The 72,089-nt window shown below is 38.7% G+C and overlaps 1 protein-coding gene and 2 long non-coding RNA genes across 3 annotated transcripts; 2 read left to right on the top strand and 1 right to left on the bottom strand.

The window, feature by feature from the left end:
* Nucleotides 1-23,746: 23,746 nt before the first annotated feature.
* On the top strand, nt 23,747-24,888 carry LOC124193777. The gene is made up of 3 exons (XR_006874481.1): nt 23,747-23,991; nt 24,103-24,188; nt 24,339-24,888. It is a non-coding gene; the product is annotated as an uncharacterized LOC124193777 (long non-coding RNA).
* An 11,262-nt stretch (nt 24,889-36,150) lies between these two features.
* Nucleotides 36,151-42,444, bottom strand: LOC124194802. Its single transcript, XM_046589188.1, has one exon. The coding sequence runs from the start codon at nt 42,442-42,444 to the stop codon at nt 36,151-36,153; it is 6,294 nt and encodes a 2,097-aa protein (XP_046445144.1).
* A 10,146-nt stretch (nt 42,445-52,590) lies between these two features.
* Nucleotides 52,591-53,294, top strand: LOC124193638. The gene is made up of 4 exons (XR_006874354.1): nt 52,591-52,781; nt 52,844-52,918; nt 52,982-53,056; nt 53,116-53,294. It is a non-coding gene; the product is annotated as an uncharacterized LOC124193638 (long non-coding RNA).
* The last annotated feature ends 18,795 nt before the right edge of the window (nt 53,295-72,089 follow it).

Below are 72,089 nucleotides of genomic sequence, written 5' to 3'. Positions count from 1 at the left end.
ATCGTGGAGACTCCTACGGAAAGAGGCGACAGATCATCAAATAGGAAACACAAAAGAAAAAAAAGGACGATCAGAAGGTAGTAATACGCTTTTTCTTCAACTTTATGGTGAATTCAGCGTAAGTATTGAATTTGGGCAACGAAAAACCATAACTGATGGGCCATATCTGATGTGTTTCTTTGTATGGCGAAACAATGAACTTGTAGTGTCAACCATTACATCCATTTAGCCATGCATCCAACAGAGACATTGAAATTGTACGGGAGATTTCGTCAAAAACGAAACGACAGTCACCAACTACGATGAACTACATCCTGATGAGTTGAGAACGTCGAACCTCGCCCTTGGTTTTCAATATTTTTCGGCGTCAATTTACTAAATTGGTGTGGTCTGAACGAAGTTCAATTTTGAGAAGAACTACATTATGAAAAAGAAAAACCCACAAAGAAATTTCATTGGTTGAAATGGGATTTTTAGAATGAAATAATGTCGATGGCAATCTAGAAAGTGGGAAAATGTGCGGTTTCTTAGTAGTCGCATTCACTACCTCTTTAGCTTTTCAACATAATCATTATCACTGTTATACAGTACGATAAACCTCAAATGGCATCTCATTTGGATACATTTTTTCTACAAAAGAAGATCAAAAATTCTCCTTTGTCAGTAAAATGATTGGTAGGACACGCCCATGACTGAAAGTGGGGTTTATAATTCTTAGACAACTGAAGACCCTCGTTTGCAATTTATCTCTTTAAGATTTCAAACTTGGTTGAAATTGAAAAGATTTCATCCCGACAAGAGTAGTGGTATTTTTTTATACAATTTGGTTAACGTGTAAAAGTGGTGGAGAAAAATTTAGAGGGCAGCTGAGGCTCATACGTTGAATTTTTTTATGGGAACATTGCATTGAGGAAAACTGGGATCGTGTCTCGATAAAGTGATGACATTAAGAATGGTGTTTTCGACATTTTCAACTTCGGGGAAACCGTGGGACAGTCAGGCAGACTTCCCATTTAGCTACGAAATAGTTTAATTTATTGTATCCGATTCTGAGTCTAAAAGTGCCGTTGAAATACTTCTTTTTGGGTTTTAGTGCAAAGTTAATGGGCCAAATGATGTTTTGTTGGTTACAACAAGATTTGGGGATGATGATTTACATGATTTTAGCAATTGGTTTTGTGAATTGTGTTTTAGAACAGTGATTATTTCTTGGAGGTGCAGCATTAAGTGGGTATCAGCAACCTAATTCCACAGGAGACCACAGTGACTTGGTATACAGTGAATATTGATGTTGCACTCTGCGTATCATAAGTCAATTGAATATTTTCAGTTATTTAAGGAATGGCTTCCTACCAATGGATTATGGTAGCTTGAATGGTTGACTTGGAGTTTGGGCAGATTATTATTTCTTCAATGCATGCAAACGTTAACTGTACAATCACCAAAAAAGAAAAAAATCGTCATCGTAAAGCTGGGTTAAAGAAGCTTCTCATTATAAATAATAATTTAAAAAATAGTCTTGAAGTTAACAATCACCAATTTACAAATGCACTATTCGGTGTCCATAAAAAAACACAGAGGAAAAGGCGATTTACAGTAGACTATGGAAGACAGTTTCGTGACAAATGAAGAATAAAAGAGCAGCGCGTTCAAAAAAAAACCAGGGTACGCGTAAGTCGAGTGGACTATAGCAGGAAAAGTAATTTTCAAAGATTTATTTCCCATTTCAATATCCCGTATTTTAACCCATCAGAAGAAGACTACATTCAAGAATAGGTAAGGAATATGCGACCACTGATCGAGGTCTTATAAATTTTACAGGTGGATAAACAAGCATTACAGGTGGATAAGAAAGTCACAATTGAATATTTACTATCCACTCTAAGTATTAAACGAATAAGATGAAATCTCTTCAGAGGAAAGACTGGTCGATTACAAAGCATTCATTTCATAAATTATCTCCGCTTTAACCGTTCGGGTTTCAGATTGCTTCAAGAATGGCAAACTGCATTTGGCTGCAGTGGTGCAGCCCAAATTTAAGCTTAACCCGATTAATGAATCTGTGATGGTTTTAAGAGAAATCTATGAACTATATAGGGAAGACTGGGGAGAAAATTTAGAGGATATAAGGTGGTCCTAGAGAGCCAGATGTGTTGTGTGGGAGGGAAACAAACGAAGGGAATAAGTGATGCTGCTCATAGTCATCTAGCAGCATTTACAAGAAGAATGGAACTCTATGGCGAGTACGTCGTAACGCACGCCAGCGTAATTAAAAAGGGGTCTCACAGTAAAGCAGGAACTATGAAGGGTGCTCAGTTGGATATGTTATGGTTAAAGCCACAACCATTCATCTAGGCCTGGAGCTTATGGCAGCCAAAGTAATACAAACTGAATTTACTATAGTAATCATCTGGGTGGATGAAAGACTTATTTGAGGCAGCAACAATAACTCCACCTTCGAAATAATCATTAACCCGAAGGAGAATTTTGAGATGCGACCTTCAGATGCCAATCACTTTGTCGGCATGTCAATTTAACGCAAGCGTGAAGAGAAGACACTCTATGTATCCCATGTGTGTGCTTCTCACACAGCAGGTTTTCTGCTCATGAAAATATTTTCTCAGACAGCACACTGGTGGAAGGAATACAAAAATATTTTCTGACTACGTCCCACAACAAACCAACGACCCATCACGGTTGTGATTGCGCCACCACTTTAGAGGTTTTTCCTTCCATTCCAATAACGGCACGTCGATAAACTCTTCAATATGAATGATGTTGTTTGCAACAAGATGGGTCCCACCTGTTTTTTCTAGATTTCTAGAGGCAACAATGTCGCCATGAAGTTGACTTAAAGACGAACACCGGGATTTCGATGGCTTGAATAATTGGTGTTGTTTCCGTCCTTTTCTCAGCCTGATGAATCCTAAAATCCAAACAAATTAACAGTTCTGCGAGAGGCCCCTCTCTTTCATGTATTTATGTTAGTATGTTAGGAAGGCAGATCGTATGCTTTACCCACCAAAATCAAATCAAATCGAAGATGTCACTCAGCTCAGATCTGAAAGTTTTTTAAGGTGGATATCAACAAAAGTAGAGGGTATTTATTCTTTTTTAATTATATTTGCAACACAAATTTGTTTATGTATGCCTACTCTTTCTAGATCTTCTTTCTCATGCACAAGATAATTTACTCGTGAAGTATTTTCAGAAATCAGTACATATACTATGGCCTAACTACAAAAGATGCAAGAATGCTGGCATATGATTTCGTGGTTCAACAAAAACTAAACCCAACGCAACTAATTTCATCGGCCACAACGTCGAAGAATTTTTTTTAAAAAGAGTGGTATTTCCACAACAAACTTTTTCGACGCTCACAATACAGGTTTTACAACTGTTCATTCATTTAAAAAAGTAGGTTAAATTTGTTTCGTTGAGCGTGGAACTCTGGCCACAGTTTGTGTTGCAATTATTGCAAGGTGAAGAGCAATCCCACCATACTCCATCTTTCCCAGTTAAAATTTAGTTATTTATAATAATTTATTAATTTGATTTAGTGATGTATTTTATTTACAGAGTTTGCTTCAAGAATTATTTTCTGAATGGAGCTCCACTGGACACAGCAGAATCCACAAGCAATTCTGGCTGGATGACAAACATTGGTTTTGTTCATTTTATCGAACACTTTATTGAACACGTTTGGCCATCTATGAACAACAAAGTTGTCCTCTATTGGATAACTAAAGCTCCCATTTATCGATAGAAGCCTTGAATCTTGAAAAGAACAATGAAATCATAATGGCCGTCTTCTTCCCAAGTCATTGTTCCAACAGACTTTAACTTCTGGACAGAAGTGTCTTCAGCCAAATGATGGAATTCTTCAACAATTTTGCAACTTCTTGGATGCGAGACAACCCTGGCAAACCAATGATAATCCTGGTTATGACAGAATCAGTTTCAGACTCTTCAGTTTGGTTTAAATTAGCAAAGGGTATTTCGCAGACATCTGGACTGGAAGATTCTTCTTCTTCAACTTGAACTTGAGACAGGGAATATGGCTAGATCGGATGGTCGTTCGTCGACATTGTTAACTAGTTCAGTGACTGAGATCGTGACTGCATCGATTATTCGATCGTCGAGTCGTCGACACCGTTTACTTGACCTGAATCCAGACATTATGTTATTATCAGTTGTTGCCAAAGGAAATGCTTTCCCTACAAGACCATCGATATCGTTGATCGTTGTTGAAGAAAGGCAGGTGGGACATATTTGTTATGTCTGGTCATGACTTTTTAGTTCATTAGTATTTTTAAATACATTTTCGACTTGGGAAACCTTCGGCCATTTCTTAATACTGCACCAAGGGTGACCACCAGACCAGGACGTAAAAGTCATACAGCTATCTTTAAAGACACACCAAACAAGAAACGTCTAGAAGATTAACTATTATTGGCAGTTCTTGCCAGGAAAAATTCAGCTTAGAGGAGAAGGATTGCTGGAGATGAGAAGACGGCTGGACCAAGAGAAGAAAAAATCGAGAAATTAACTGCCATATCCCCTCCCCCCCAAAAAAAATGATGATAATGCTTTGTGCATTGTATGTCAAGAAACTTGGTTGGCAAGTCTTCCCGGTGAAAAATGGATAAAATGTATAAAGTGCCAAAACTGGACACATAATAAGTGTGTTTCTCGTAAAAGAAGACATTAACTAAATGACTGTTCTGATCTTGAATTATCAAATTTATTACTTCTTTTATTGGTTTATCGACGTCAACATTTAAAAAATAAGTGTTATGTCCACATATGTGTCCAATATGTGTGTATGTCCACACACAGAATAACCCAGTTTCCGTTGTTGTAAATGTTTAACAATGACTCAATTTTATTCTCTTCACTGCCATTTGAAATACATGGAACCTTGTGTCCCGAAAGAACGGCAAATTCCCCAATATAGGGTAATATTGATTTTTTTCGATTTCCGTTTTTTTAAATGTAATGCAGCACTAATATTAAGCCACATAAAATATAATTAAAATTACTCTAGATAGCAGATTTTTTGCTTTTTTAAAAACTAGTAGCGACTCAACAGATCTTTCTGCAAAGAAATGAGAGAAGAAATAAAAAATGTAGGCCCATCCGAACCACTCTCTCCTACTTGTAAATGGTAAAGGAAGTTGGTAAGAAGTAAAGTTGTTTAATGTGTTCCTGGTAAATGCACCAACTTTATTAAAAGTTGATTACAAACAGAAGTTTTCTGTGTTATGATAATGAAACTGGATATTAAATTGACAAAAACTAATCCTTATATCAACTCATCCTATTGCCAAGTACATTAACAAATGCCCGTGTCGAACCGGATGTTCTCTCTATTTATGATAATAATTGAGTGTGACCATGTAATTTTTTTGTACCATTATATGAAGTGGTTTTTGAAGTAAAAATCAAAACAATATTTGACATGACGACAGTAATACTTCCTCAATTGTATACTAAGCGAGAATTTCCAAAAAACTGAAGACAGAAGGATAGTGTCATTCTGTCGTCGGATGGAGAAGCCACTTCTTCCAATAATGTACGAGAAGAGTACTTCTGAACTGTGTACAGGATATTCATTACAAAATTAATTAAAAGACCTCCTTCAAGAATAACTGGTTTTCAATTGGGTGGGCAGATAAATTTAAGTGCGTCAAGATAAGCTGTCTATGATGGAGGAACAAGCTGGGGTGATCATGGTGATAACTACTGAAGATTTTGTTTCAGTTATATTTGTTTACGACAACTGTTTTTTAAAGGTGACGGAGGAAGCTATAAGAAATAGGTTTACCATACATTTGTAAAACGAAAAGTGACCGGAAATCTCTTTCTCGTTTGTTTAATGGTGATGAAGTAGGGATTAAATTGGAAATCAATCTTTAATGTGTGAAACTTCTCATGCCAAAGAGAATCGAAGACGTCTTTATTGTGAAACACGAAAAATTCAAAATGATCTTTCATAGTAATAACACATTTGATAATATGCAATAAAGGAACGTATTAATAGTTCAAAATCTAGGTAATGGAAAAATGTAGTGCAACAGGTGTCATTTAGTTATCATGGTTTGGTTTCCCATACGAAGGGGTATCCACGGCAGTCAAAAACCCAATTCCTTCAGATAAACAACATGAAAAGGTAAGCTTATTTAATTTCAATTCGGTAACCCTTGTCATGCTCTTTACTAGTATTTGCAAATGGGAACCAGAAGAAAGATTTGATGACATATTCTTGTTTACCTGAGAAAGCCATTTATCTAGTCGTAAAGGACCTTTCTGGAACTGCTTTCTCAGTTTTTCTCTTAGTTGATATAGAGGAAACAGTCATATTTAATCGCATATTATGGTGAAATGTTCATCATTGTCGTTATTTTCTCTTACAAATCTGGCGTGAGTTTCCCTTGCCCTTTAATTTTTTAAATCTTCCGCATAGCACATAAAAGATAATACGTTGACATTACAAAAACCCTTAACATAAATTACAAAAACAAAAAACTTACGGAAAATTTGATCCAGCTCATTTGGATCTATTGCGATCTTCAGATCACTACCAATCCTTGCTTTAGTTTGCGTTTTAAAATACAAATCCAGAAAGGGGCGTATGAATCCGTATGCATTTTACAACATTAGTACAATGCTCCTTTCTGTTTCGTTTATTTTTTCAGAAAAGCCGTCTTAACGTCATTTAGGACACTCTTGGAAAAAGGAAATGCTCCCTAAAACAAAAAATAGTTTTATAGTGAACTGTACTTAGTCTACAGCGAGCTTAGTTTTGGTGATTGGAATCCCTCTTTGTTCTCTTCGTGGCTTGAATACGAGCCTTCAAATCCTTTACGTCGTCCTTGTCAGTTTGAGATGTACTTGACTCGGATACAAAGGAAGTAGATGGTGTCCGGCGTCCAGACTTCGTTCAAAGGATTCTTGTAATTTGAGCTTTGAAAATTGTTTTGGCTTGGAAATATTTGTCTTTCCACGATTATGTTTCCCAAACCTTGTTTTGATTACATAATTTACCTCACTAACATTATTCACAAACAGTGAATACACAGTCAGGTTTTCAACAAGCATAAGTTTTTATTGAAAATATGGCTCTTCTCTAGCAAGATATGGGGCAGGTGTGACTTTTCTAGTGAAGAAGTCACATTGAAAATAATTTATTCTCACTTCCTCAATACTAGAATACATAGAAGCAACAAAATTGACTCTTACACTAAACTAAATCCCTTGGACATAATCTCTGCCTATTGCCCTAATGGAAAGATATATAAACATTTGAAGAAATTGAAACAATACTGAATTCATGCATCAACAAATAGTGTCACCATAGGAGGTGAATTGTAATGGCCACTCCGGGATTCTGGATGACCTTCTACCGAATAAACGCATTAGGTAAAACTATTTCAGATTTTCTACTAAATGGTCCCATGAAAACCATAATTACTCCAAAGAAAATTTATACGGACCTAAGCACCCACGACTTCACAAGCTCTTCTATTGAACTCTCGTTTACTTTAATGGATGCATCCATATATATTCCTCGTTCCGTATTTTAAATACACGTTTTGTCCTCTCTTTCATAGAAACCTCTGATCCGTACCATGAAAATACATGTAAACTAAGAAATTATCTTCTCAGACAAAATTCACAAAAATTACTAGATTAATCTAAATCATCACCGTAAAATCTTGCCGTCGCCATCACCAACAGAAAGTCATTGCGCTCATTATCTTGGCACCAGAATCAAAAAAGAAATATTGAAATGCCACAGTTTAGGATCAGAGGCGGACATAAAAAAATTAAACTATTTCGTAGCTATAAGTGGGAGGTATAACATCACTTTTAATTCTTATCAAATCATCGAGAACAGATCCCAACTTTTCTCAATGTGGTATTCCCATCACTAAAAATTTTTACATTTGAGCCACAGCTGCCCTTAAAATTTTACTCCGTCACGTTTACACGTTTAACAAATTGTAAAAAATGACCACTGCTCTCTTTGGGATGAAAACTTTTCAATTTCAACCCAGTTAATCAGGGATAAGTTGTACACTAGGGTCATACGTGGTTTAAAAATGACAAACCTTGCCAAGTCTGTCATGTTTGTGCCCTTCCAATCCTTTTGCGAAGAAAGCATAAAAAAGTTTTTCATCCACTTTTTTCAAATATGATGCCAAAGGATCCTGTCCGAAAGTTGAAAAGGGTGGCGAATGCGACGAAAAAGAAATCGCCCACTATACCACCTTTCTGAATTGTCTTTGACATAATTTTATTCTAAATTCTATTGTTGCTGCAGAAACCCAATGAAATTTCTTTTTTTTTAATAATCTAGTTTTTCTCAAAATTGAACTGTTTTTAACCCATCCAAAATTAGGAAATACTAAGTATTTATTATTACTTGGTTTGAATAATAATCCCCGCTTAATCCAAAGTAGCCCCCCTCGCCATATTTGTCCCTAAAAAGAATCCCTAAAAGAAATTATGTTGGCAGACGATTCAACAAAGGGTCTAAAATGTCGGTGTTTAAAGTTTTTCTATTTTTAAAATAAATGTTTACAATTTTTAAAATTAACGTTTTAAAATTTATATTTATTTAAAATTAATGCGGTAAAATTCATCAGATTTCAAATTAACAAATGAAATGTTTACTTTCAGGCATTTGATATTCTACATCTTTGAAATAATACAAATTATTTTTCCATCAGTAAGTCAAAAAAATATGCAGTGAATTGGCAACGTCGCCCCCTCCCTTAGTTAGTGTAGCATGGACTACTCTAACTAAAGGACGGGACTTTTCGGCGTTTCCTATGTCAGTCAAATAAATTTTTTTCCGGAAAAATCGGAATCAGAATTTAAAAATAACTTTTAAATTACCTCATATTCCTATACCTAAAATTAATTTTTACAGAGATATTTCAATTTGTTTTACTACAAATTTGAAATAGGGGAATACACCGGTGCCATCTGGTAACCAAACCTTTTTTAAGCTCTTGTAAGTTTGCAAGCGTGGATACCCAGAAAAAGAAAAAGCACTCTCTTTTCTCTATTCCGTTTGAGAGCTGTCTAACTCTCTTTTACTTTTGTAGCTTATATTAGCAAGAACTTAGGGTGCTTGGTTGCTAGATGGCACAGGCGTTTCCCCCTTTTAACCATAATGTTCAAATTATTATCAAATTATCTTTTTAATTATTTTATTTCACTAAGATGTGTATACATGGTTGGAATAAGCGTATAAATTGAAGGTTTTTATATTTTGTTAAAATGAAAACACCCTACCCGACTAGCTTTAACACGACGAGATATGCAAAGAGTCCCGTCCTCTTGTTAGAATAGTCTATGAGTGTAGAGGCGAAAGCTGCAGATTTCCTATCCTTCTCCCGGGCAAGAGCCAATGAGAAGAAAAACGGAGGGTACTGCTTCGCCCTTTGACGTTTGGTATTGCCACCTAGTTACATGGGAAGAAGGGAAGGAAAGAATAATGGCAGTGTTGTGAAACTTTTGGTGTCTAAAGCTTTGCTGTCAAATGACAACGGTTAGCATATTTTTACTTAACAATTATGGAATAAAATGGTTTTGAGTGTTCACAATGGAGTTTTTATTTATTGTCCCAAAGTTCTTGCACTGCGCTATTTGTTGGCTGGGTCAAAACTAGCTGTCTTTTTGTTTATCAACAAATACAACTTTCTCTTGTTCGACAAAATTTAAGAAATTTTCTCAGAATAATATAAATTAATTCTTATCTTCTTTCTTATGTTATGTTTTTAAACAGGACGAGCAATTTTACAAAAAATGTGCTGCATTTCTCCAAATGGGGCAGAAGGAATTCCACATGGCCCTGCAAAAATGGATGTCAAGCTTGAAATCTATGGAAGGGTTTCCTTGACAAAGAGATACACCGGTATAGCAAAAAACTCAACCTGTCTCAAATGGTGGATACAACTTTATAAAAAAAAATCGTTGGATAATAACATGTTTTTAGTTTTTAAGAAGGAGCGTTGGACATCAGCGATGTCGAGAGTTGCCTATACAAGCCTTGGCGGCGTCAATTCTAGCGGAAGCCCATCAGTGTTTCAAAGACTGAACAGAGAAGCCTGAGCAAGGATAAATTGAAGGCCCAAGAAAGTGCCCTGATAAGACAGACTAAGGTAGAGTTTTTTTATATAGTTTCTTTTTTTGTGTTGTTTCTGTGGATCATTCCTCATTTTTTTTATCATTTCTGTCTTATAATTTATACCTTATTCTTTCCATCTGGCTTACGGTAGTTGTATCCCGATTCACCAACCTAACTTCTCAGCTGGATGCCAATGCTGAAACAGGCACAAACGCAAACTGCCGTTTTAGCTGTCCGACCTGTCATACCTCAGCCGCGAGCTCTCATTCACGACGATTAGGCCAACTAGCCGACACCCGTTCAATCAGAATCCCGCGGTCAAGATCTTGGAATCTGAATCAACCAAGAATTGGATGTGGAAGGAGATACTCCAACAACGGGACACAATTTAGTGGAACAATCCTTGGGAAGTTCTTCCATCAACACACAAATTCAAACAAAGGTGGATGAATCCATCGGTGAACTGAGCGACCATGAATTCTTTTGTGATGAACTAATTGAAGTAGAAGAAGCAATCATATTGCCCATTGTTGATTGCACCGAATCCATATATATATCTCGGAACTATTGACCAATTCCTCGGCAACCCCGGATAACAAAAACGCGATATCCGATTTTGGCCGAACGGATGTTTAAGTCAAACATTGATCTATCAAAACTGACACGCAAGTAAAAGATGAATAGACAGAAGAAAATTTCCAGATCTATTTTTGACATCCTGCTGCAGGAGACCATCGGAGTGATGGTAGGCTATGCGTTCCCTGGCTTGAAAAAGAAAAAGGAGACAAAGGAATCCTTTGTCCAGTAAAACATCGGCGAATGTGTTGCAACGTGTCAGCGCTTTGCTGTCAATTTTCACGGACGTAAATAAGAGGAATTGCCCTCACTTACACTCCACCGGAGCAAGTTCACTTGGCTTAATATTCGCTTTAAAATCGTGGCTGAAAAAGCACGTGATTCCGAAAGCCAAGAAGACCCAAGAAAGACTCAATTTTTAGTTTCGATTTTATATTTTTCAACATCCCATTTATTGTTGTGTAATATATTCATGGGAGAAAAAGATCAGGAATATAATATAGCTTGAATACAAAAAAAAAACAAATTAGAACAACAGACGCGCGATTTTTTTCAATTTGCGGGTATTACATCATCTTTAAGATAAATTGACCTTTCTATTAGATTTATATATATTCGGCAGTTTAGAAATGCAAGAAATTAATTAATTATCTGTTAATTTCTATGAAAAAACATTTTTGTGTCAAAACCCTAGATAATTTGTAACTTTTAAATATTGATTACTTTGTCATTTTTTTTATTCCAGCAGTTATTGTTTACTTTCTAACGATCTTCAAACGCCAGATGGCGAAGTTGTACCCTCATTTTTTTCTGATTGGCTCTCACACGGACAGGGATAGGGAATTTGGTCACACCTCTCGCCCTCATGGCAGCAGTGGAAGCAAGTCTACAGACTTAACCATAAAGTAGGCATTGGTAGAGGGCAGTTGGGTTTGACTCTTTGGTAGTGATGTTACGTTAACTTTGTCGGAAATCGTGAACAGTACGTTAACGGATGGCTTTGAGGGTCCGTTAATTTAAGATAACGTATTCAATAACGTAACGTTTAGAAATTTTCATGTGTTATTTTTAACTTATTTTTTTGCTTGAAAATGCAACGCTGTTAAAATTTTTTGCTTATGTTTGCTGTAAAATTTTGAAAATTCTACACTTCAGCGTACACATTATGTAGTCTGCTAGACATTTAGAACTAGAAACGTGCTTTCGAAAGAACTAAAATATTCCCCAAAAGATGAAGAAGCGTAAGATGTCCAATAACAACGAACATTCACGCTCATCATTATGATTTTAGCAGTTGACTACATTGAATTGGAGCTATTGGACTATTTTAAATTCGGAAATTATAGCTTCGAACTGTTGACAACAACCATGCAGCCATGCAAGACGTCATAAATTGTTAAAAGGACAATGTGGAGTGGTTTCCCTTTTTGAAGAATTTGGCATGCATTTGGGTAGAAATCGTGCGAATTGTACAACAGGAGCCACATTGGCAGCAAAGGTGTTTGGGTTTTTCTTAAACAAAGATCTTTTAAGGTATCTTCCAGTCTTCTTTTCTCCCTTGTTATTCAGATTTTCTCTTTATTATTTGAACAACGAAATATCCAATGCTTAATTATCAATTTGAACTCGCGAAGAAACTATTCGCTTCGTAGCTGATAGTGATAACTGGAATAAAACTAAGAATGTGAGTTGAATTCGAAAATTTTATATAGCTAGTATTTTAATAAAATAACGGTGAAAATGAGGTAAAACGTTAACAACATTCACAAAAAATGACGTGAAAATTAAAAAAACAACGTTAACGGACGGTTAATCTAACGTAAAAAGTGAATCTCCGTTAACGTATTGGATAACGCTAAAGTTTTAAAAATAAACTAACGTAACATCACTACTCTTTTTTCTAGCAAATACATGGCGTATATCGCTCTAGAAGAATAACCAAATTTAATTCTCATCGTGACGTACATCAATACAAGATTGTGAATTAAATCAGAGAGCCAGAGATGAGAATTAATGAAATGTTTTAGGTGATGATGGTAAGAATTTGCACGTGGGCACTGAGGCGCGTGGATTCAGCGTCTGTCTATCATATTGCGTGCAGGCTAATGGCGCTAGTAGTATGTTCTCCTGTAATCACCCGAAAACAAGTTTAAAAAGTAGCCCGACCTCCAAGTTTCAGCGCCGTTAGCTACCAGCCTGAAAAATCAGTCGGTGGCCTCATTTCACTTATCGAGACACTGGCCTGTTGATATTTCACCAAAAATAAACGTAACCAGAAAGCCGTTGAAAAACAAACTGAAGAAATACAACCACTTCATAGAAAAAGAATTGAAATATTTATAATTTATTAAAAAAGACTTAAAAGAATTAAAATTGAAGAAAACAAAGGGAAAAAAATCACTAGAATGACATTATTGAGTATTCCTACCCAATTTGCAGATTTGCTCGTGATTGGCAGAATTGTTGTTGGCAATGTACAAATCGATGGTGGGCGTAAATCAAAAGTGGTGAGGTGTACTCTCGCCACAGAGTCCTCCATGCAAACGTCGCAAAACCACTGCTAACATTTTTCGTTCAGCATAGGAGCAAGGTTACGTGACACGTCGACCCATTTGTCGTGAAACCATCTGCTGAAGTCGCCACACTTGATGGAAAAGAGATGGGCGAGAACGCTGTTGCAAATTGCGGCATCTCACATTTTTGCAATTAACATTTTGTTCTCTGCCGTCTGTCTAGCGGAGTTCGAGTTTGTGGTAAAGCCAAAGTAATAAAAGACAAAAAAGGGAATTGAAATTAAATGAAAAAATAAAATTCCAAAAGGGAAAAAATAAATGCCATCAACCCAAAGTCGCCCGACGGCACCTGCTACAACAGGTGTGTCCGAAGACAGTCCATTGGAGACATCCTCTCATCGTTGACCGCCACGTGAAGGTAGGCAACAGCCGGCGGGCGCACGCCGTAGAGTGGCAAGTTTTCCCTGATGGCGGCCAGCAAATCGGTGGGTGAAACAATCGTATCGTACTTCAGCCACTTATTGTTGGTGTTGTGGAAACAGTGACGGAAGAAGTATAAACTGTTGGCAGGTATGCCAGGGCCAAACAGCTCCGCTATAAAGGTTTTCTACTCACAAATATTCAATGTAACGTCACAGCGTAGACGAATATATATCCACCAAAGCCAACGAAAATTCAATAATATAAACCGAACCGACCGACCAGCGAAAAAAAAACACACCATTTTCCTAACTCCGACGATACCCTCCCACCACCAGGTATAAAAGAAATTCACATTCCCTCTCCACCAAAAAAAAATCCAACGACCATCAATTCAAAAACAAAATAAAAATTGGATTACAAAAGTTCTTTTGTTTGGTAAATCGTCAGTTCCCTTGCAAAACAGATTTTCTTATATCGTTAAATGATAAATACAGGGTTGTAGATCTCGTCGCGCTGATAATTTCAAACACTGGGTTTAGGGGGTGAAAATGAGCGGTAGTGCCCGAAACAAAGTTACTTGTTTTTTTACGTGATTGACGCGCAGCCCAAGCCGCTCAGAAAGGGGGTCAAGTTGGAGGAAACTGCACACACCCATGGAAGATGGGTGAGTGAATTGGGTGTACCTGGGACATACCAGAAACTCCAATGTTTTCCATTGACTACCATGTCAACGGTGGCCTAATGGTCATTCCTCGTCATTCCTCGCTGCTGTCCTTGTTGATGTTGTTGACATTGGTATTCACGTTGATATATTGATTATATGTTGATGGCGAGCATGATCTGGTGGATGCTGATGGCCAGGATGCTGCGCAACCTGTCTTTCAGGTGGTTTGGTAATTAGTGCCTGTCTCGGTGCTTTTGGTAGCGCATGAAAGAGTAATGTCAAAGCTACTCTCCTACCCCCCAGCCAGGAAATACTCTTATAAAGGGAAATGTATAAAGGAAAGTAAAAAAATAATATTTAGGTATGGTATGTAAGAGAATAATTACCCCTGCAAAAGACTAGGCATTGTGCACAATGGCTTTATTGAACCGGTAAAGGAACCCAGAATGAAAATTTAGATCCAAGGCTTTCAGCGACTTCTGGACGTATATTACATTTTTCCAGAAAGAATGAATTTCCGTTTAGATAATTCATGTAAAGACGAATATTTTCTTGATAGGATATCCATTCCCAGTAAAGTTTCGATCTGCTGTAAGATCTTGCACAATTATTACCACTCTTTAAAAATCTGATAATCACGGCTTTCGGGCTTTAAGGTGCGTGGATTGAGCGTCTTTCTCTCAGATTCAAACGAACACGCCAGTAGCGCTAGCAGAATGCTCTCCTGTACGTGCCTCCGCCGTATTAAGCATTAAGCCGGCTTGCAGGCCATGCTTGCAAAGAAACGGGGAAACGTTACATCACGCGGCAAATCTCGTAGAAAATACGTTGATTAATGAAAATCGATTTTCTTTCTAAGATTTAGAAATGCTTGTGTAAAGCCGTTGTGGGATATTCTACTCGAAATCAGCCAATCGTTTTCGTGACAAAAATTCTGATTGGGATGCAATTTGAACACTGGGTTAAAGAAGACAGGGAAAAATCACCTTTTTGATTTTAGATTTGTTAAATGAATATTTCTTGAGTTATCGTCAATTTAAAATCAATTTTTTTTATTTCTGCCGCAAGGCCGATCAAAAAATTAAATCTTGAAGCGTATTAAAGGCTGGTTCAGGGAGCCAGTTTGCTGGTGTTGGGATAAGACTCAGTTTTGGACCGCAGTGCCTTGCCTAGTTTAAAGAAGTTTTGATTTGTTTTCGATAGCTTCCTCAGTTGGTCTTACTTTTTTCCGACTTCGGGCAAAGCGGTTTCGAAAGCTGGGTGAACACTGGGCGTACCGGTTTTCCATACGTGCTTAGGTCCAGTACCACCCTTAGTGGGGTTTCTAACTCACATCCATTACGTCAAAGCGCTTGGGTGTATTATTTTAAAAATGAGATTACGGCGGTTTAACAACAATAACATGGCCGACCTCAACACTAGCGAAAAAGTCATACCTAAACAACAACAACGACCTCTTCAAGCTACCCAACGCGAATTCAATGCCTCAAACAAGAATGCAATTCTTACAGAAAAAAATTCATGGAAGTTTGAAATTCATCGACCCCAGTCATCATACTGGGTGAGAATAAATTCAATAAAGCGGTTGTGCATAATTCTTAGACGTTTGCATTGGTAATTTTTTGTTTACTTACTTACTTACTTCATTACTTTAATTTACCTTCATGGATATTGCCTATGTAAGGTCTTGGCTGAGCCGACAGGAATTTTGCTTTAATGCCTTACCAAGAGCTCCAAAACTCCGACGCCAAAAATGCAGTTACCAAATCGAAGAAATACAGAGACAGCGAAATGATTCTCAACAATATTTACAGCTTCAACCCCAGCTTTATTAGTTGGGGCAGCAAAGAAGGATATGGCATTGATTGATTACTTTCTTAACTTAAGCAGCTGGTGTTATTGCATTTTACGAACACATCGACACCTGTTAACTACTAATTGAAAGCTTTTTCTCTGGTATAAACCAAATGTTTTCAAAATAATTTTTTTCTTCAAAATGTTACTATGAAATAAAATTTAAAAAATTATATAAAAAAGGTCTAAGGTTCAAGTCCTTACCCATCTATTGTAACAATTAAATCTCTTAAGATTAACATTGAGTACGAGCATTCTATGTCAGAAAAGCAATTAATACAAAGACAATGCCTATTTTGTGTTAAGTATTCTTAACTTTTGTGTTCAGTGAACACTTTTTGAACGGATTCAAAAAATGACTCGTATACTGCGTTCTTGAACTATGGTTTGTAGCATCTACTTTCAGTTCTGAAAAGGGTTCCCGCCAAATTGCACGTGTTTTAAATGGAATAAAAATGCATTCCTGAACAGATTTTCCCTCCACGGGACGCTTCGCCCCACATTTTCAAGCGTCAACATTCTGAATATCAATTCTATGAAAATTTCCTTCTTTTAAAAAACTGAATTTTAACATTTCAAGCATAAACATAACACTTAATGTATTCAAGTCTTTATGAATTCATTGTGCTCATTTTTATGAGATTAAAAATTCATTAACGGAAAACTCTACTCAATATTTCAATTTTTTCCCTTTTGAATCCTTCAAATTCAGTTGCCTGCAGCGATTCGTTAACATTTATCAACCACCACAAGGCACTTTGCTCCCCCTCCCTCCACAGACGGCTTAACGTCGATAGAATGATTCCTGGAAAAGACCTTTAGCTTGATTTTCACTATGCACACAACAAAAGCAGTTTGCCAGGACGTTAAGTTAGATTACGTTTAGCCAGACAGTTTGACTTTGATAAATTAACAAATATAAACGCCGAACACATAAAACTCGTAGAGCTTTCAGCCGAATTTAAAGCTCTACATAGTGTTTCATGGCAAATGACTGGACTTCTTCCCTCGACTTAAAGATGGATAGAACCTCCGCCACCAGCTATAAATTAGGCGGCAACCAGTAGAGTAATCTGTGCTTAATTGCCCTTCACATTACTGAATTGTGCGAGCAAAGACATCTGCCCTAAGCGCTACCCCCCCCCGACCTTCCGCCAAAAGTTATTTCCAATACACACGCTGGACACCAGTCAGCGTGGGTCACTTGGAACTCTTGGTGTTTGGAACGGGAACTCAATCATGTCAACTGGCGTCAAAGAACTCTAAGTATTCCTCTAGTACTACTTTAATTCAGGCAAGAGCTTAAGTTCTGTAAATATAGCTCCTTCAATGCTATCGTCCACGCTTGAAATGAAATTTTTTGGCAGCGTAGAGGTAAGGAAGGACTTAATACAATAAACTTATGAAGGGAATTTATAATAAAAGACTTAAACTTAGGACTCATGGATAGTTTTGAACCACTTTAATTTTGACTGCGGCCTCAACTCCTTTGCTGATTCATCTATTCGGAAAGACCGAAAGAGCAACCCTTCTTGCAATCAAATCACTTGATGACAGAAAATATTAGTGTACCGAAATTTTCTTGAATCTAGCGTCATTGTCGTCTTCCATTTGGATTTCCCTTTATCAAAAATAGAACAAAGATAATTCCATTCATTTGCTCCAGACTAGCTCGGGCTGTACTGGCGAAGTCTATTATTACTTAAATTTGTGTGTGGTCAACCAAGAGACCATCTTTCGTCAAGATGACCCTCTTTTCTTTTTAAAATAATGTTGCGGAAAACTTTTTGAATTCAGGTTGAAAGTCAGGGAGAATTGCGCAATCAGAAAAGTATCGTCACCTTTTCAAAATCGAATCTATTCTCAGCTCACCATACTCAGTAAATCGGGTGATAGGGGTTTCCACAGCGCTAACAGGAAGGTTGAAGCAATGAAAATGACTTAATGTCTAAAAAGGATTTGGTAAACTCGATGAGAGTTTATTGGATTAACAAATGTTTTTTTCTTTTATTCTATCAATTGTTGTATTAACGGCCAACAAGTTAGCACAATTTCAATTATATTTTTTAATAGCAGACATTGTTTTAGTCTGGAAAATTAAAAATGAAAAGATCATAAAAACCTGCCAACAAATCCAAGGAACCAATTCCCCTTTTGATTTGCATTGAGGGGTGACCAAACAAACTTTTGAAAGAATGTCTTGTTTCTAAATGGTCGTTTTTTCCCAAGAAGCTATACCAAAGCCCTCCTTGACAAAATTTGAAAAAAACTCAAACTTAAAAAAAAGATCTCCCGAATTCTGAAGAAACAGTAATCTGGAGTAAAAAACTTGATATTTCTGTTTTTTTTCAGATTTTTAGGTCCCATAGCGGAATGGACAAGAAAAAACAGGGGGTCGCGGTGCGCTTGAGTGATGGATAACTTATTAAAACAAAAAATGCCGTAAGACATTCATCTGACACCAAATTGATCGGGGGTTATTCCCCTCTTGTGCTTTCTCTAATGGATCATTTACTTGTAAATTGTTATGGTAAAAAAATGTCGAATGCGTTCCTGGTTACATATCGAAATCCACCAACTTGTTCTTAGAAGTTGATAAAAAAAAAATAATTTGTTCGTGTAATTATTATTACTTAACTTATTTATTCATGTTACTCAAATTGAAAAAGAAAGATCTGCTGTAACCAAACAAATAATTTTAGGTAACATTACAAAAGAAACAGAAAATCCTATTTAAAAAATCTCAACAGTCAAGTAAAGAAAGAGAATATAAATTCATAATGCTAAAAAAGTGTATGAGAGCTTGTGGTTGTGAATAAGCAATATTTACTTGTCATCTTACAGTAAAACAATATATTCACGCGGGGTTAAAAAAAGGCTTTATTGAAATTGCTTAACTGTAAAAATGGGTCTTGATTTTCTGCTGTTTAGCATTAAATTACAATAAAAGCTGTGATTTTTTCATTTTGCTTGTTTTCTAAAATCAGAATGGGAACGGTCAGTGGGGTATTTGGAAAGCGCATTCTCACCAAAAGTTTGCTTCATCAACTCATTCTTATTGTATGGAGTTCTTATCTATCAAAACTCAGCAATTTTAATGTGTCATAAGTTCAAACTATACCCCTGACAAATTCAAAAAGAAATCTATTTTTATATTGATATCGAAAATGGCGGAAATCAGAACTTGATTACAATTTGTGGACGTTGAGGGACTGGGACCGGCCTCTTCTGAAATTACAGCTTATGCCTGACCAATCCTGGATTATATTTCTTTTTTAAATGCTGGCGATTTACAACTTTCCGTTCCCCTTTGTAGCAACTCCTCTTTGACTTAAAAAAGCAAGAAGGGTGATAGCCTGTGACTGTTTTACCTTTTTCAAGCGTGACTAGAGTGACTTATCGTAGCGTGCTCTTATTGGTATTTACGTCAGAAAAAAACATGTTTCACACGGACAACTGATAGGGAATACTAAAACATTTTGCGTGTAACACAAAAAAAAATCCCCTTAAATCCGCTCCACAAAATGTTTCCTCAACTCTTCTTCCTCACAGCAACTCTGATTTGTGTGCTTATATTGTTTGTGTTAAGTTTTTCGTAGATATGTACGGTAGAGGGCTGCTTAAAGTCAAAGAAGAGGCCCAATCCAGCTCGCACCGGCATCTAAAGAATTTTTTTTGTAAGTTTTAATGAATTGGTTATATATTTTAGTTCTGACACATGTAACCAGATGTTATTCTTTTTTTTTCTGCACAGTAATTTTTTGAATACGTTGCTTACGAAGAATTTTTGCAAAGAGTTTTGTTGTTAGTGGCTGACTGGCTGACGCGGACCTCATTGGAGGGGTTGAAGTGAGTGTGACTAAAGATGTTGTTGTTGGAAGTAAAGGCTACAAAGAAGATATTGCCTAGCACGATACAAAAAACCAAGGATCCAATAGCCCAAACAACTTCAGAATATGAAAAGGAGATGCAGGAGATATTAGCTAAACTTACTTCTGGAGTTACTGTCCTAAAGGCAGAATTTTTTCTCTATAGAGCTCGATGGGTCATTTTCTCATTCATGACTAACGTTTTCAATCTTTAGATTGATTAAACCTGTTGCATCACTTGGGCTTGTGACAAAATCTATACTACGATGCTTACACGTGTATTTTTTATATTTTATTCAAATTAGAAATTAATTTTTTTCGCTGTGGTGTGCTGCTGAACTTCTTGACTGGCAGTGAAAAAATTTGGATTTATCTTGTGTTACCTTGAATATCGTGCTGGAAATTTCTATCAAGATTATTGATGCTCCGAAACTGCAAAAATGGGCTTACCTATCCACATTGACAATACTCTCCCTCGGCACGTAGTAGTCGGAGCAGAATACTGTCGTGGACAAAGGGTCAGAGTCTGTCAGTGTCAGTCAGTTCCCTTACTATCTCGTTTGTGAAAGAGCACATTTCAGAAAAGTCCCACCCTACGCGTTTTTTACAATTGACGTATGATTTAATTCCTTGCACCACCACGCCCTCCTCTGTGTTGCTCTTGTTGATTACGTTGCGGTTGATGATTGATTGGATGTGGTTCTTGTTGAACATGTTTTCGTTAATGCATGCATGGGTGTTGCATTTGATGTGCTTGGTTTTGTGGTTGTTGTTGTATAGGACGGCGACGTGTCTATTGCATGTTTTGGAGGTGTAGTTGCTGGGCCTGGTTTTGTTGGTGATGGGCCTGGTGTGAGTTATCCAGGTTATAAAGAGTTTTTGCGACTTGATTTCGATGGTGGTGAGTCCTTGGTTCTTCGCACAGTGAATGAAATAACAACATCAATCGAGGTCGCTGCATTCGTGGATTTTGTAATTGCAAGTGCCTGGTTATGTTGTTTTTGTTGTAACGGCCAGCCACGTGGTTTTTGGTAATGTTGCTGTGCCTGGTGTGGTTTTTGATGGTTCTGAATGAGACGTGAACTTGTAGGTCTGCGAGCCCTTGGTTCTTTTGGCAGTGAATGATACATTGTCATTATTCCACTCTTCTACCACCCAAGCCATGACCATCTATTGGTGGTAACTGCGAAGGTAAGTAAAAAAATTATTGATGAAAGAGTAGGTAAAAATGATTAGAGACTGAATAAATATAGACTTGATAAATATTGAATTTTTATTCAATCTCGGTGGAAAAAAGTGATTGATTTTTTTGAGGCTTTTAGGGCCTTATTTTACCTACACTTTATTAGCTATTAAAAGCCACAAAACCCTTGCCAAGGCCTTCTGCCCCCATAAGCTTCAGTCCTTTTGCAAACAAAAAATATATTTATAACATTTGGTATTTTTAATATTTTTTCTGTTCGTGGTTGCCTTGTGGGCTGCTTATGCGTCCACGTCCTCTTGTCTGATGGTAACTGCAAAAATTAAAAAAATTAAAACAACATTATAAAGTTTCCTTTATTTATAATCATATGTCGAAAAATAGAGGCGATCTTGTGCCTCCACTTTTATTGATGTGTGCTACAACTGTTGCATTGTCAACATTAAGTCTGAGAAGCGCTTGCGAAATATTGCAGCGCTAATAAGGCTGCTAGTAATTTAAGTTCATTATATAGCGGCATCTTGGTTGGACTATTTACCTCCTTTACTGCAGTAGTTTTCAGTCGCCCTCCCTTCACTGGTCATGGACGCCTTTCGAGAATAGCACTAAATCTGGGTCTGTGGTTAAAACAAATTCCTCGATTGACTGAGATCTAAATACAGTTAAAGTCTGCCCTGGCTTCCTCCTTCAGGGTTTTTTATCCAAAATTCCCACCTGCTGTCCTTGAGTAACTAATATACAAATTTTGAATAGGTCGTAAATTAGCTTGGGCGAACGGAACCACCGTCATTGCCTAATTGAAGTTGCCCAATAATGAGGAAAAATCCCAGAGAGCCACCTCTCGGTCGGACAGAAGTTTTTACATGCCTGCATCAATGGTTCTTTTTTTCTGTAGTCAGGTCCAGAGTAAAATGAACTGTGTCCAAAATCAGCCACTGAAAATCTGAACTTTAAGTGGGAACAGTTTCCGATTTTTGTAGGATATATTGATTATAAACCCCACCTCTTCTAGAGTCGATTTCACTACTGCGATCATCTCTGGTCAAATCATTGCAACATGAATTCATGATAAGGAAGAATATAATCCACATAAATCACCTAAACCAGATCCCTTTCTTCGTAAAGAAAACAACTACGGGTTTTAAAAATTTAGTGAATATTCGCGGTTCCGAGGATAACCCATATGGTAAATAGGTGAACTTATAGATCCTCCCCTTCCGTGCAAATTGCAAAAAAACGTCAGTGAGACTGATGCATCGGCACTGTTAAGTTCGAATCGGAGAGGTCTAGTTTAGCTAACCAATCGTTCGCCTAAATAATACTTTTAGCTGTTGGCAAGCCTTCCGTTTTAAAAGTGGTTATAAACGACACAGGGAAAAAACTTGTTTTTTAAGGATTGTAAAATTGCTACTGATAAACCATATTTCTTGAGTTTCTTCAATCACTCATTTCCCCAAAAAAGCGCTGATCTTGGTTTCGATAATCTTGAGTTGCAAGTAGCCTGTAACTTTTTTGAGAGAGAGGGGGGGGGGCAGTTGCATAGGTATAGTCACGAATTCAATTTCAAGACCGCAAGAAACGATATTCAAAACCAACGGAACCAGAGCCATGCTGAAGTAAACGAACCAACCCTTCCCCCTACAGCTCTAGCCCGCAAGAAGGAGAGTGGGTTTTCGCGCACTCATGGAATAGAAACCATGTCTTCAAGAGAAGTTACCGGCACACCACCAGTCGGTAGCTTCGAAGATGCTTGCAGAGAGCATTTTCGATAACTAAAAAGAGAGCTTTATCTCTTTTGGGACTAAAAGGAAGGGTTTTACCTTCAATCGCTGGCAGAGAGAAAAAAATGGGAACCGCAACTACCCAAATTTATCGTAGGAAACGTCATTTTTGAGGTAGACGAGAACTTAAGATGCAACCTATGGAATCTTGGTAGAATCATCATGTTTTCCCTGGACCCGATGGTTTCGAGTGCGCAATGGATGTTTGCTTTGACCGAGGCGTCTTCCTTCGGGGATCAACACGGTAGTGGCTTTTCTGGAGTTAGTATCTGTTGAGGCCGATCCGAATGCGGCGAATGTGGAGAAAAACCTTGATTTATCGCCACGATAGGGACGACCTCGCGAGCAATTTATTTTTGGTAATTATGCTATTATGTCCACTTAATTCTGACAACAAAAATTATCGCACACAACACCGGAATGTAATTACTTCAATTTCTCTAGATTCAGATCTCCTTTCACTTCCATCAACAAGATTCCTTCGGTTATGTCCTTTGGGAATTTTTTATACGCCGGGGAGTGGATCCTAACGAAAAAAAAACATCTACATGAAATTTTTGTAATCACGTAAAATAAACAAACTAACAGATCATAGATTTGCTTTTTATTCTGCTCTGTCAGACTGTTTTTGTTTTCAGCTGAACTTGCAGATCGAGCGCTAGATGGCGAGGTGTCAAAAAACAGAAAAATTGTGAAACGGATTGCCATACTAGAGTGTCGTTATTCGTGCAATAATTTTACCAACTGTCAAGTGTCAATAGACCACAACCAATTCTTAGGATCTATTTGTCTTAGATTCTCCTCCCGAATCAAAAGAATGTTCTTGCCCTTAACTAGATTGAACAAAAAACAACACCACTAGTAAATTAAAAAAAAATGTAGTCGACTTTGTTAAGTTTGTCACTATAGATTTTTTCCGTTCCCGACTAGAGAGGGAATGCTACAACAGACTAACAACTTAATTTCCAAGTAATTAGAAAGGTCTTCAACATTTATTAGTCTTTAAAGAACGTTTCAATGTTAAGAAAGTTGCCGAGTCATTTACAATGGAAAACCTTAATTATTTGGTGGCTTCTACAGTTTCTCCATCTGAACTTTCAGCCGCCATCCATTTTTTCAATTCTTCAGCCTGCTTGGTTACTGGATTGATCTACGATAAAGTATAAGTAAGTGAGAGGTGTTGTAATAAACAATTCTTTTACTTCTACAATTGTGTCGGAATATGCGACACAGGCTAGTTTTTCTCCCTTCCTAACCAGTCGCACTCCTTTGAGTCCTATAAGGGTCTTCAACTCTTCTATTTTCATTTTTTGCAGGAACTGTTCAATTGTTGAGCAACCCACTTCCATCTGAAATTGAAGTAAAGGTGTTATCAAGAATTTTAAAGTTGTCGTTCATACTTCTCACCTTCTTGCCTTTGTCGTCCAAAATTTTAATACTATGTTTAACTTTGGTATAGGACTACAGCGATATCACCTTCTTCGTTTTTTATAGAAGATCCCTATCACATCTATACAAAAACATTTTATTCATTGAAGTAAGTTTTTTTTTAAAATTCCCTACCAATTATTTCTCGATCAGGAATGTCCCCAATGCTGCTGACAGACATGTACTTGTAAGTCAAGTCAGGAAACTCATCGTTGCCTTCAGCATTCTCTATACTGACCTGCAGATTGTCTAATTATTGATGTATTTCACAAAGTGTTGGTTTAAAGAAACTTACTGTAGTTGAAGGAATGGGAGTGGATGCTATATTCCCTCATAATATAACTAAAATTTTTTTCAGTCAAAATGTTAAGTTACTAAAATAAAAATTTGAGCTAAGAAAAACTCTTGCATTATAGAAGTAAATTTAATTCAATCATACTAAAAGGAATATTTTTTGGAATGAATAATAATAATTTGTGCATTTATTCTAAAAGAAAAATAAATCTAAATGATCTTTCAGAATATTGATTACAGCATTGGCATTATTATTTCATAGCTGCCTACATTAATGAGTTAATGTCCTTATAGAAGTTTATTTAAATTCCTATGGAACATGGTAAAATATTTGGCAGCAAAGCACACACTACAAAAAAGACCAAAAGATAAAAAAAAGTAATTTAAATTAAAATAATAATAAGAACAATTCTTCCTGGCTACCTATTTTTCGTATTTCCGTTCGTTTACTGTGCAAGAAAATAAAATATTTGTGCTCAAACAAAGTTATAATTGATTAATATACAAATTGGAAAATGGCTTAACTTTATCTTAACCTCTTAAGCTCAGATAAAGACCACAAAAATCACTTAAAAACTATAAGAATACCGTGTATCTGTGTCTCAAGTGAAAAAAAACACTTGCTAATTTCTTTATCTCCTTAACTTGCAACGCCCAGGGGGGGGGGGAGTACAGGGTTTCAGCTTCTCCGAACGTAGCAGCACTGGTCATAATGTGACTGTAAATTTTTTTTCTAATACTTCCATCTTCATTTCCTTCATGACAAGACTCAGTCTCCAATCTGCAAAGACAAGTCTCATAATAAGTCTTCGTTAGCGTTTCTAAGCACTTTTTCCTTGCCACGCATGGGTCAGGATGAATTATATTAATGTATTGGTTTCTCATTTCTGAATTGTGTAAGAATAAAAAAAAAATAGATTCGGTTACAATTGAAGATAGTAATAAAGTCAAAGTTGACAAACAAGATGTATTGTCAACTATAATTTATAGTAAAATGGTGTATTAATTGTTGTTGTGTTCCAAAGAAAAGGTGTTTCTTCTCTGCAGCTTCCCAAAAAGTAAGTATTGATGTTATTAAGTTCTTGTTTTGTAGTAATAAAGGTGATCCTTTTTTTTGTTTTTCAGGTTTGTTTCAGTTCGCTTGCTAACATGAGATTGATGTACTATTCCTTGTTGATGAATCAGTACCACCGAATAATCTTGGTAATCAAACTGCATCTAAACTACGCAAGTATTTTATTAATGTTTTATTTTTTTAAACATGAACTTGTCAGCTGAGTCAGCACCTACAACACAACTTGCCACTTGGTTAACACAATTCTAACACAAAATTGTTGGTGTTATTAAATTATTTTATTTTTAAATCAATATTACTTAATTGTTTCTGTTCATCTTCTTATATTTATCCTTAAATGATTAAAAGATAGATTTATCATTAATTTACTGCATTCTGTCCGGAAACTAGTCCCATGGGCTGTGGCAGACACACATGCAATAATGGATTTATTATTCATTTACCTGCATTCTGTCCGGAAACTAGGCTCATGGGCTGTGTCAGACACACATACAATTAGTGCAAACACGGTGGCATGGACATGATGTGGCAATAGTCGCACATGGGCCTGAGAACGGGAACGGGGGGGGGGGACTAAAAAAATATATTACAACAAAAGTAAAAAAAAAACACGAAATTAAATTTAAGCTTACTCCAATTGACAGGAAAATCGGCCGGAGCACTGTTCCGCCTGTCTCTAAGCGGAGTTACCTCCAGTAGCGGAGCAGGAGAACAAACGTTGGCAATAGCACCATTAGTAGGAGGAATTTTGGGTGTGGGTGCTGCATCTTGGGGTGATGCTACAGCCAGATTTCTCTTGATGGGTCACTCCCCATCGTCCCCACTTTGTGAACGTCGTTTCCGAGGCATTTGCAAGAAAAAAAATTATAATGTGGCCCCTAATTTTATTTGATATAAATTTTCTTGTATGTCGGTATGTCGCACATCCCAATGGTAACAATGGTTCCCACCGAGGAGTTGAAAGCGAGTCCCTTACATTTTGAGACGAACTGGGATATCTATAGGGCGGAGCACCATTTCATTTTCCTATAAATTCTCCGCTTCTTATAAATTGTATTCAAACATTTCTTATTATTTAGATTGCAGGAAGAATAACCTTCCCAAATTCAAAAGAACATAATAGCAATTATTTAAGAAAAAGATAACAAAGCTGAAGGAAAATACTATTTTTTGACAGATTTTCCTAACTGATGACAGTTTGACTACTGCAATAACCACCAATGGAGCCATCCTCAGAAAGGGTGTCACCATTCAACGGACACTAGATGGGAGGCTACATTTAATGGTAGTGATTTCTCAATCCATATTCAATCAATCAATCAAATTCTATTACCCTATTTTTTCCTTGGTTATCCTCCATGATCTTTTTTCTTGTTCGTTTGTTCTAGCTTGGTTTGTTCCTTTTTATTTGTTCGCCTTCTACTTTCATTTACTATATTTTAGATGTTTGATTGATATCTTAAAAAACATCAGACGGGCCTTCACCTGCCAACTGTAAAAGGATTTTCCTATAGGATAATTTAGGTTATTAAAACAGAGCTTTTATAGATGTCTGTAAATTTACTTACCCATTTGGAAAGGAATGGGTGATTGGTGTTTTCTTCCAAAAAGAAGCTGAGATTTTCAAATTTCAGAAAATTAATTATAAATTCAAATAATTTAAAACCGGAGGTTGGTTGTACTTGGATTGGCGGGGGACGATCGTGGCCGGAACTCGATCGCGATCGATCTCCCCTCCATTAGTCATTAATGAGACTCGACGCAGCGATGGGCATTTCCAGTGAAGGGAAGTCGTGTTATTTATTATTTAAAGGTTTAAGACTTAAGTACTTACTAAGATAAAGAACCAAGGATGACGAGTGACAATATTGTTCATCCTGTACTCCAGAACGGTCATATACTCGGGTATACTTTCACGGAGAAAAACTTGTATCTCCTGGTGATACAAGCATTTAACGACAAACAAATGTTACACTCTCAGAAGAAAGTGAAGGATTTTCCCGTTGACCGATTGATACAATTAGAAAACAATCAAATAATGTATTGAATGAACAAGAAAGGTAATTCATAGTGCCAGGGGATCAAGCCTACATAGTTTCCTTGTAATTAACTGTTAAAATATTGAGTTGCACTAGCCGATTAATTACCAGGTTGAGAAAATCATTATTATTGGCCATTATTTATCCTAATTCACTCTTTTTAGAATTAAAAAGTCCTTATGTAGCAGAAAGATCAGTTTCAAGTCCTTGTCGCATGTTAAAGCTTGGCAAAATAATATAATTATAAATTTCACCGCTAGATGCACTGCTGTACAGGAAAAAGTTACATTGCACCTTAGGTAGCAGATCTAGACCACCAGTCTGTTAAGAATGCTTCAGGAATTCATTCAACCAGATGAGTATGTATTTGAAAAATAAATTTGTTTTAATGAAACGTGATAACCAATTTTATTATTTTCAATAGTTTTGCAGGAATAAATGTAAGAGCTTGAGAAAAATACTCAATAAGAAGTTTTAAAAAACGCAGCATTCAAAAGCAGCCTAAGAAATAAGAAGAAGTATAAAAAACTAAGCAAAACATTTCTCACTTGCATCATCACAGTTATATCATAATTGTTTTTGTCAAGATTGGAACATCAATACAACTTTCTACGTAAAATGCTTTTCATGTAGGAGGATTTTGTGATATTCCTGTGATCTGTTAAGAAAACAAAATGGTGTTACATTATCGATAAATCTGGTTTGTGTTTGTGAACATAATATCACATCAGAGATTTAAAAGAAATACAATTATTTTAACAAGCACTAATGCTTAACCTGAAGATGGGCGAAAAAAGTAGCGGAAACTTCAGAATAGAACAGCTATATTTCTTTGTTGCGGCGGCTAAAACCAAACCGTTCTGATTTTTTTGTTTATCTCGACTGTTGTTTTTAGACTTTTGTGCATAGAGTACCCACCGGGTTGCCGTTGGAACTGTTTAAATTTTAAAGGATGACACAATTTAGAAAAACACGCCCGAACTTATTCGTAATACCAACGTAGAATCTGAGCTATAAGATTTTGTTTCAAATAGGGTTGGGTGGGTGGGACTGTCAAGTCTTCACTCATTTATTCTCATTTATTATACCAGCAGCTCCAAATTTTCCATGCCGCCTGGTAGGAGGAGTGGGTTGTAGCGCGTCTTCCCGCCATGATGAGTCGGATAGAGTTCTCCGGAAGGCCTCCGCTTCTGAAGCGATCCCGGATAACTTCCATGCGATCAGACGGTAGACAATTGCCTTGAAAAACAGGATCGCACGGGCATATCGTATGGCGCGCCAGTAGCCCAAAACTTAAATATTCACAGAACAAAAATGATAAATTCTATCAAAGTTAGAGGTAAACTAAGTAAAACATATAAATCGTTTACAACTTATTATTTCTTAACATAGGAATTCTTTTCAAAATTCCATTTCTTTTTGATTTAGTTCAAAATGTAACAGTTCTTCCTTCCAAGAGGAAAAAACAAATTTTGAATCAATTTTAATTTGTAAAGAAGAAGAAGAACTTATTGAAACTTGTTTTACCTAATGGCTAATACATCACATGGTAATATTAAAATCAAGGGTAGTTACTGAACTACTCCATGAAAAAGTTTAATGTAAAAGAAATGAAGAAAAATCTGATAAGTATAATAATATGAATTCTAAATCCGTTCAATTAATTTTGAAATAGCAAGAAGTTCCGACATGGGAATAAAAAAACAGGTGCAAATGACTTATCTGTAAAGAAAAGAGCCCTCCTAGCATCTAGCCCCGATTTCATATTTCAAACTACTATATTGAAAAAGTCTTCGTTAAGGCGAAAGACTAAGTGAACTAATTCATCGCGGGAACCTTATTCAGAAAAATTAGTGACTCAACCCAGTATAATATTTGGTTGCACGAAAGTTATTTAGTTTTAGTTTCAGTTACAGTTTATTGACAGTAGAACTCGGATAATCGGTGACAGCTGAATGAAGGATGCAATTAACTTGAGACTCGATTCAATTCTTCAGCCATTGTCGTGTTCCAATTTCTTATCTAGGATCTCAAAAATGGGTCCAAAAAAGTTCCATTATAATAGGGATCACCGATCAGTTCAATAAAAATTGGAAAACGGCTTTTGATGAAGCTCAAACCCAGTTGGCTTCTCGAGATGCTGAAGCCATCGCCGTTCTGCCGGTACAAATGGAACCCATTGTTACTCCTGTGCAGAGAACCAGGCACAACAGCACTACAATTCTCACATCAAATAAATCTCTCTCGTCTTCCGCAGATGCCAATATTGCGATTGCTGCTGCTCCTGTCCATGACATCCTTACATAGCTACATTTATAAATAATTTTCATTTATATTTAAGTTTCTGAAATGTAAAAATATGACTCAGCTGCTTTCTGGAAGAAAAAAAAACGTTACACAGAGAGCGTGGTAGCACTTATTCACCACGCGTTCGCCAAGTGAAAAGTCAAGGACGTTTCACTAAACTCTCTCGTCTCCCCAACACACAGAGTAAGAAATATAAATTAATTTTAAAATTTGAATTCATCCTAATCAAAAACTTATTTCGAAGACGGTTATTTCAATCGACGGAATGAAATATATTGTCACGAGAAACTAGGGCTTACGGCCGGTTCTTCGTACATGACACTCCTCATTGGGTTTCACTTGTAACTAGTGCACGAGGAACTAGGGCTCACGGCCGGTTCCTCGTACACCCCTCATTGGGTTTCCTTCCCAGCTAGAAAGGTATCAGATGTGTTAGGCCTAAACAGACATGTGTATGGCCTGGCCGTCAGGGAACCATGTAACTGTAGCAGTGTTCCTTGTGGGTTTCGGTAGTTGGTCGCTTTCCCTGAAAAAGTCGGGGAAAGTGTTCCTTCTCTCTCTCTTTCTCTCTCTCTTTCTGCTTCTAGACGTGTTTAGTTGTAGTGCTTACCAAATACACGCCTGTCAAAGTGACATTGTCACAATATCAATATCAGGAATTTTACTCCTTTTGAAAGAAAATCCACGCCCACTGATGAACCTGAATGGAATATGCGTCAAGATTCTTTGATGGTCACAGCTGCCGAAATTTATCGTGAACGAGAGCCGTCCCCCATCGCCCCAACACCCCCAATCAGCAAGGTAGAGTCCATAAACGCGATAGGCATCGTCTTTAGCACCAACTACGGCGTCAAAGACTACAGAGGAATGAGTTTCTACAGGGGAATCTGATAGAATCAGACGCTCGTCAGAAGTCTGCTCGACTTTGAATAAACGCTTGCCACAACACGCGCCAAGACACGTGTCCCTGAACACCCCTAATGATCACAGCAATTTGAAGTGTGTTATTGTGAGCATGTTATTTTCTTTAAATCAAATAGAGCTTTGTCTGAAATGGTAATCACTGTCGAAGTTATCACAAAGGCTCGGAACGTGATTGGATAAGGACAGGTAAGATAACATTTGCCTTAATTTAACACACATAACAAGAATAATAAACCCAAGAAAAAAAAGGAAGAATACATTCACAAGCTGGTGCTGAGGGTCGTCAATTAGAAGACCAGATGTGTACTAAAATCCGGCTAAGTTTTTTTATCCCAGTTACAGCGCTGGTTTTGAATACATGATTCAAGAATGCGGTTGTGCATAATGGATGGGCCTTGCACTGGTATTATTTTTGCTTACTTAGAAATAAAGAAATAAATGTCAATCATACCATGCAGACAGAATCAGGGTATTCCTAGGAATCAGGCCCCTCATATCACCCTTCACGGAAAAATGTTCTATTCATCGTGAGATCCAGCATTCTTGTATAAAGATCTAAATTCGCGTTAGATAACTTGAAGATTACGATGTTGTTGTTGATGTTGACGTTCTTGCTGTTGTTGAGGTCAGTGATGTTGTTGTTGTTGAACCGCCAGAATTGAATTTCAATAATAATACATCCAAGCACTCTGGCGGAAAGGACTTGTGCCAGAAAACCAGGGACCTCACTTGACAAATAAACGCTATGCCCAGTAATGCCCCGGTTTCCGACACCGCTTAGCCCAACGAAGAAGTTGAAAAAAAGGTAAAACCCAATTGAGGAAGCCATGTAAAACAAGTTAAAATTCCTTTTAATTAGGCAAGGCACCGCGGTCCACAACCGAGGCTGATCCCAACACCAGCAAACCGGCTCCCTAAACGAGCACCTAAAACAGTGCAAGTCTATCCGCCAAGAGTGCAAAGAGCTCGTCGCTCCAAGGAGAAAAAAACAGGTGGTAGTTTCCGCCAGACAATGGCCCAAAGCAATGTTCCAATTAGTCGCGATTGCGAAGCTTTTCCGTAACTCTGGCTACGGAACAAGTGATTGCTCCCCAAAACTTATTCGGTCCAATCACGGATGACGAGGTGGGAAACCCTCTCTTGACTCTCATACTTGAAAGTATAACACCTATGAAATTGCAAGTCCCAGTCAAGTTATAATAATTTTTTTTATTTATTTGCATTCCTTTTTTATCATCTGATTAACTGTCGTCTCTGGCTCTCTGATTTAATTAAAAATCGAGGTATGTGTGTATGTCACGATTAAAACGAAGTTAGATTTTGCTTGTAGAGCGATATATGCCGTATATTACTAGGCCAACGAGTCGAGCCCAACTGACCTCTTCACGCACAGAGAGAGGAGTGGCGATATTGCCAATTCACAGCATGTCTTTTTCACCTTATATTGGTTAAACGGAGTAGCTGATTTAAATATTAATTTGTTTTGATTTAACGTTGTAATATATCAAATGACTTAAAGTAAATATGACATCTATTTAATTGAAATCTGATGGGAGTAGCGAAAGGACACGCATAAAAGCAATCGTGCAGACTCCTACGGAAAGAGGCGACAGATCATCAAATAGGAAACACAAAAGAAAAAAAAGGACGATCAGAAGGTAGTAATACGCTTTTTCTTCAACTTGATGGTGAATTCAGCGTAAGTATTGAATTTGGGCAACGAAAAACCATAACTGATGGGCCATATCTGATGTGTTTCTTTGTATGGCGAAACAATGAACTTGTAGTGTCAACCATTACATCCATTTAGCCATGCATCCAACAGAGACATTGAAATTGTACGGGAGATTTCGTCAAAAACGAAACGACAGTCACCAACTACGATGAACTACATCCTGATGAGTTGAGAACGTCGAACCTCGCCCTTGGTTTTCAATATTTTTCGGCGTCAATTTACTAAATTGGTGTGGTCTGAACGAAGTTCAATTTTGAGAAGAACTACATTATGAAAAAGAAAAACCCACAAAGAAATTTCATTGGTTGAAATGGGATTTTTAGAATGAAATAATGTCGATGGCAATCTAGAAAGTGGGAAAATGTGCGGTTTCTTTGTAGTCGCATTCACTACCTCTTTAGCTTTTCAACATAATCATTATCACTGTTATACAGTACGATAAACCTCAAAAGGCATCTCATTTGGATACATTTTTTCTACAAAAGAAGATCAAAAATTCTCCTTTGTCAGTAAAATGATTGGTAGGACACGCCCATGACTGAAAGTGGGGTTTATAATTCTTAGACAACTGAAGACCCTCGTTTGCAATTTATCTCTTTAAGATTTCAAACTTGGTTGAAATTGAAAAGATTTCATCCCGACAAGAGTAGTGGTATTTTTTTATACAATTTGGTTAACGTGTAAAAGTGGTGGAGAAAAATTTAGAGGGCAGCTGAGGCTCATACGTTGAATTTTTTTATGGGAACATTGCATTGAGGAAAACTGGGATCGTGTCTCGATAAAGTGATGACATTAAGAATGGTGTTTTCGACATTTTCAACTTCGGGGAAACCGTGGGACAGTCAGGCAGACTTCCCATTTAGCTACGAAATAGTTTAATTTATTGTATCCGCTTCTGAGCCTAAAAGTGCCGTTGAAATACTTCTTTTTGGGTTTTAGTGCAAAGTTAATGGGCCAAATGATGTTTTGTTGGTTACAACAAGATTTGGGGATGATGATTTACATGATTTTAGCAATTGGTTTTGTGAATTTTGTGTTTTAGAACAGTGATTATTTCTTGGAGGTGCAGCATTAAGTGGGTATCAGCAACCTAATTCCACAGGAGACCACAGTGACTTGGTATACAGTGAATATTGATGTTGCACTCTGCGTATCATAAGTCAATTGAATATTTTCAGTTATTTAAGGAATGGCTTCCTACCAATGGATTATGGTAGCTTGAATGGTTGACTTGGAGTTTGGGCAGATTATTATTTCTTCAATGCATGCAAACGTTAACTGTACAATCACCAAAAAAGAAAAAAATCGTCATCGTAAAGCTGGGTTAAAGAAGCTTCTCATTATAAATAATAATTTAAAAAATAGTCTTGAAGTTAACAATCACCAATTTACAAATGCACTATTCGGTGTCCATAAAAAAACACAGAGGAAAAGGCGATTTACAGTAGACTATGGAAGACAGTTTCGTGACAAATGAAGAATAAAAGAGCAGCGCATTCAAAAAAAAACCAGGGTACGCGTAAGTCGAGTGGACTATAGCAGGAAAAGTAATTTTCAAAGATTTATTTCCCATTTCAATATCCCGTATTTTAACCCATCAGAAGAAGACTACATTCAAGAATAGGTAAGGAATATGCGACCACTGATCGAGGTCTTATAAATTTTACAGGTGGATAAACAAGCATTACAGGTGGATAAGAAAGTCACAATTGAATATTTACTATCCACTCTAAGTATTAAACGAATAAGATGAAATCTCTTCAGAGGAAAGACTGGTCGATTACAAAGCATTCATTTCATAAATTATCTCCGCTTTAACCGTTCGGGTTTCAGATTGCTTCAAGAATGGCAAACTGCATTTGGCTGCAGTGGTGCAGCCCAAATTTAAGCTTAACCCGATTAATGAATCTGTGATGGTTTTAGGAGAAATCTATGAACTATATAGGGAAGACTGGGGAGAAAATTTAGAGGATATAAGGTGGTCCTAGAGAGCCAGATGTGTTGTGTGGGAGGGAAACAAACGAAGGGAATAAGTGATGCTGCTCATAGTCATCTAGCAGCATTTACAAGAAGAATGGAACTCTATGGCGAGTACGTCGTAACGCACGCCAGCGTAATTAAAAAGGGGTCTCACAGTAAAGCAGGAACTATGAAGGGTGCTCAGTTGGATATGTTATGGTTAAAGCCACAACCATTCATCTAGGCCTGGAGCTTATCGCAGCCAAAGTAATACAAACTGAATTTACTATAGTAATCATCTGGGTGGATGAAAGACTTATTTGAGGCAGCAACAATAACTCCACCTTCGAAATAATCATTAACCCGAAGGAGAATTTTGAGATGCGACCTTCAGATGCCAATCACTTTGTCGGCATGTCAATTTAACGCAAGCGTGAAGAGAAGACACTCTATGTATCCCATGTGTGTGCTTCTCACACAGCAGGTTTTCTGCTCATGAAAATATTTGCTCAGACAGCACACTGGTGGAAGGAATACAAAAATATTTTCTGACTACGTCCCACAACAAACCAACGACCCATCACGGTTGTGATTGCGCCACCACTTTAGAGGTTTTTCCTTCCATTCCAATAACGGCACGTCGATAAACTCTTCAATATGAATGATGTTGTTTGCAACAAGATGGGTCCCACCTGTTTTTTCTAGATTTCTAGAGGCAACAATGTCGCCATGAAGTTGACTTAAAGACGAACACCGGGATTTCGATGGCTTGAATAATTGGTGTTGTTTCCGTCCTTTTCTCAGCCTGATGAATCCTAAAATCCAAACAAATTAACAGTTCTGCGAGAGGCCCCTCTCTTTCATGTATTTATGTTAGTATGTTAGGAAGGCAGATCGTATGCTTTACCCACCAAAATCAAATCAAATCGAAGATGTCACTCAGCTCAGATCTGAAAGTTTTTTAAGGTGGATATCAACAAAAGTAGAGGGTATTTATTCTTTTTTAATTATATTTGCAACACAAATTTGTTTATGTATGCCTACTCTTTCTAGATCTTCTTTCTCATGCACAAGATAATTTACTCGTGAAGTATTTTCAGAAATCAGTACATATACTGTGCGGCGGCACTAAATGCGCGTCGCTAGAGTTTTAGAGTTTAAATGAAAAATAGATTCGCCACTAAATCGCTTCAAAAGTTTTTATTGTCGACAAGACAGAGAGTGACTTTCGCCAAGTTGCCAGCAAGGCGAGATACAATTAACTGTGTCGCGAGAAAACAAATGATTAAACAAGAAAAGGATTGTGGAATACGGGCCTGAGGTATAAGGGAGGTATTAGGGGGCAAGATAAGGGACGATGGCGGGGATCATTTTGCGGAAGCCCCATCTGACCCGGCGGGGAGAATCGGGCTGTCCGTCACATTGCCGGCCCTGTTTTCAGTGGTGAAAACATCTTCTGGATCATCCGCCTCGAGTAAACAAAGTTTGTGTGCTGAACGGATGTAGCGGGTCGTTTTCGACTTGATGTCGGAAAGAGTTTTTCGGCCCTTTTTGCCAGGTACAGCGCGAGTGACTTCTACTTCGGCGGACCGGACAGCTCCATCGGCACCAGCTTCTACACGAACAATTCGACCGATTGGCCAAGTGCTTCTCTTCGGGTTGGGCATTTCCATGAGGACGACATCTCCGACAGCTAGGTTTCGCCGTGGGCGGAGCCATTTTGTCCGTTCGATTAGAGACGGGAGGTACTCGCGCATCCAGCGATTCCAGACGTGGTTGACGATCTCCTGCGCGTCCATCCACCGCCGCTTGCTGAGCAACTGCGGTTGAGCGTCGAAGTCAGAGTGCAGTTGAATGTTTGGCCGTCCATGAAGAAAATGATTAGGGGTAAGAGCGTCGACTTCGGTTGGATCGCTGCTCACCGGGGTCAATGGACGGGCGTTCAGCAAAGCTTCGACACCGGTCATGACGGTAGACAGCACCTCTTGAGTGACGACTCGCTCCTTTAATACAATTCGCATGGCGAGCTTGGCGGACTTGATCATCCGCTCCCATGACCCGCCGAAATGAGGCGAAGCGGGAGGGCTAAATCGCCATTCGATGTTTCGATCAGCCATATTTTTTGCCAACGCTTCCGGATTCCATTGAGCGATCGCATCCCGGATCTCTTGTTCGCCAGCCACTAGATTGGTTCCGTTATCGCTGTAACAGACAAGAGGAACTCCACGGCGGTCTGTAAAACGGGAAAACGCCATCATGAACGAATCGAGGTCCATGGAATCAGCCAGTTCAAGGTGGACGGCTCGACAATCCAGGCAAGTAAACATGACTCCGTACCGCTTCAGAGTCCGTCGGAGCATGGAGACGTACAACGGACCGAAGTAGTCGATTCCGACGTGAGAAAACGGCCACTGGTGTGTTTTAATTCTGCTGGCCGGCAACGGACCCATGAGTGGACACACGGGTTGGCTGTCGCGTCGCTTGCAATCGAAGCAGGGACGAATCACTCTCTTGATGGTGGCCCGTGGCTGCAGAACATGATACGTCGCCCGGAGGTTATGTAACAAACGCTCCGTTTTTGCGTGAGTCAGTCGATGGTGGAGGTCGAGAATGATCATCGTCGCCAGCTGGCTGTCGGAAGACAAGACGATGGGATGTTTTGTGTCTTCAGGGAGACAAGCATGTTGAATCCGGCCACCTACCCGGATGATTCCGGACGCATCTATAAAGGGGGTCAACGTGGCCAGCTTGGATGTGACTGGCACGGGTTTTCCTTTGCGTAAAAAACGAATCTCTACGGCAAAATGATGTTCCTGATCGACCCGAATCAATAATGTTTGGGCATCACGCAATTCCGGAGCTGTGAGCCATCGAGATAACGGGATGACACACTTTTTCAGCGAAAGAGAATGATTCCGAAGGAAGCGCAGCTGCCAGGCGACGATCCTTTTGATTTTGATGAAGTCGGAAGAACGTTGAATCAACTCGAAAATGGGATGAGGCGTCGGAACTCGAATAGAACCAATCCATTTGGCGGGTGAAACTTCCGGGTCGTCATTCGCCGGCTCGGCAATGTTCGTCGGTGGCGGCCAGGCCGTTTCAGGCATTAATAAAAAATCAGGGCCGCGAAACCAGCGATGTTGAGTGGTGAAGAAGGCAGCGGACACACCTCGGGATCCGTCGTCGGCGGGATTAAGCTCACCGGGGATGTGACGCCATTGAGTCGCTTCACTTTTATCCAGAATGTCTGTCACTCGATGGGCGACAAAGGCGTGGTATTTACACGTTTTCGAGTGTATCCATTGTAGCACTGTCTGTGAATCGCACCAATAATAAACGGCGGATGCGATCGGGCCAAGATCCTTGATGACGGTGGCACATAATTGGGCGCCGAGAACTGCGCCTTGAAGTTCCAGCCGCGGAATTGACAGTTGGCGGAGAGGAGCGACTCTTGATTTTGCCATAATCAGAGTGAGGCCAACATGGGATTCGCTGTACGACGCGCGAAGAAATACGCAAGCGGCAAATCCTAATTCTGAGGCATCCGTGAAGACGTGCAGTTGATATTCCGACGGCAGGGTCGATCGACGAAAGCATCGGGGAATCTTCAGGGTTGAGATGGCGGGAAGGTCAGCGACCCACCGCTTCCAAACATCGAGAAGGGCCTGTGGGAGCTGATCGTCCCATTCGACTCCGGATCGCCAGATATCTTGCATCAAGATTTTTGCCACCATCACGATTGGAACAAGAAATCCTAATGGATCGAAGATCGAGGCAATCTCTTGCAGGACTTGCCTCTTCGTTTTGACATCGAGTCGGGTGTTGGAGTTAAACATAAAGGCGTCGTGCTGGCAATCCCAAAGAATTCCGAGAGTGCGCTCGACGGGCAAAGGATCGGTGGTGATATCCAGCGCTCTTGCTCGATCAGCCTGATTGACAGAGGCCAACACGGGACGGGACGATGACATCCATTGCACCATATTGAATCCTCCGTGCTTGAGAAGATCAGTTACTTCCTGGCGCTGGGCGATGGCTTCAGCTTCCGTATCGGCTGAATCCAGATAATTATCTACGTAGATATTCTTCAATACTTTCTCAGCGGCTCCTGGGTATTGGGGTCCAAAGTCTTCGGCGGTCCGTCGCAGAGCATAAATGCAGCTTGTCGGTGAGGAGACAGCTCCGAAGACGTGAACGGTCATCTGAAATGTTTGTGGGTCTTCCGTGCTGCCTGGTTCTCTCCAGATAAATCGCAATAATGATTGTTGATGTTCCGGCACTTGTACCTGATGATACATTTTCTGAATGTCGCCAGAAATTGCACATGGGTGCAACCGAAAGCGCAATAATACTCCGATGAGAGAAGTAAGTAAATCCGGACCCTTGTACAGCTCTTCATTTAATGATGTGCCGCGGAAGCGCGCTGACGGATTGAAAACTACCCGAACTTTTCCGGGCTTGCTTGCCGCTGTGACTCCATGGTGCGGCAGATACCATACATGGCCGCGAGTGAAAGGAGAGTTGGGGTCGACTAGTTTTGCATGGCCGGCTGCGATGTACTCGTTGACGACGGCCGCATAACTCTTAGCAAACGCCGGATCCTTTTTGAAGCGGCGCTCCAATGACGCGAAATGACGGAAGGCGACTTCAGCGTTGTTCGGAAGATTTAATTCCGGATTCTTTAACATCAATCCGACTTCGTAGCGCTCGCCAGTGTGCCGGATGGTATCTTGGAGAATGCGAAGCGCTTTTTGATCATCGGGTGGTAGGTTTTGATGAGAAGAAAGTCCGACGCCGTACGATTCCGTTCTCCAGAACCGCTGGACAGCTTCATTTAAGAACTCGTCGGATTGTTGACGTGAAATGTGCATAACTGACATGGGCCGATAAGTTTGTCGCTTCAGCAGTGACTCTGGGACGGGACCTGCGATGCTCCATCCAAAATGAGTTAAGATTCCGTCTGGCGCTTCGGTTCCGTCGGGTGGACTGCGATGCTCCAGTACATCATGGACGCGCATAACGTCTCTGCCTATGAGGATTGTCACGTTGTTGGTGTCGATATGCGGCAGGTCCACGTCTTGAAGATAGCCCCATTCACGTTTTGTGACTGGCCATTCAATCTGCTGGGCGTTGATGTTAAGCTTGGGAACAGAAAACGCCTTTTTCACAGGAAACGATCGGCTTCCGTCTCTTGGTTGGATGTTGAACTTAACTTTCTTCATTTTGATGATCGGGTCGTCTCCATGGAACGTTCCTAGCTTTGTCATTTCTTCATCGCCGTCGAGGTCGAGCTGTTCTGAAGCGCGATCTAAAATCAAAGTCGTTTGGCTTCCTGGATCGAGGAATCCAAACGTTTCCAATGTTTTTCCGTCCGCTTCGAGGGTGACAGGTACTATTTGCATCACCGTGCATGATTCGTCGTCGTCGACGGAGACTGTCGCCACATTCAAGGGTAGCGTGACTGTCTTCTCTGGTTTTAGGATTGATTTTGGTTCGGTTGGGGTCAAGCGCGGAGCGTCATGTAACAATGAGTGATGCGGTTGACCGCAATTGTTGATGATGCATTTCTTCCGGCTTGTGCAGTCCTTGCTCATGTGTCCTTTGCTTAAGCATCGGAGACAGCATCCATTTTCTTTGATGATTTTTATTCTTTCTTCGAGCGACATTTCAACGAAAGTCTTGCACTGTCCCAGGCGGTGATCGCCTTTGCATAGGAGGCAAATAAGCTTCTTTGGAGGCGCCTCCGCTTGCTGCGCCGTCTTCGATTTTGACGATGATGATCCGCCGGAGGTCGCTGGATGCGTGACTGCGTTTATAGTCGGTGAAAAACCGGATTTGTTGTCGGGCTGCCGGCCCGGTTTTGATCCGCTTTTCGGTTTTGCTGGCGTGATTGGTGTCAGAGAAATCTGACTGTGCTTTGCCATCATTTCGCCTTTGACGAACTTGCTGAACCAGGTAGCAAAGTCTTGGAGTGTTTGCCTGACAGGGTGATTCTTCACGATTTGTCTCCCCCACCTGCTTTGTACCTCGGAAGGGAGCTTGGTTACGATGATGTCCAAAAGGCCGGATGATTTTAATTCGTGTTGGTAGCCGCCGCTTCTCAGCGAGGCTACTGCCCCATTTACAGCTTGCGAAAATTTCAATAACGCCTTGTAATCATTCGCGCTTACTCGCTGGAGCTGAATTAGGGACTGAATGTACGTCCTCGACACGATCTGGGGATGTCCGTATGTTGATTCCAGCTCTTGCAATGCCTCTTGGTACAAAGCCGGACTGCTTAACGAATCACCAAGTCCGTCTCGTATTTCGCTGGTCAGACAGCGCTTGAGAATGGCCATTTTTTGAGTCGTTGTCAGACTGGAATTATCATGAACCAAATCACGAAAAATGGCGATAAAGTCTTGCCAATTCTTCGGGTCGCCGTCAAACGGCTTGAGGTCCATCTTCGGAAGACGAAAGACGGAATGCGCCGATCCATGAATTCCTGGCGGTTGTCGATCCTCTTTGCCATTGAGATTGAACGACCAATTGTTTGCATCGCTATCTTTGTCTTGATGAGGCGCCTGATACGACTGTACTGATTCCGCGCCGATTGAAACGTCATCTTCCGTGTAAGGTGGCGGACCGGAACCTCGGTTGCCCGCGGAGGCTGGTGGTTTCTTGGGTCTTGCTCCTTGGTGCTGTCTATGTGATTCCGTGTTGTGCGCTTCTTTGTTGGTGGATGTCGCCTCATTATGTTGCGCAAAGCGCTCGTCGACGGCGGACCTAAATTTGTCCCAGTCGCTTTCTTTTTCCCGTTCGTACCGATACTTTTCAGTCTGACGGGCGAGTTTTTCTTCTTCCAGTTCTCTTTTTTGTTTTTCGATGTCGCCCCGTAAGGACTTTTCCAGCTTGATGCGGTTTGCCATTTCTGCATCCTGGGTCTGCTTCCATTGATTCATCTGTAGCCGGAGGTTTTGTAATTCTTCTGTCAATGCTGTGGTGGCGGCATTGTCTTCTTTTTCAGGACCGGCTTTTTCTTTCGCTGCCATATCTGTCTGTAGCTGTTGCAATCTTCTTTCTAAATCTTCTCTCGCCAATCTTTCGTCATCCAGCCGCTGTCTTAAATCGTCTTCGTATTCCATCTCGGACGGCAAATCGCGTATTTCGCTGATTGAAGCTGAGCCTTGGTCGTCGAAGGGATTTTCATTTTCTCGTTGCTGAAAAGCTCCAGGATGGTTAGGGTCGAGCCACGTCGTATTGCTCCGGATGCTTTGCCTGCTTCGGACGGATGGATTGCTGGGCACGGCTGAAGGTGGTCGATTGACCGTGCGGATGTATTCGTCGATACGTCCATACCAGATTGCGGTGACGTTTTCCAGCTGGATGATCCAGTCCTCGGATGGTACATGATCTAGGTCTTTCGATTGGCGGTACAAGTTGTGAGCTCTTGTGCATTCTTCCAACTGGGTGGCCAGCTCTTTTCTTAAGAACTGTAATTCGGTTCTGCTATCGCGTTCTGCCATGTGTTTTTCAATCCTTTTTGAAAGATTCGTCAGCCTTCTTTTTTCATTCGACCTAAGTTGTTTCCTCGTTCTAGCTTCAAACAATGGCGGGAAATCTTCGTGATTCTCGGTCTGATTGTCCGCGTTGCGACTTGGCGGCCTGATGTCTGCTTCCGCCATGATGAGATGAAAAAATCTTCGGAATAATGATGAACAATGGGCGATAAAAGACCAACCAAGCGCTGGACCAATGAGCCTTGCGACTTAGGACCAAGCACCCTAGGACTATTTATGCCGACTACCTAGTAGCGAGACCAACCAAGCACTGGACCAATGGACCTTACGGCCTAGGACCAAGCACCCTAGGACTACACCGACTTGGCAGATATAGAGACGCGAAATTTATTGCTCGGGGACCTCTTCGCTGATTTGAAGAATAAATTCGTCTTCCTGCTGGAGAGAGTTTGGAGATATGGCCAGCTGTTGACTACTGCTGGGCTGAACTGGGGTCTTCTTCTTTTTATCGGCTATCAGTTGACGCCAAATTCTTTTCGCTTCTTCTATCGCTGCTTTTTTCTTTTCGGCTGCGTCTCTGGCTTCTTGTTGGTTTTCCGCCAAAAAACGAGCTTCCACTTCTCTACGCTCTGCAATCTGGGCTTCTCGCTTTTCGTTCCTTCTCGCTTCGTGCCCGGCGGCTTGGACGGCCCTACTGATTGGACTGTTACGATTGCGCGGCAGTTTTGTACAATAGGCCCTGTGGCCGCTCGATTAAAGAAAAAAGGACGAGAATGTGTAATGCACAGCGATGAATAAAGAAAAGAAAAAGACGGGAGAGAGAGCAAAATTGCTAGACACGCGCGCTTCGATACGCGACTACAAAGAGACACGCGCGGGGTGTGGGGAAAAGTTTCTTGCTGGACACGAGCGGCCTGTCTGGTTTTCTACACGAGGCAAAAAAATGTCTACTGTTAGCTACTCAGGGACAAATATGCACACGGGATAATTACAGGGCCTATCAATGAACAAGCGCGAATAGTTTTTTTTTTTAACAAATTTTTCTGAAAAATATTTCTCCCTTATTTATTTGGACTGTCTAGATAATCAAATAGTTTAACTACGCCTATCGCAATTTTACAACAGGGAATGATTAAACAGGTGTAATACTTGACGAATGACTACCGAACGCGTTACGGGAAGCGTCAACGCCGTCGTGTTACAAATACTATGACAATCGGGAGCACCTTAAAAAGGTGTCGATACAAAAAGGAATAATCGGGAATACTATTTGCTTACCAGAAACGCAAAAGAACGATAAGATGCCACGGGTTTACTCGGATAACAGTTTGCGGACTGGGGGGCAAATTCGGGAAACCGCACGAGGGACGCCACGAGAAGCTCCGATTTTCTTTCAAATGCACCAGGTGTGCATCAGATTTTCACGATTTAGATTCGAGTTCGAATGCAAGGTCGATGCACCAAATGTGCGGCGGCACTAAATGCGCGTCGCTAGAGTTTTAGAGTTTAAATGAAAAATAGATTCGCCACTAAATCGCTTCAAAAGTTTTTATTGTCGACAAGACAGAGAGTGACTTTCGCCAAGTTGCCAGCAAGGCGAGATACAATTAACTGTGTCGCGAGAAAACAAATGATTAAACAAGAAAAGGATTGTGGAATACGGGCCTGAGGTATAAGGGAGGTATTAGGGGGCAAGATAAGGGACGATGGCGGGGATCATTTTGCGGAAGCCCCATCTGACCCGGCGGGGAGAATCGGGCTGTCCGTCACATATACTATGGCCTAACTACAAAGGATGCAAGAATGCTGGCATATGATTTCGTGGTTCAACAAAAACTAAACCCAACGCAACTAATTTCATCGGCCACAACGTCGAAGAATTTTTTTTAAAAAGAGTGGTATTTCCACAACAAACTTTTTCGACGCTCACAATACAGGTTTTACAACTGTTTATTCATTTAAAAAAGTAGGTTAAATTTGTTTCGTTGAGCGCGGAACTCTGGCCACAGTTTGTGTTGCAATTATTGCAAGGTGAAGAGCAATCCCACCATACTCCATCTTTCCCAGTTAAAATTTAGTTATTTATAATAATTTATTAATGTGATTTAGTGATGTATTTTATTTACAGAGTTTGCTTCAAGAATTATTTTCTGAATGGAGCTCCACTGGACACAGCAGAATCCACAAGCAATTCTGGCTGGATGACAAACATTGGTTTTGTTCATTTTATCGAACACTTTATCAGTTTATTGAACACGTTTGGCCATCTATGAACAACAAAGTTGTCCTCTATTGGATAACTAAAGCTCCCATTTATCGATAGAAGCCTTGAATCTTGAAAAGAACAATGAAATCATAATGGCCGTCTTCTTCCCAAGTCATTGTTCCAACAGACTTTAACTTCTGGACAGAAGTGTCTTCAGCCAAATGATGGAATTCTTCAACAATTTTGCAACTTCTTGGATGCGAGACAACCCTGGCAAACCAATGATAATCCTGGTTATGACAGAATCAGTTTCAGACTCTTCAGTTTGGTTTAAATTAGCAAAGGGTATTTCGCAGACATCTGGACTGGAAGATTCTTCCTCTTCAACTTGAACTTGAGACAGGGAATATGGCTAGATCGGATGGTCGTTCGTCGACATTGTTAACTAGTTCAGTGACTGAGATCGTGACTGCATCGATTATTCGATCGTCGAGTCGTCGACACCGTTTACTTGACCTGAATCCAGACATTATGTTATTATCAGTTGTTGCCAAAGGAAATGCTTTCCCTACAAGACCATCGATATCGTTGATCGTTGTTGAAGAAAGGCAGGTGGGACATATTTGTTATGTCTTGTCATGACTTTTTAGTTCATTAGTATTTTTAAATACATTTTCGACTTGGGAAACCTTCGGCCATTTCTTAATGCTGCACCAAGGGTGACCACCAGACCAGGACGTAAAAGTCATAAGCTATCTTTAAAGACACACCAACCAAGAAACGTCTAGAAGATTAACTATTATTGGCAGTTCTTGCCAGGAAAAATTCAGCTTAGAGGAGAAGGATTGCTGGAGATGAGAAGACGGCTGGACCAAGAGAAGAAAAAATCGAGAAATTAACTGCCATATCCCCTCCCCCCCCCAAAAAATGATGATAATGCTTTGTGCATTGTATGCCAAGAAACTTGGTTGGCAAGTCTTCCCGGTGAAAAATGGATAAAATGTATAAAGTAACAAAACTGGACACATAATAAGTGTGTTTCTCGTAAAAGAAGACATTAACTAAATGACTGTTCTGATCTGAATTATCATATTTATTACTTCTTTTATTGGTTTATCGACGTCAACATTTAAAAAATAAGTGTTATGTCCACATATGTGTCCAATATGTGTGTATGTCCACACACAGAATAACCCAGTTTCCGTTGTTGTAAATGTTTAACAATGACTCAATTTTATTCTCTTCACTGCCATTTGAAATACATGGAACCTTGTGTCCCGAAAGAACGGCAAATTCCCCAATATAGGGTAATATTGATTTTTTTCGATTTCCGTTTTTTTAAATGTAATGCAGCACTAATATTAAGCCACATAAATATAATTAAAATTACTCTAGATAGCAGATTGTTTACTTTTTTAAAAACTAGTAGCGACTCAACAGATCTTTCTGCAAAGAAATGAGAGAAGAAATAAAAAATGTAGGCCCATCCGAACCACTCTCTCCTACTTGTAAATGGTAAAGGAAGTTGGTAAGAAGTAAAGTTGTTTAATGTGTTCCTGGTTACATTAAAATGCACCAACTTTATTAAAAGTTGATAAAAAACAGAAGTTTTCTGTGTTATGATAATGAAACTGGATATTAAATTGACAAAAACTAATCCTTATATCAACTCATCCTATTGCCAAGTACATTAACAAATGCCCGTGTCGAACCGGATGTTCTCTCTATTTATGATAATAATTGAGTGTGACCATGTAATTTTTTTGTACCATTATATGAAGTGGTTTTTGAAGTAAAAATCAAAACAATATTTGACATGACAACAGTTATACTTCCTCAATTGTATACTCCGCGAGAATTTCCAAAAAACTGAAGACAGAAGGATAGTGTCATTCTGTCGTCGGATGGAGAAGCCACTTCTTCCAATAATGTACGAGAAGAGTGCTTCTGAACTGTGTACAGGATATTCATTACAAAATTAATTAAAAGACCTCCTTCAAGAATAACTGGTTTTCAATTGGGTGGGCAGATAAATTTAAGTGCGTCAAGATAAGCTGTCTATGATGGAGGAACAAGCTGGGGTGATCATGGTGATAACTACTGAAGATTTTGTTTCAGTTATATTTGTTTATGACAACTGGTTTTTAAAGGTGACGGAGGAAGCTATAAGAAATAGGTTTACCATACATTTGTAAAACGAAAAGTGACCGGAAATCTCTTTCTCGTTTGTTTAATGGTGATGAAGTAGGGATTAAATTGGAAATCAATCTTTAAAGTGTGAAACTTCTCATGCCAAAGAGAATCGAAGACGTCTTTATTGTGAAACACGAAAAATTCAAAATGATCTTTCATAGTAATAACACATTTGATAATATGTAATAAAGGAACGTATTAATAGTTCAAAATCTAGGTAATGGGAAAATGTAGTGCAACAGGTGTCATTTAGTTATCATGGTTTGGTTTCCCATACGAAGGGGTATCCACGGCAGTCAAAAACCCAATTCCTTCAGATAAACAACATGAAAAGGTAAGCTTATTTAATTTCAATTCGGTAACCCTTGTCATGCTCTTTACTAGTATTTGCAAATGGGAACCAGAAGAAAGATTGGATGACATATTCTTGTTTACCTGAGAAAGCCATTTATCTAGTCGTAAAGGACCTTTCTGGAATTGCTTTCTCAGTTTTTCTCTTAGTTGATATAGAGGAAACAGTCATATTTAATCGCATATTATGGTGAAATGTTCATCATTGTCGTTATTTTCTCTTACAAATCTGGCGTGAGTTTCCCTTGCCCTTTAATTTTTTAAATCTTCCGCATAGCACATAAAAGATAATACGTTGACATTACAAAAACCCTTAACATAAATTACAAAAACAAAAAACTTACGGAAAATTTGATCCAGCTCATTTGGATCTATTGCGATCTTCAGATCACTACCAATCCTTGCTTTAGTTTGCGTTTTAAAATGTAAATCCAGAAAGGGGCGTATGAATCCGTATGTATTTTACAACATTAGTACAATGCTCCTTTCTGTTTCGTTTATTTTTTCAGAAAAGCCGTCTTAACGTCATTTAGGACACTCTTGGAAAAAGGAAATGCTCCCTAAAACAAAAAATAGTCTTATAGTGAACTGTACTTAGTCTACAGCGAGCTTAGTTTTGGTGATTGGAATCCCTCTTTGTTCTCTTCGTGGCTTGAATACGAGCCTTCAAATCCTTTACGTCGTCCTTGTCAGTTTGAGATGTACTTGACTCGGATACAAAGGAAGTAGATGGTGTCCGGCGTCCAGACTTCGTTCAAAGGATTCTTGTAATTTGAGCTTTGAAAATTGTTTTGGCTTGGAAATATTTGTCTTTCCACGATTATGTTTCCCAAACCTTGTTTTGATTACATAATTTACCTCACTAACATTATTCACAAACAGTGAATACACAGTCAGGTTTTCAACATGCATAAGTTTTTATTGAAAATATGGCTCTTCTCTAGCAAGATATGGGGCAGGTGTGACTTTTCTAGTGAAGAAGTCACATTGAAAATAATTTATTCTCACTTCCTCAATACTAGAATACATAGAAGCAACAAAATTGACTCTTACACTAAACTAAATCCCTTGGACATAATCTCTGCCTATTGCCCTAATGGAAAGATATATAAACATTTGAAGAAATTGAAACATTACTGAATTCATGCATCAACAAATAGTGTCACCATAGGAGGTGAATTGTAATGGCCACTCCGGGATTCTGGATGACCTTCTACCGAATAAACGCATTAGGTAAAACTATTTCAGATTTTCTACTAAATGGTCCCATGAAAACCATAATTACTCCAAAGAACATTTATACGAACCTAAGCACCCACGACTTCACAAGCTCTTCTATTGAACTCTCGTTTACTTTAATGGATGCATCCATATATATTCCTCGTTCCGTATTTTAAATACACGTTTTGTCCTCTCTTTCATAGAAACCTCTGATCCGTACCATGAAAATACATGTAAACTAAGAAATTATCTTCTCAGACAAAATTCACAAAAATTACTAGATTAATCTAAATCATCACCGTAAAATCTTGCCGTCGCCATCACCAACAGAAAGTCATTGCGCTCATTATCTTGGCACCAGAATCAAAAAAGAAATATTGAAATGCCACAGTTTAGGATCAGAGGCGGACATAAAAAAATTAAACTATTTCGTAGCTATAAGTGGGAGGTATAACATCACTTTTAATTCTTATCAAATCATCGAGAACAGATCCCAACTTTTCTCAATGTGGTATTCCCATCACTAAAAATTTTTACATTTGAGCCACAGCTGCCCTTAAAATTTTACTCCGTCACGTTTACACGTTTAACAAATTGTAAAAAATGACCACTGCTCTCTTTGGGATGAAAACTTTTCAATTTCAACCCAGTTAATCAGGGATAAGTTGTACACTAGGGTCATACGTGGTTTAAAAATGACAAACCTTGCCAAGTCTGTCATGTTTGTGCCCTTCCAATCCTTTTGCGAAGAAAGCATAAAAAAGTTTTTCATCCACTTTTTTCAAATATGATGCCAAAGGATCCTGTCCGAAAGTTGAAAAGGGTGGCGAATGCGACGAAAAAGAAATCGCCCACTATACCACCTTTCTGAATTGTCTTTGACATAATTTTATTCTAAATTCTATTGTTGCTGCAGAAACCCAATGAAATTTCTTTTTTTTAATAATCTAGTTTTTCTCAAAATTGAACTGTTTTTAACCCATCCAAAATTAGGAAAAAGACGCAGAAGAATATTGAAAACGAAATTAATGTAGGACTTCTCATTTCACCAGGACGAAGTTCATCGTAAAACTTACAGTTGGTTACCTTCTTTTAGTTTCTGTGGATTAAAACTTCTGTACAATTTAAATCTCCCTGTGGTCAGTTCTGTAGAGGTTTACAGTTAAGGAAAAGGACACAACAAGTTCATTATGTTACCAATAAAAAAAAAACACATCAGCTATGGTCCATCAGTTATGGTAGTTCGTTGCTCCAATTCAATGTTTACGTTGAACTCACCATGAAGTTGAAAAAAGAGGTTCCTCGCTTCCTGTCTGGTTCATTATCTTTCTTTGTTTCCAGTATTTGAAAATTTTGTTTTCAAAGTTTAGAAATTTATTCTATTCCATAGAATTTTTCATGCTGATCTCAGCGGTATAAACTAAATACTAAGTATTTATTATTACTTGGTTTGAATAATAATCCCCGCTTAATCCAAATAGCCCCCCTCGCCATATTTGTCCCTAAAAAGAATCCCTAAAAGAAATTATGTTGGCAGACGATTCAACAAAGGGTCTAAAATGTCGGTGTTTAAAGTTTTTCTATTTTTAAAATAAATGTATTTATATTTATTTAAAATTAATGCGGTAAAATTCATCAGATTTCAAATTAACAAATGAAATGTTTACTTTCAGGCATTTGATATTCTACATCTTTAAAATAATACAAATTATTTTTCCATCAGTAAGTCAAAAAAATATGCAGTGAATTGGCAACGTCGCCCCCTCCCTTAGTTAGTGTAGCATGGACTACTCTAACTAAAGGACGGGACTTTTCGGCGTTTCCTATGTCAATCAAATAAATTTTTTTCCGGAAAAATCGGAATCAGAATTTAAAAATAACTTTTAAATTACCTCATATTCCTATACCTAAAATTAATTTTTACAGAGATATTTCAATTTGTTTTACTACAAATTTGAAATAGGGGAATACACCGGTGCCATCTGGTAACCAAACCTTTTTTAAGCTCTTGTAAGTTTGCAAGCGTGGATACCCAGAAAAAGAAAAAGCACTCTCTTTTCTCTATTCCGTTTGAGAGCTGTCTAACTCTCTTTTACTTTTGTAGCTTATATTAGCAAGAACTTAGAGTGCTTGGTTGCTAGATGGCACCGGCGTTTCCCCCTTTTAACCATAATGTTCAAATTATTATCAAATTATCTTTTTAATTATTTTATTTCACTAAGATGTGTATACATGGTTGGAATAAGCGTATAAATTGAAGGTTTTTATATTTTGTTAAAATGAAAACACCCTACCCGACTAGCTTTAACACGACGAGATATGCAAAGAGTCCCGTCCTCTTGTTAGAATAGTCTATGAGTGTAGAGGCGAAAGCTGCAGATTTCCTATCCTTCTCCCGGGCAAGAGCCAATGAGAAGAAAAACGGAGGGTACTGCTTCGCCCTTTGACGTTTGGTATTGCCACCTAGTTACATGGGAAGAAGGGAAGGAAAGAATAATGGCAGTGTTGTGAAACTTTTGGTGTCTAAAGCTTTGCTGTCAAATGACAACGGTTAGCATATTTTTACTTAACAATTATGGAATAAAATGGTTTTGAGTGTTCACAATGGAGTTTTTATTTATTGTCCCAAAGTTCTTGCACTGCGCTATTTGTTGGCTGGGTCAAAACTAGCTGTCTTTTTGTTTATCAACAAATACAACTTTCTCTTGTTCGACAAAATTTAAGAAATTTTCTCAGAATAATATAAATTAATTCTTATCTTCTTTCTTATGTTATGTTTTTAAACAGGACGAGCAATTTTACAAAAAATGTGCTGCATTTCTCCAAATGGGGCAGAAGGAATTCCACATGGCCCTGCAAAAATGGATGTCAAGCTTGAAATCTATGGAAGGGTTTCCTTGACAAAGAGATACACCGGTATAGCAAAAAACTCAACCTGTCTCAAATGGTGGATACAACTTTATAAAAAAAAATCGTTGGATAATAACATGTTTTTAGTTTTTAAGAAGGAGCGTTGGACATCAGCGATGTCGAGAGTTGCCTATACAAGCCTTGGCGGCGTCAATTCTAGCGGAAGCCCATCAGTGTTTCAAAGACTGAACAGAGAAGCCTGAGCAAGGATAAATTGAAGGCCCAAGAAAGTGCCCTGATAAGACAGACTAAAGTAGAGTTTTTTTTATATAGTTTCTTTTTTTGTGTTGTTTCTGTGGATCATTCCTCATTTTTTTCATCATTTCTGTCTTAGAATTTATACCTTATTCTTTCCATCTGGCTTACGGTAGTTGTATCCCGATTCACCAACCTAACTTCTCAGCTGGATGCCAATGCTGAAACAGGCACAAACGCAAACTGCCGTTTTAGCTGTCCGACCTGTCATACCTCAGCCGCGAGCTCTCATTCACGACGATTAGGCCAACTAGCCGACATCCGTTCAATCAGAATCCCGCGGTCAAGATCTTGGAATCTGAATCAACCAAGAATTGGATGTGGAAGGAGATACTCCAACAACGGGACACAATTTAGTGGAACAATCCTTGGGAAGTTCTTAAAACAACAAACACATTCAAACAAAGGTGGATGAATCCATCGGTGAACTGAGCGACCATGAATTCTTTTGTGATGAACTAATTGAAGTAGAAGAAGCAATCATATTGCCCATTGTTGGTTGCACCGAATCCATATATATATCTCGGAACTATTGACCAATTCCTCGGCAACCCCGGATAACAAAAACGCGATATCCGATTTTGGCCGAACGGATGTTTGAGTCAAACAATGATCTATCAAAACTGACACGCAAGTAAAAGATGAATAGACAGAAGAAAATTCCAGATCTATTTTTGACATCCTGCTGCAGGAGACCATCGGAGTGATGGTAGGCTATGCGTTCCCTGGCTTGAAAAAGAAAAAGGAGACAAAGGAATCCTTTGTCCAGTAAAACATCGGCGAATGTGTTGCAACGTGTCAGCGCTTTGCTGTCAATTTTCACGGACGTAAATAAGAGGAATTGCCCTCACTTACACTCCACTGGAGCAGGTTCTCTTGGCTTAATATTCGCTTTAAAATCGTGGCTGAAAAAGCACGTGATTCCGAAAGCCAAGAAGACCCAAGAAAGACTCAATTTTTAGTTTCGATTTTATATTTTTCAACATTCCATTTATTGTTGTGTAATATATTCATGGGAGAAAAAGATCAGGAATATAATATAGCTTGAATACAAAAAAACAAATTAGAACAACAGACGCGCGATTTTTTCAATTTGCGGGTATTACATCATCTTTAAGATAAATTGACCTTTCTATTAGATTTATATATATTCGGCTGTTCCGGCGAGAAAACTTTTAGTTGGATTATTGCCACTTGGCAACGTTTTGGTTTAAGTCAAATTCTCTTTCTTATATTTCCCGTACTCTTTCTCCATTGTCTTGTCTGCTATTTAATGGAAGTCTAAAACCACGCGAGTGACACTTCTCATTTTGTTATCTCGGAACATAATTCTACTCTGTGTGTGTTCTAAACTTCTGTCAATCAGGTACGATAATGTGAAATCATGTATGCAACTCTTTCTTAACTAGTTTGTATTTCCCTATTCAGTTTTATATTGATTTGACTGTCTGTCAGTCTATGCATAATCTGTCCAGTGAGTGTTTTGGCTACCCAACTCATCTGGTAATTATTCTATTCTTCGATTATTGCAAGTTTACTTTATGCTCATGTTTCCCCTTTCTTAAGGTCTTGCTCTTTTGCACATTTATCTGTGGTTTATGGTCTGGGTGGCATCTCAGCATTCTACTCGTGCCATCCCAGGTATTAATTCCTATAGTTTCATTCCGTGCTTTATTGTTAACACCTTTATTATCCTGCAGATACCACTGGTCAATCCCCTTTGTAATTCATACTCATTTCGTGTAAGAATTGTCATCATAATATACCACGTAAAGTAACAAGGCTCCTTACAAGCATAGCGTCGAAACATCGGCAGTTTAAAAATGCAATTAATTAATTATCTGTTAATTTCTATTAAGAAAACATTTTTGTGTCAAAACCCTAGATAATTTTTGATTGAACCCTTTAAATATTGATTACTTTGTCATTTTTTTATTCCAGCAGTTATTGTTTACTTTCTAACGATCTTCAAACGCCAGATGGCGAAGTTGTACCCTCATTTTTTTCTGATTGGCTCTCACACGGACAGGGATAGGGAATTTGGTCACACCTCTCGCCCTCATGGCAGCAGTGGAAGAAAGTCTACAGACTTAACCATAAAGTAGGCATTGGTAGAGGGCAGTTGGGTTTGACTCTTTGGTAGTGATGTTACGTTAACTTTGTCGGAAATCGTGAACAGTACGTTAACGGATGGCTTTGGGGTCCGTTAATTTAAGATAACGTATTCAATAACGTAACGTTTATAAATTTTCATGTGTTATTTTTAACTTAATTTTTTTCTTGAAAATGCAACGCTGTTAAAATTTTTTGCTTATGTTTGCTGTAAAATTTTGAAAATTCTACACTTCAGCGTACACATTATGTAGTCTGCTAGACATTTAGAACTAGAAACGTGCTTTCGAAAGAACTAAAATATTCTCCAAAAGATGAAGAAGCGTAAGATGTCCAATAACAACGAACATTCACGCTCATCATTATGATTTTAGCAGTTGACTACATTGAATTGGAGCTATTGGACTATTTTAAATTCGGAAATTATAGCTTCGAACTGTTGACAACAACCATGCAGCCATGCAAGACGTCATAAATTGTTAAAAGGACAATGTGGAGTGGTTTCCCTTTTTGAAGAATTTGGCATGCATTTGGGTAGGAATCGTGCGAATCGTACAACAGGAGCCACATTGGCCGCCAAGGGTTTTTGGGTTTTTCTTAAACAAAGATCTTTTAAGGTATCTTCCAGTCTTCTTTTCTCCCTTGTTATTCAGATTTTCTCTTTATTATTTGAACAACGAAATATCCAATGCTTAATTATCAATTTTAACTCGCGAAGAAACTATTCGCTTCGTAACTGATAGTGATAACTGGAATAAAACTAAGAATGTGAGTTGAATTCGAAAATTTTATATAGCTAGTATTTTAATAAAATAACGGTGAAAATGAGGTAAAACGTTAACAACGTTCACAAAAAATGACGTGAAAATTAAAAAAACAACGTTAACGGACGGTTAATCTAACGTAAAAAGTGAATCTCCGTTAACGTATTGGATAACGCTAAAGTTTTAAAAATAAACTAACGTAACATCACTACTCTTTTTTCTAGCAAATACATGGCGTATATCGCTCTAGAAGAATAACCAAATTTAATTCTCATCGTGACGTACATCAATACAAGATTGTGAATTAAATCAGAGAGCCAGAGATGAGAATTAATGAAATGTTTTAGGTGATGATGGTAAGAATTTGCACGTGGGCACTAAAAGCGCGTGGATTTAGCGTCTGTCTATCATATTGCGTGCAGGCTAATGGCGCTAGCAGTATCTTCTCCTGTAATCACCCGAAAACAAGTTTAAAAAGTAGCCCGACCTCCAAGTTTCAGCGCCGTTAGCTACCAGCCGGAAAAATCAGTCGGTGGCCTCATTTCACTTATCGAGACACTGGCCTGTTGATATTTCACCAAAAATAAACGTAACCAGAAAGCCGTTGAAAAACAAACTGAAGAAATACAACCACTTTATAGAAAAAGAATTGAAATATTTATAATTTATTAAAAAAGACTTAAAAGAATTAAAATTGAAGAAAGCAAAGGGAAAAAAATCACTAGAATGACATTATTGAGTATTCCTACCCAATTTGCAGATTTGCTCGTGATTGGCGGAATTGTTGTTGGCAATGTACAAATCGATGGTGGGCGTAAATCAAAAGTGGTGAGGTGTACTCTCGCCACAGAGTCCTCCATGCAAACGTCGCAAAACCACTGCTAACATTTTTCGTTCAGCATAGGAGCAAGGTTACGTGACACGTCGACCCATTTGTCGTGAAACCATCTGCTGAAGTCGCCACACTTGATGGAAAAGAGATGGGCGAGAACGCTGTTGCAAATTGCGGCATCTCACATTTTTGCAATTAACATTTTGTTCTCTGCCGTCTGTCTAGCGGAGTTGGAGTTTGTGGTAAAGCCAAAGTAATAAAAGACAAAAAGGGGAATTGAAATTAAATGAAAAAATAAAATTCCAAAAGGGAAAAAATAAATGCCATCAACCCAAAGTCGCCCGACGGCACCTGCTACAACAGGTGTGTCCGAAGACAGTCCATTGGAGACATCCTCTCATCGTTGACCGCCACGTGAAGGTAGGCAACAGCCGGCGGGCGCACACCGTAGAGTGGCAAGTTTTCCCTGATGGCGGCCAGCAAATCGGCGGGTGAAACAATCGTATCGTACTTCAGCCACTTATTGTTGGTGTTGTGGAAACAGTGACAGAAGAAGTATAAACTGTTGGCAGGTATGCCAGGGCCAAACAGCTCCGCGATAAAGGTTTTCTACTCACAAATATTCAATGTAACGTCACAGCGTAGACGAATATATATCCACCAAAGCCAACGAAAATTCAATAATATAAACCGAACCGACCGACCAGCGAAAAAAAAACACACCATTTTCCTAACTCCGACGATACCCTCCCACCACCAGGTATAAAAGAAATTCACATTCCCTCTCCACCAAAAAAAAATCCAACGACCATCAATTCAAAAACAAAATAAAAATTGGATTACAAAAGTTCTTTTGTTTGGTAAATCGTCAGTTCCCTTGCAAAACAGATTTTCTTATATCGTTAAATGATAAATACAGGGTTGTAGATCTCGTCGCGCTGATAATTTCAAACACTGGGTTTAGGGGGTGAAAATGAGCGGTAGTGCCCGAAACAAAGTTACTTGTTTTTTTACGTGATTGACGCGCAGCCCAAGCCGCTCAGAAAGGGAGTCAAGTTGGAGGAGACTGCACACACCCATGGAAGATGGGTGAGTGAATTGGGTGTACCTGGGCCATACCAGAAACTCCAATGTTTTCCATTGACTACCATGTCAACGGTGGCCTAATGGTCATTCCTCGTCATTCCTCGCTGCTGTCCTTGTTGATGTTGTTGACATTGGTATTCACGTTGATATATTGATTATATGTTGATGACGAGCATGATCTGGTGGATGCTGATGGCCAGGATGCTGCGCAACCTGTCTTTCAGGTGGGTTGGTAATTAGTGCCTGTCTCGGTGCTTTTGGTAGCGCATGAAAGAGTAATGTCAAAGCTACTCTCCTACCCCCCAGCCAGGAAATACTCTTATAAAGGGAAATGTATAAAGGAAAGTAAAAAAATAATATTTAGGTATGGTATGTAAGAGAATAATTACCCCTGCAAAAGACTAGGCATTGTGCACAATGGCTTTATTGGACCGGTAAAGGAACCCAGAATGAAAATTTAGATCCAAGGCTTTCAGCGACTTCTGGACGTATATTACATTTTTCCAGAAAGAATGAATTTCCGTTTAGATAATTCATGTAAAGACGAATATTTTCTTGATAGGATATCCATTCCCAGTAAAGTTTCGATCTGCAGTAAGATCTTGCACAATTATTACCACTCTTTAAAAATCTGATAATCACGGCTTTCGGGCTTTAAGGTGGGTGGATTGAGCGTCTTTCTCTCAGATTCAAACGAACACGCCAGTAGCGCTAGCAGAATGCTCTCCTGTACGCGCCTCCGCTGTATTAAGCATTAAGCCGGCTTGCAGGCCATGCTTGCAAAGAAACGGGGAAACGTCACATCACGATGCAAATCTCGTAGAAAATACGTTGATTAATGAAAATCGATTTTCTTTCTAAGATTTAGAAATGCTTGTGTAAAGCCGTTGTGGGATATTCTACTCGAAATCAGCCAATCGTTTTCGTGACAAAAATTCTGATTGGGATGCAATTTGAACACTGGGTTAAAGAAGACAGGGAAAAATCACCTTTTTGATTTTAGATTTGTTAAATGAATATTTCTTGAGTTATCGTCAATTTAAAATCAATTTTTTTTTATTTCTGCCGCAAGACCGATCAAAAAATTAAATCTTGAAGCGTATTAAGAGCTGGTTCAGGGAGCCAGTTTGCTGGTGTTGGGATAAGACTCAGTTTTGGACCGCAGTGCCTTGCCTAGTTTAAAGAAGTTTTGATTTGTTTTCGATAGCTTCCTCAGTTGGTCTTACTTTTTTCCGACTTCGGGCTTCCATTTGGATTTCCCTTTATCAAAAATAGAACAAAGATAATTCCATTCATTTGCTCCATTCATTTGCTCCAGACTAGCTCGGGCTGTACTGGCGAAGTCTATTATTACTTAAATTTGTGTGTGGTCAACCAAGAGACCATCTTTCGTCAAGATGACCCTCTTTTCTTTTTAAAATAATGTTGCGGAAAACTTTTTGAATTCAGGTTGAAAGTAAGGGAGAATTGCGCAATCAGAAAAGTATCGTCACCTTTTCAAAATCGAATCTATTCTCAGCTCACCATACTCAGTAAATCGGGTGATAGGGGTTTCCACAGCGCTAACAGGAAGGTTGAAGCAATGAAAATGACTTAATGTCTAAAAAGGATTTGGTAAACTCGATGAGAGTTTATTGGATTAACAAATGTTTTTTTCTTTTATTCTATCAATTTTTGTATTAACGGCCAACAAGTTAGCACTATTTCAATTATATTTTTTAATAGCAGACATTGTTTTAGTCTGGAAAATTAAAAATGAAAAGATCATAAAAACCTGCCAACAAATCCAAGGAACCAATTCCCCTTTTGATTTGCATTGAGGGGTGACCAAACAAACTTTTGAAAGAATGTCTTGTTTCTAAATGGTCGTTTTTTCCCAAGAAGCTATACCAAAGCCCTCCTTGACAAAATTTGAAAAAAACTCAAACTAAAAAAAAAGATCTCCCGAATTCTGAAGAAACAGTAATCTGGAGTAAAAAACTTGATATTTCCGTATTTTTCAGATGTTTAGGTCCCATAGCGGAATGGACAAGAAAAAACAGGGGGTCGCGGTGCGCTTGAGTGATGGATAGCTTATTAAAACAAAACATGCCGTAAGACATTCATCTGAAACCAAATTGAGGGGTTATTCCCCTCTTGTGCTTTCTCTAATGGATTATTTACTTGTAAATTGTTATGGTAAAAAAATGTCGAATGCGTTCCTGGTTACATATCGAAATCCACCAACTTGTTCTTAGAAGTTGATAAAAAAAAATAATTTGTTCGTGTAATTATTATTACTTAACTTATTTATTCATGTTACTCAAATTGAAAAAGAAAGATCTGCTGTAACCAAACAAATAATTTTAGGTAACATTACAAAAGAAACAGAAAATCCTATTTAAAAAATCTCAACAGTCAAGTAAAGAAAGAGAATACAAATTCATAATGCTAAAAAAGTGTATGAGAGCTTGTGGTTGTGAATAAGCAATATTTACTTGTCATCTTACAGTAAAACAATATATTCACGCGGGGTTAAAAAAAGGCTTTATTGAAATTGCTTAACTGTAAAAATGGGTCTTGATTTTCTGCTGTTTAGCATTAAATTACAATAAAAGCTGTGATTTTTTCATTTTGCTTGTTTTCTAAAATCAGAATGGGAACGGTCAGTGGGGTATTTGGAAAGCGCATTCTCACCAAAAGTTTGCTTCATCAACTCATTCTTATTGTATGGAGTTCTTATCTATCAAAACTCAGCAATTTTAATGTGTCATAAGTTCAAACTATACCCCTGACAAATTCAAAAAGAAATCTATTTTTATATTGATATCGAAAATGGCGGAAATCAGAACTTGATTACAATTTGTGGACGTTGAGGGACCGGGGCCGGCCTCTTCTGAAATTACAGCTTATGCCTGACCAATCCTGGATTATATTTCTTTTTGAAATGCTGGCGATTTACAACTTTCCGTTCCCCTTTGAAGCAACTCCTCTTTGACATAAAAAAGCAAGAAGGGTGATAGCCTGTGACTGTTTTACCTTTTTCAAGCGTGACTAGAGTGACTTATCGTAGCGTGCTCTTATTGGTATTTACGTCAGAAAAAAACATGTTTCACACGGACAACTGATAGGGAATACTAAAACATTTTGCGTGTAACACAAAAAAAAAATCCCCTTAAATCCGCTCCACAAAATGTTTCCTCAACTCTTCTTCCTCACAGCAACTCTGATTTGTGTGCTTATATTGTTTGTGTTAAGTTTTTCGTAGATATGTACGGTAGAGGGCTGCTTAAAGTCAAAGAAGAGGCCCAATCCAGCTCGCACCGGCATCTAAAGAATTTTTTTTGTAAGTTTTAATGAATTGGTTATATATTTTAGTTCTGACACATGTAACCAGATGTTATTCTTTTTTTTTCTCCACAGTAATTTTTTGAATACGTTGCTTACCAAGAATTTTTGCAAAGAGTTTTGTTGTTAGTGGCTGACTGGCTGACGCGGACCTCATTGGAGGGGTTGAAGTGAGTGTGACTAAAGATGTTGTTGTTGGAAGTAAAGGCTACAAAGAAGATATTGCCTAGCACGATACAAAAAACCAAGGATCCAATAGCCCAAAAAACTTCAGAATATGAAAAGGAGATGCAGGAGATATTAGCTAAACTTACTTCTGGAGTTACTGTCCTAAAGGCAGAATTTTTTCTCTATAGAGCTCGATGGGTCATTTTCTCATTCATGACTAACGTTTTCAATCTTTAGATTGATTAAACCTGTTGCATCACTTGGGCTTGTGACAAAATCTATACTACGATGCTTACACGTGAATTTTTTATATTTTATTCAAATTAGAAATTAATTTTTTTCGCTGTGGTGTGCTGCTGAACTTCTTGACTGGCAGTGAAAAAATTTGGATTTATCTTGTGTTACCTTGAATATCGTGCTGGAAATTTCTATCAAGATTATTGATGCTCCGAAACTGCAAAAATGGGCTTACCTAGCCACATTGACAATACTCTCCCTCGGCACGTAGTAGTCGGAGCAGAATACTGTCGTGGACAAAGGGTCAGAGTCTGTCAGTGTCAGTCAGTTCCCTTACTATCTCGTTTGTGAAAGAGCACATTTCAGAAAAGTCCCACCCTACGCGTTTTTTACAGTTGACGTATGATTTAATTCCTTGCACCACCACGCCCTCCTCTGTGTTGCTCTTGTTGATTACGTTGCGGTTGATGATTGATTGGATGTGGTTCTTGTTGAACATGTTTTCGTTAGTGCATGCATGGGTGTTGCATTTGATGTGCCTGGTTTTGTGGTTGTTGTTGTATAGGACGGCGACGTGGCTATTGCATGTTTCTGAGGTGTAGTTGCTGGGCCTGGTTTTGTTGGTGATGGGCCTGGTGTGAGTTATCCAGGTTATAAAGAGTTTTTGCGACTTGATTTCGATGGTGGTGAGTCCTTGGTTCTTCGCACAGTGAATGAAATAACAACATCAATCGAGGTCGCTGCATTCGTGGATTTTGTAATTGCAAGTGCCTGGTTATGTTGTTTTTGTTGTAACGGTCAGCCACGTGGTTTTTGGTAATGTTGCTGTGCCTGGTGTGGTTTTTGATGGTTCTGAATTAGACGTGAACTTGTAGGTCTGCGAGCCCTTGGTTCTTTTGGCAGTGAATGATACATTGTCATTATTCCACTCTTCTACCACCCAAGCCATGACCATCTATTGGTGGTAACTGCGAAGGTAAGTAAAAAAATTATTGATGAAAGAGTAGGTAAAAATGATTAGAGACTGAATAAATATAGACTTGATAAATATTGAATTTTTATTCAATCTCGGTGGAAACAAGTGTTTGATTTTTTTGAGGCTTTTAGGGCCTTATTTTACCTACACTTTATTAGCTATTAAAAGCCACAAAACCCTTGCCAAGGCCTTCTGCCCCCATAAGCTTCAGTCCTTTTGCAAACAAAAAATATATTTATAACATTTGGTATTTTTAATATTTTTTCTGTTCGTGGTTGCCTTGTGGGTAGCTGCTTATGCGTCCACGTCCTCTTGTCTGATGGTAACTGCAAAAATTAAAAAAATTAAAACAACATTATAAAGTTTCCTTTATTTATTATCATATGTCGAAAAATAGAGGCGATCTTGTGCCTCCACTTTTATTGATGTGTGCTACAACTGTTGCATTGTCAACATTAAGTCTGAGAAGCGCTTGCGAAATATTGCAGCGCTAATAAGGCTGCTAGTAATTTAAGTTCATTATATAGCGGCATCTTGGTTGGACTATTTACCTCCTTTACTGCAGTAGTTTTCAGTCGCCCTCCCTTCACTGGTCATGGACGCCTTTCGAGAATAGCACTAAATCTGGGTCTGTGGTTAAAACAAATTCCTCGATTGACTGAGATCTAAATACAGTTAAAGTCTGCCCTGGCTTCCTCCTTCAGGGTTTTTTATCCAAAATTCCCACCTGCTGTCCTTGAGTAACTAATATACAAATTTTGAATATTCCGTAAATTAGCTTGGGCGAACGGAACCACCGTCATTGCCTAATTGAAGTTGCTCAATAATGAGGAAAAATCCCAGAGAGCCACCTCTCGGTCGGACAGAAGTTTTAACATGCCTGCATCAATGGTTCTTTTTTTCTGTAGTCAGGTCCAGAGTAAAATGAACTGTGTCCAAAATCAGCCACTGAAAATCTGTACTTTAAGTGGGAACAGTTTCCGATTTTTTTAGGATATATTGATTATAAACCCCACCTCTTCTAGAGTCGATTTCACTACTGCGATCATCTCTGGTCAAATCATTGCAACATGAATTCATGATAAGGAAGAATATAATCCACATAAATCACCTAAACCAGATCCCTTTCTTCGTAAAGAAAACAACTACGGGTTTTAAAAATTTAGTGAATATTCGCGGTTCCGAGGATAACCCATATGGTAAAAAGGTGAACTTATAGATCCTCCCCTTCCGTGCAAATTGCAAAAAAACGTCAGTGAGACTGATGCATCGGCACTGTTAAGTTCGAATCGGAGAGGTCTAGTTTAGCTAACCAATCGTTCGCCTAAATAATACTTTTAGCTGTTGGCAAGCCTTCCGTTTTAAAATGGTTATACACGACACAGGGAAAAAACTTGTTTTTTTAAGGATTGTAAAATTGCTACTGATAAACCATATTTCTTGAGTTTCTTCAATCACTCATTTCCCCAAAAAAGCGCTGATCTTGGTTTCGATAATCTTGAGTTGCAAGTAGCCTGTCACTTTTTTGAGAGAGGGGGGGCAGTTGCATAGGTATAGTCACGAATTCAATTTCAAGACCGCAAGAAACGATATTCAAAACCAACGGAAACAGAGCCATGCTGAAGTAAACGAAGCAACCCTTCCCCCTACTAAGCAGCTCTAGCCCGCAGGAAAGAGAGTGGGTTTTCGCGCACTCATGGAATAGAAACCATGTCTTCAAGAGAAGTTACCGGCACACCACCAGTCGGTAGCTTCGAAGATGCTTGCCTTTCTGCAATTTTCGATAACTAAAAAGAGGGCTTTATCTCTTTTGGGACTAAAAGGAAGGGTTTTACCTTCAATCGCTGGCAGAGAGAAAAAAATGGGAACCGCAACTACCCAAATTTATCGTAGGAAACGTCATTTTTGAGGTAGACGAGAACTTAAGATGCAACCTATGGAATCCTGGTAGAATCATCATGTTTTCCCTGGACCCGATGGTTTCGAGTGCGCAATGGATGTTTGCTTTGACCGAGGCGTCTTCCTTCGGGGATCAACACGGTACTGGCTTTTCTGGAGTTAGTATCCGTTGAGGCCAATCCGAATGCGGCGAATGTGGAGAAAAACCTTGATTTATCGCCACGATAGGGACGACCTCGCGAGCAATTTATTTTTGGTAATTATGCTATTATGTCCACTTAATTCTGACAACAAAAATTATCGCACACAACACCGGAATGTAATTACTTCAATTTCTATAGATTCAGATCTCCTTTCACTTCCATCAACAAGATTCCTTCGGTTATGTCCTTTGGGCATTTTTTATACGCCGGGGAGTGGATCCTAACGAAAAAAAACATCTACATGAAATTTTTGTAATCACGTAAAATAAACAAACTAACAGATCATAGATTTGCTTTTTACTTCTGCTCTGTCAGACTGTTTTTGTTTTCAGCTGAACTTGCAGATCGAGCGCTAGATGGCGAGGTGTCAAAAAACAGAAAAATTGTGAAACGGATTGCCATACTAGAGTGTCGTTATTCGTGCAATAATTTTACCAACTGTCAAGTGTCAATAGACCACAACCAATTCTTAGGATCTATTTGTCTTAGATTCTCCTCCCGAATCAAAAGAATGTTCTTGCCCTTAACTAGATTGAACAAAAAACAACACCACTAGTAAATTCAAAAAAAAATGTAGTCGACTTTGTTAAGTTTGTCACTATAGATTTTTTCCGTTCCCGACTAGAGAGGGAATGCTACAACAGACTAACCAAGTAATTAGAAAGGTCTTCAACATTTATTAGTCTTTAAAGAACGTTTCAATGTTAAGAAAGTTGCCGAGTCATTTACAATGGAAAACCTTAATTATTTGGTGGCTTCTACAGTTTCTCCATCTGAACTTTCAGCCGCCATCCATTTTTTCAATTCTCCAGCCTGCTTGGTTACTGGATTGATCTACGATAAAGTATAAGTAAGTGAGAGGTGTTGTAAAAAAAAATTCTTTTACTTCTACAATTGTGTCGGAATATGCGACACAGGCTAGTTTTTCTCCCTTCCTAACCAGTCGCACTCCTTTGAGTCCTATAAGGGTCTTAAACTCTTCTATTTTCATTTTTTGCAGGAACTGTTCAATTGTTGAGCAACCCACTTCCATCTGAAATTGAAGTAAAGGTGTTATCAAGAATTTTAAAGTTGTCGTTCATACTTCTCACCTTCTTGCCTTTGTCGTCCAAAATTTTAATACTATGTTTAACTTTGGTATAGGACTACAGCGATATCACCTTCTTCGTTTTTTATAGAAGATCCCTATCACATCTATACAAAAACATTTTATTCATTGAAGTAAGTTTTTTTTTTAAATTTCCTACCAATTATTTCTCGATCAGGAATGTCCTCAATGCTGCTGACAGACATGTACTTGTAAGTCAAGTCAGGAAACTCATCGTTGCCTTCAGCATTCTCTATACTGACCTGCAGATTGTCTAATTATTGATGTATTTCACAAAGTGTTGGTTTAAAGAAACTTACTGTAGTTGAAGGAATGGGAGTGGATGCTATGTTCCCTCGTAATATAACTAAAATTTTTTTCAGTCAAAATGTTAAGTAACTAAAATAAAAATTTGAGCTAAGAAAAACTCTCGCATTATAGAAGTAAATTTAATTCAATCATACGAAAAGGAATATTTTTTGGAATGAATAATAATAATTTGTGCATTTATTCTAAAGGAATAAAAAATAAATCTAAATGATCTTTCAGAATATTGATTACAGCATTGGCATTATTATTTCATAGCTGTCTACATTAATGAGTTAATGTCCTTATAGAAGTTTATTTAAATTCCTATGGAACATGGTAAAATATTTGGCAGCAAAGCACACACTACAAAAAAGACCAAAAGATAAAAAAAGTAATTTAAATTAAAATAATAATAAGAACAATTCTTCCTGGCTACCTATTTTTCGTATTTCCGTTCGTTTACTGTGCAAGAAAATAAAATATTTGTGCTCAAACAAAGTTATAATTGATTAATCTACAATTTGGAAAATGGCTGAACTTTATCTTAACCTCTTAAGCTCAGATAAAGACCACAAAAAATCACCTAAAAACTATAAGAATACCGTGTATCTGTGTCTCAAGTGAAAAAAAAAAACACTTGCTAATTTCTTTATCTCCTTAACTGGCAACGCCCAGGGGGGGGGGAGTACTGGGTTTCAGCTTCTCCGAACGTAGCAGCACTGGTCATAATGTCTTCTATGACTGTAAATTTTTTTTCTAATACTTCCATCTTCATTTCCTTCATGACAAGACTCAGTCTCCAATCTGCAAAGACAAGTCTCATAATAAGTCTTCGTTAGCGTTTCTAAGCACTTTTTTCTTGCCACGCATGGGTCAGGATGAATTATATTAATGTATTGGTTTCTCATTTCTGAATTGTGTAAGAATAAAAAAAAATAGATTCGGTTACAATTGAAGATAGTAATAAAGTCAAAGTTGACGAACAAGATGTATTGTCAACTATAATTTATAGTAAAATGGTGTATTTATTGTTGTTGTGTTCCAAAGAAAAGGTGTTTCTTCTCTGCAGCTTCCCAAAAAGTAAGTATTGATGTTATTAAGTTCTTGTTTTGTAGTAATAAAGGTGATCCTTTTTTTTTGATTTTCAGGTTTGTTTCAGTTCGCTAGCTAACATGAGATTGATGAACTATTCCTTGTTGATGAATCAGTACCACCGAATAATCTTGGTAATCAAACTGCATCTAAACTACGCAAGTATTTTATTAATGTTTTATTTTTTTAAACATGAACTTGTCAGCTGAGTCAGCACCTACAACACAACTTGCCACTTGGTTAACACAATTCTAACACAAAATTGTTGGTGTTATTAAATTATTTTATTTTTAAATCAATATTACTTAATTGTTTCTGTTCATCTTCTTATATTTATCCTTAAATGATTAAAAGATAGATTTATCATTAATTTACTGCATTCTGTCCGGAAACTAGTCCCATGGGCTGTGGCAGACACACATGCAATAATGGATTTATTATTCATTTAGCTGCATTCTGTCCGGAAACTAGGCTCATGGGCTGTGTCAGACACACATACAATTAGTGCAAACACGGTGGCATGGACATGATGTGGCAATAGTCGCACATGGGCCTGAGAACGGGAACGGGGGGGGGACTAAAAAAATATATTACAACAAAAGTAAAAAAAAAACACGAAATTAAATTTAAGCTTACTCCAATTGACAGGAAAATCGGCCGGAGCACTGTTCCGCCTGTCTCTAAGCGGAGTTACCTCCAGTAGCGGAGCAGGAGAACAAACGTTGGCAATAGCACCATTAGTAGGAGGAATTTTGGGTGTGGGTGCTGCATCTTGGGGTGATGCTACAGCCAGATTTCTCTTGATGGGTCACTCCCCATCGTCCCCACTTTGTGAACGTCGTTTCCGAGGCATTTGCAAGAAAAAAAATTATAATGTGGCCCCTAATTTTATTTGATATAAATTTTCTTGTATGTCGATATGTCGCACATCCCAATGGTAACAATGGTTCCCACCGAGGAGTTGAAAGCGAGTCCCTTACATTTTGAGACGAACTGGGATATCTATAGGGCGGAGCACCATTTCATTTTCCTATAAATTCTCCGCTTCTTATAAATTGTATTCAAACATTTCTTATTATTTAGATTGCAGGAAGAATAACCTTCCCAAATTCAAAAAAACATAATAGCAATTATTTAAGAAAAAGATAACAAAGCTGAAGGAAAATACTATTTTTTGACAGATTTTCCTAACTGATGACAGTTTGACTACTGCAATAACCACCAATGGAGCCATCCTCAGAAAGGGTGTCACCATTCAACGGACACTAGATGGGAGGCTACATTTAATGGTAGTGATTTCTCAATCCATATTCAATCAATCAATCAAATTCTATTACCCTATTTTTTCCTTGGTTATCCTCCATGATCTTTTTTCTTGTTCGTTTGTTCTAGCTTGGTTTGTTCCTTTTTATTTGTTCGCCTTCTACTTTCATTTACTATATTTTAGATGTTTGATTGATATCTTAATAAACATCAGACGGGCCTTCACCTGCCAACTGTAAAAGGATTTTCCTATAGGATAATTTAGGTTATTAAAACAGAGCTTTTATAGATGTCTGTAAATTTACTTACCCATTTGGAAAGGAATGGGTGATTGGTGTTTTCTTCCAAAAAGAAGCTGAGATTTTCAAATTTCAGAAAATTAATTATAAATTCAAATAATTTAAAACCGGGGGTTGGTTGTACTTGGATTGGCGGGGGACGATCGTGGCCGGCCGGAACTCGATCGCGATCGATCTCCCCTCCATTAGTCATTAATGAGACTCGACGCAGCGATGGGCATTTCCAGTGAAGGGAAGTCGTGTTATTTATTATTTAAAGGTTTAAGACTTAAGTACTTACCAAGATAAAGAACCAAGGATGACGAGTTACAATATTGTTCATCCTGTACTCCAGAACGGTCATATACTCGGGTATACTTTCACGGAGAAAATCTTGTATCTCCTGGTGATACAAGCATTTAACGACAAACAAATGTTACACTCTCAGAAGAAAGTGAAGGATTTTCCCGTTGACCGATTGATACAATTAGAAAACAATCAAATAATGTATTGAATGAACAAGAAAGGTAATTCATAGTGCCAGGGGATCAAGCCTACATAGTTTCCTTGTAATTAACTGTTAAAATATTGAGGTGCACTAGCCGATTAATTACCAGGTTGAAAAAATCATTATTATTGGCCATTATTTATCCTAATTCACTCTTTTTAGAATTAAAAAGTCCTTATGTAGCAGAAAGATCAGTCTCAAGTCCTTGTCGCATGTTAAAGCTTGGCAAAATAATATAATTATAAATCTCACCACTAGATGCACTGCTGTACAGGAAAAAGTTACATTGCACCTTAGGTAGCAGATCTAGACCACCAGTCTGTTAAGAATGCTTCAGGAATGCATTCAACCAGATGAGTATGTATTTGAAAAATAAATTTGTTTTAATGAAACGTGATAACCAATTTTATTATTTTCAATAGTTTTGCAGGAATAAATGTAAGAGCTTGAGAAAAATACTCAATAAGAAGTTTTAAAAAACGCAGCATTCAAAAGCAGCCTAAGAAATAAGAAGAAGTATAAAAAACTAAGCAAAACATTTCTCACTTGCATCATCACAGTTATATCATAATTGTTTTTGTCAAGATTGGAACATCAATACAACTTTCTACGTAAAATGCTTTTCATGTAGGAGGATTTTGTGATATTCCTGTGATCTGTTAAGAAAACAAAATGGTGTTACATTATCGATAAATCTGGTTTGTGTTTGTGAACATAATATCACATCAGAGATTTAAAAGAAATACAATTATTTTAACAAGCACTAATGCTTAACCTGAAGATGGGCGAAAAAAGTAGCGGAAACTTCAGAATAGAACAGCTATATTTCTTTGTTGCGGCGGCTAAAACCAAACCGTTCTGATTTTTTTGTTTATCTCGACTGTTGTTTTTAGACTTTTGTGCATAGAGTACCCACCAGGTTGCCGTTGGAACTGTTTAAATTTTAAAGGATGACACAATTTAGAAAAACACGCCCGAACTTATTCGTAATACCAACGTAGAATCTGAGCTATAAGATTTTGTTTCAAATAGGGTTGGGTGGGTGGGACTGTCAAGTCTTCACTCATTTATTCTCATTTATTACACTAGCCGCTCCAAATTTTCCATGCCGCCTGGTAGGAGGAGTGGGTTGTAGCGCGTCTTCCCGCCATGATGAGTCGGATAGAGTTCTCCGGAAGGCCTCCGCTTCTGAAGCGATCCCGGATAACTTCCATGTGATCAGACGGTAGACAATTGCCTTGAAAAACAGGATGGATGGATCCCCCAAGTGCCCGGCTGTGGTAGCTAGCTCACAAATCGCGGCAGAACACCCAGTTCCATGACGATGAAAACAGATCCAGCGACACCGTCCATCTTCTGGTGATCAGTCGGAAAGCTTCCGGTTCTAACCATTAGTCAGTCGAATCCGGTTACCACCTCGATTGCGCATCTTCAATTCCCTTTAGATAACCCGGCAAGTGAGTTGATATTGCGGGATTCGAACCATTTGTAAATAGCCGAGGCTAAATCACACAGTCACGGTTCCGATCTCCCCCCCATTTATTAATATAAGAGACGCCGTATAGTTATTTAATTTTACAAAACTGAAGAGCTGCGTAGGTCGTTGGCGAATGAGCGCAAAGCGTTAAAGGCGCCAAGCAATTCCAATTCATGTGCTTAGCAATATCGGTCGATTTGCATGGTCCCGCAGTCAAACCCCCCCCCCCCCCACAAACCACTCCCCAGTCGGACAGAGAGACGTCAGAGCAAATAACTAACGCTGGACATCGTTGAAATAGAGACTTGCCTTTCGAACCCCCCCCCCCCCTCCCCCACCTAAACTGTAACAGGTGTCGATCGACCTGATGGAGGGGAACCGTAAAATAGCCATCCCTCAAGTTGATTTCTGCCATTCAAACACCTGGGCTTCACCAGATGGGTAGCGTTGTTAAGGCCCTCCATTTAAACTGGCGATACACAAGAAAACTATTCAACCCCTTAAGATTAATAAAAGGCCTCCAGGATCCGTCGCTTTTGGGAACGAGAAAAAAACCGCGGACGAAGCGCTGAGATCTCATCTCCGCCACCGCACCTTTGCCGACCATTTCCAAAACTTCCTGGTTGCAAATTTTCTTTTTTGGGTTTGACATGTGCATATTAGAGGCCGGTTCTAATTGGAATGGGGTGTTGGTAAACTCAAGCTGAAGGTTCTCCGATACCTGCTTAAAACCCATGTGTCGCTTTAAATTTTGGACCAGTCGGAGCGGAAAAAACGAAGCTTGTCGGCTATCTTGTTTGTTACGAATGAGGAAGTCTCAGATGTCATAGGTGAATCGGGGATAAGGGATTCAAATAATTGTACATACCCACCGCGGCCTTTTAAATTGTAACTGGCGCGGCCCTGATAGGAGTTGGATTGACCACAGCTGAATCCACCGCGACTTTTTCTGCGAGCCAGCGCCATAAAAATTGTTTTGATCTCCATAACCGGAACCAGGAGCTTCTCGGTATAAATTTGATCTGGGTGTTCCAGCCCTTTGGCCAATTTGTTCCGTCGAGCGATTACTACTGCCAGCGCGATCAGGTTGGCCCAAACTCGCCAGTTTCTTCACAGTTTCGGCTGATTTAACCAACTTCTTGACAAAGGATTTTCCGAAGAGATCCTCCGCTTCGTCGGAATTGAAATTCGAATCATCGCTGCAATCATCGCAAGGACGGTGTGGTGACGTGCATCCGCTAAAGAATTTTCGAGGCTCAACCTAGGAGGGATAGTGCGGTCTTCACTGCCTCGTGGTGGGCATCGTCCACCAGTTTCTCGTTGGCCAAAAATATAATGGGCTTCACTGCATCGAGCACCTTTTGTCGAATCTTGTAAAGATCCTTCTCGTGCGAATCAATTGACCCTTTGCTAGCCGTTGAATTTTTACCGCCACTAAAAGTTGGTAAATGCATGGACTACTCAATATTAAGGACGGGACTCTTCGGCCTTTCCTATGTCGGCCATGTAAAAATTTTTCCGGGAGAATCGGAATCGAAATTAAAAAATATGTATTGTTTTACCTAATGTCCCTATACCTAATATGTACGGTTATAGAGATATTGCAAATTACTTTACGGAAAATTTGAAAAAAAACAAAACACCGGTGCCATCTATGAACCAGGTACCCTAAGCTCTTAGAGTTTTGGTCTGCAAGCGGCAAGTCACCAAAGTCACCTTCCCTTACTACTCATTACCATAACTTTCGCCGGTTCTCAAATAAACGATTCAAACGATAGGGAAGGTCAAAGTAGTTTGTTTCTTTCTTTCTTGTTTTTTACCCTTTGTAAACCCACCCCCTACGCCGTCGCAAATACAAAGATTGACATAACATTTGATGTCTAATGCGCTAATTTTTGCTATTGAAATTAAAAGAATGGGATCCGTTCTCAGTTGCAATCATGCCTCAAAGGTGCATAGTTGATGGCTGTGACTCTGTTTACGGAAAAGGGAATATTTTTAGGGAAAAATACTTTTCACAAATTGCCATTTGATAGTAAAAAAAAATAACTGTGGATTAGTGCGATACAGGAGTGGAATGGCTTGAGACCTCAAAACAAACACTCGCGAATAGAAAACTTGGCAGTGTGCGGCAAACATTTCAGTGCCGACAGTTTCAAAGCTGGATTGCTCTCGGAGAAAAAAAATTTCTACCTAATGCGGTTCCCTCAATTTTTTTTTGGTTCTGTTCAAGTGCCTACTCAAATTCAAATTCCTGCAGCTGGAAAATCTAATTGTCAACAGCCGCAAAATAAGAAAAGGCGAGTTTCTTATGTTGTTACTCACGAACCCAATGCCGATTCACAACATCAAGGTTTGCCATTTTAACGCATATAACTATATAGACCCTTATGATGTAACTAAAAGAGATTGTGGTATAACAGTTGACTTACCGCATACGCTGAACGTTGAGGCCGCTTCCGTTAGTGTCGCTGTGAATGACACGGTCGTCACAGATCCCGCAGATAACGTAGTACGTAGTTGCTCATCTGACTGCCGTGTTACTTCGTGTGCTTGTGACGATTTGGATGATACAGTTCGCTCTTCGGATTGCGATTGCCATTCCGATTCCGAAACCAGTACGTGGGAGGATCGAGCTTCAGATTCCGATTACGACGTAGGGTCGTCTGATGACTGCGAGTCGGAATCCAAGATCGAAGATTCTGGAAACCCTTATACCGACAATGAAGAAGAGCTTTTCCGAACAGCTAACCCTACAAAAAAAGAAATAGAAAAACAACAGCACATACTGCGGTTACAGCAAAAAATCCTTAGGCTCAATAAAGCCAAAGACAAGATACAAAAAAGAGTCCAGGAATTAGAAAAATCTTTTACTGGAATTATTTATCCCGAACTAAATCTAATAAAAGAAATGAAGGCAGGATGTACAGAAGGGGATCCGTGGAACTGCTTCATGACCGACCAGATGAAAAACAGATTACAGAAAAGCAAAAAAGGATGCAGATGGAATCAGGAGTTATTCGAACCTGCATTATACTTCATGCTAGAAGTCCAGG

This window comes from Daphnia pulex, chromosome 5, assembly GCF_021134715.1.
Source record: "Daphnia pulex isolate KAP4 chromosome 5, ASM2113471v1".
Classification (NCBI taxonomy): Eukaryota; Metazoa; Arthropoda; class Branchiopoda; order Diplostraca; family Daphniidae; genus Daphnia; species Daphnia pulex.
Note: the sequence above shows the minus strand (reverse complement) of the source record. Positions and strands in the feature narration are given on the sequence as shown.

Coding starts and splice junctions, on each gene's coding strand:
- LOC124194802 (XM_046589188.1), bottom strand. CDS start 42,444: ATGGCGGAAGCAGACATCAGGCCGCCAAGTCGCAACGCGGACAATCAG.